Source organism: Chanos chanos, chromosome 10, assembly GCF_902362185.1.
Source record: "Chanos chanos chromosome 10, fChaCha1.1, whole genome shotgun sequence".
Lineage (NCBI taxonomy): Eukaryota > Metazoa > Chordata > Actinopteri > Gonorynchiformes > Chanidae > Chanos > Chanos chanos.
Genome location: NC_044504.1, coordinates 4,512,244 through 4,573,191, shown reverse-complemented (window position 1 = coordinate 4,573,191; position 60,948 = coordinate 4,512,244). Strand labels below are relative to the sequence as shown.

Genomic DNA, 60,948 nt, shown 5'->3' with positions numbered 1-60,948 from the left:
TAATTTGATTCTCATAGCAATGGTTATTTCACAAACAAAAAGATTCACCCAGAAACCAAAAATCATATTTTGACTTTTTTTTTTTTTTTCGTTTTCCAGACAGTTTTTTTCCCCATTTGATCACAGCAATTTATAAAAGGGTCTTTATTCAAAGAGTCAGAGGCATAGGCACCTGCTACAACAGATCTCCAAAGATAAGGAGTGTTATACAATACTGTTAATGTTTATGCCCACAATAATAGTAGCAGTATTAGTAGTGGTGGTAGTAGTAGCAGTAGTAGTTACTAACAAATAGCCATGGACACTGGAGGAAACCACAGGACAGAATCCTGCACTGCATAGGGGTGACATACAGTTGTAAACAGGTGCCCAGACAAACAAAAGCAGCCAAAGAAAGAGAGAGCAGAGAGCTGTATGGTAAGGACTATGAAGAGTGGGTTAAGAATGAGGTAAGCTATATCTTGAGGGTATTATGTTCAGAGGAGACTTGGAACGCAGTAAGCAGTACAAACTAAAGGTAGCTTATAATGAAGAATCTTCTGAATGTGTTGAAATTCAGGTAGAGCCGGGGGTTCTCTTGACTGAGGTGAAGATGTTCTACTTCTCTGGGCTGGGCTGTGCTGCCCGCCACCCCCCCCCCCCCCCCCTTCTTCCCTGTTAGACTTGCATTCTTGTTGGGAGAGGGCAGTCAGCTGTCCACAGACAACAGACGAAAGCGTCAGCATGGATTTGTTTGACTGGACCATAGATGGAGGGCAATGTGGGGTTGTGCTTTCAAGCCCTTAGGATGTCATATATGAACACTTTTACTCTACATCAAGAGTTTCAACATGGGGTTTGCAAACCTCTAGTGGTTCATGGTGGTACTGTAAGGAGTTTGTGAGATCATGATTGAAAAGTAAATGTCGAATTAAATTCACTTAGTTAAAATCTCAAGGGAAATAATTTGGGTTGAAGGGGTTCAACTGACAAAAAATGTTGAAAACTTCTGCTCTACCGCAGCAAAACAGTTATATTAACAACAACAACAACAATAACAACAACAAAGCAAGACAGACCAATATGTGAGACAACAGTCCAAAACTTTTTTAGGTTTCAAAATCTTCATTTGTTTTTTAAAGAAGCCTACACATTTTACTGAACAAAGATTAAAAACAACAACCATGGCATCAAAAGAAATTCTGAAACTGAACAGTTGTAATTTTTTTTTTCACTTATTTCGCAAAATCTATTCTGATGACCATATGTTTAAATATTTTGATTGACAGCTTACTACACCTGTTCCGTCATCGTCAGCTCCCATAAGTGGAATGCAGCGTTACAACTCCTTATATGGAGAAAAAACTCAAACGGATATTGGTGCAACGTGTATTATTGTCCGATGGAGTTCAGAATTTGAATTATCCAATACAGTTCAAAACTTTTATTGTTGCACATTTCGATATACTATTTTATTTTAAAAAAGGCGAGTTTCGGTTCATGAATACTCAGCGTCCAACAGCAAAATTTATTAGATAGATTTAAGGAGTATACTTAAAGGAGCTTACGTCTTTTTCAGCCGGAAGAAAATAAGGTGCGGTCCTTCTGTTTCCGTGTCTGGGAGACACAGAGCGTGATTTTTTGGTTAGAGGAACATAAAATCAAAAATGCAGGTTAGTATCAGTCTTGGTGTTTCTAAACAGGGTAATCTCCAGTTTTAATATATGCTTCATAGCCTTCAGTACAACAAAAAATATTTGGTGATTTTCATTCGAACGTTTACTCGATTACTTTGCTCGCTAGCCAGACAGCTGATAGCCTGATACTCAGATCAGCACATTCTAAAACTGTTATTTTCACGAGACCATTTGGCTTTTCCATATTTAACACATTTTAAACAATACACGGAGTAGACGATTAACAGAAACGTTGTCGCAGTTTATGGACGTACATGTAGTGTGCTGGAGCTGATCAGTACAATCATCTAACAGGTAATTGTAAAGAGCCCTCATAAAGCGTTTGTGTGAACCCTTTTTAAAAATCGCTTTTTAGGATCCGAACGAAGACACTGAGTGGAATGACATCCTCCGAAAGAAAGGCATTCTTCCACCAAAAGAGACGCCGAAGGAGGATGAAGAAGAGGAGCAGATTTTACTACAACAGTCCGTCGGTAAGATCCTCGTCAGATCATTTGAACAGATCGATAAAGACGACTGTACAGTAAATGTTTTTTACCATGGTTTTCGTATTTTCAACATCGAGGTGAAGTCGTCAGTCTTGAGCCTAAACTTGCCAAGCGCCCCTTTCGTCCTCTAGCTCGAAAAACAATGTGTCACCCCTCTTATTCGCGGCGTTCAGACTAAATCAAATTTACATGACCTTATCGGCAGTTTTTTTAAAGTCTGGCTAGTGTTATGTGTCGTATGTCACTTCGCGTTTACTTACGTGGAACTGTCCACAGGCAGAGAACCCTTCATATAGCCTCATGTCCCAACAAAAGCAACGAGGTATAGATCAATATCTCTTTAGCAGTAGGCTAAGCTCTAGTTGTACGATGTTTTTGGGCTTCTTATTCTCTATGTTCTTTTATCTGCTCATGTGTAGAGCGATTTGAATTACTGATGTGTATGGATTGTGCCATACAAATAAACTTGCCTTGCCTTGCCTTGCCTTGGCAGTGAAAACGTACGAAAGCATGACACTGGAGGAGCTGGAGGAGAATGAAGATGAGTTCAGCGAGGAAGATGAGGCTGCTATTGAGATGTACAGGTGAGTAGAGCGCATTCGATGACAAAGTCTGGTGATTAACGCTGTCTTCTTTTAAGCCATTACGAGAATAATGGCGATGAAACGAGGATGTTTTTCATGCTCATTGCTGTTAGGGGGCTGTAATTTGTATGTGCGGAAACTGTGGCTTAGAACTTCATATATATATATGAGATTGTAAGTATGAGTCATGCTTAGCATGAGTTGTTAAAAGTCATTGTAGACAAACCAGTGTACAAGTGTAAGAGACTGTTGATCATTCTGATTTATGACTGAGCGGTGACAAAAATAATTTTAAAGTCCTCTTTTTTTTTTTTTTTTGCTGTGTTCTCCCTGACCTTGTTTTTTCTTACAGACAGAAGAGACTTGCAGAGTGGAAGGCTAACCAGATAAAGAACATTTTTGGGGAGGTGAACGAGATCTCCGGTCAGGATTACATACAGGAAGTGAATAAAGCCGGCCAGGGTATCTGGGTGGTTCTGCACCTCTACAAACAGGGGTGAGTCTCGTGTACCCTCAGAGAGGCTGCTGTGTCTGCAGTCAGTCACGGCTGAATCTGTGTATGGTCTCACAATGTTCTGTTATCATCTCACAGCCCTGTCCTTCCTTAACCTCTCCCATTCAGAATGTTTCATCTTCAGCGAGAGATCTTTAGTGTTGTTTGATTAGATACCGATTTTATTGGATATATACTTAATCCAAAATTGAAGTTTGGTCTTAAAGCAACCCGAGATCATGTCTGAGAAACCCGTCCTGCGACGGTGAGGTCCGGATTGTGGGATCAGCGGAAAACTATTAAAGGGATCTTCTTTTTTTCTTTTTTTTCCATCTTTGTGTTCTTATCGGAAAATAAAAGCATTTTGATGCATTCCAGATATTTTTAGCTACACTTGTATTTGTTGACATCCTCAGTTGGATGGAATTAGCTGTAGGATGTATAGAACATGCTCCTCCTGACGTGACGCGTTAACACGAGATGGAAGTGTTTGGAATTAGAACATGCTACTTCCCTTTACCCTGAAACCTGTAACTGCAGAAATTGTTATCCTCACATATAAAACACAGCTACAATAAACTCTGGCACCGAACGTGTTACCTGGGGTGGGTTATTTAAAGGCCATGTACTGTAGACCTGTTCAGTGACATCACAGAGGGGGTAGATTTAACTGATTTACTTTGGTAGGGTTTACAGAGGATATCTGAAAAAAAAATGTGTTAAAACAAAGAATTAGTTGTTCATTGAATTTATAGATATGCTCCCTAAACTTCCACACAGTTGTTCAAGATTCTCTCTCTCTCTCTCTCTCTCTCTCTCTCTCTCTTCTTCCCTCCCTCAGAATCCCACTGTGTACGCTGATAAACCAGCATCTCTCCGTGCTGGCCCGGAAGTTTCCGCAGACCAAGTTCCTCAAGTCCATCTCCACGACCTGCATCCCGAACTACCCGGACAGGAACCTGCCCACGCTCTTCGTGTACTTTGAGGGGGAGATGAAAGCTCAGTTCATCGGGCCCCTCGTCTTTGGAGGCATGAACCTCAAATGCGACGGTGAGAGATTTTTCTCTTTCTCTTTCCTTTTCTGCCCCTTTGCCTTTTGCTGCGTTTTTGAGTCTGTAGGTGGCGGGAAGCCGTCCCAAGCCCCCAAATCTGTGTGTACTCTCTGCTGTTCTTGGATGACTTAATAATGTCTGTCTTTATATATTAATATACATAGTTTTGTTAGATTCTCATCACACGGTCATTGTAATCTAAATTACGTGTAAGACTGTCGAAGCCATTCACCTGTGGACACCGAGGTTTTAATTTTGGATTGTGATGAGAGTTGAGTCCAGTGTGTAACTGAATCTTGTGTTTTTAATTTTTGTTTTTTTTTCCCTGCGTGATGCTGGTTGGCTGTCTCAGAGCTGGAGTGGCGGTTAGCGGAAAGTGGCGCTGTTAAGACCGAGCTGGAGGAGAACCCCAGAAAACAGATCGAAGACAAGCTCATGGGCTCCATCCGCTGCTCCGTCCCCAGCCGCAGAGACAGTGATGAAGATGAGGACGACGATGATTAAACCCGTCACTTTCACGGGAGCTGCGTTCACGGCGGCTGAATGTTTGGAGCGAACGTTTTATGAACAGCGCTGTTGATTTGAACGCCGTTCTTTTGAACACCGCAGCCCCTCGCCAAAGTTAAACTTTGAACAGAAGAAGTACTCACGCCCTCTCTACGTCAACGGAAACCTGCTAAGAAATAATTTGATATCTTAACACCCACCATGTTCAAAATGGTAGCTGGATGGTTCTGTGTGTTCTTCAACACAGCCCTTACCTCACTCCAGTACATCTTCATAACGCTTGGTTAGGAGTGCGCCCCCTAGGGGCTCTAATGTCCAACTGCACTCTGAACCCTTGGACTGATGTTGAAACTCACTACCATCAAGAGACTGACAGAAATCACCAGAGCCCAACCCTACTGCCTTTCTGATAAAAGGATTAAGGAATTTGTCCTCATATATGCTACCATAATGAATATTTTTTTATTTTATTTTTGTGTTTCATAATATGACAGATTCACATGTTTTAAAGTTTCAGTTTATTTAACTCTGTTCCCATCATCTGAACAATGTTTTTTTTTTTTTAATTTAACGGTTCATCACATTTAAAAAAAAACAAAAAAAAACAGAAGAAAAGGAGATTCCAACTGAATTTGCCAAGAAAATGTGTACGATGTTTCAATTACATTTCCATCACGTGTTCTTTTTTTTTCCCGGCCAAGCATTCGAGCTGATCCATTCACGTGAAAACAATAAACGCTCACACTGGCAGCAGCTGCTTTCTAAGAAATCTCACACATCGTCACGTGTTGGTATGAAGTTAGGTTTATTTACAGCGTGTGTTTGGAGGCGTGAGCTGCGTTACGTGATGAGTTTGATGTGAACAGAGGGTGTGGGGTCGTGAGGGCTGTCACTCAGAGTAAAGCAGAGCTGCCTCTCTGCCGGCTTTAGGCTTTCCTGCGTTTCCATGGCAATCCCAAATAGAACAGAGAAGATCTGCGGTGAGAAGGGACAGTAAAAAGATTTCACTATATTTTGAGGTTAATAACAGCTAATCAGGTGTATACTATGAGGAAAAATATGTTCCATGGTTATGCGTTTAGCTCCTCAGCCAGGGGTGGGTGAAAGACCAAATGCAGTTTTATAAAAGCAAAATGACACTGAAGTTAGTATAAGGGATGGACCGTAAATATAAACGTATGAGTTAAAAGAACGCACATCTGTAGGGACATGGTTCAAACAGAGTTATGATTACTGCATAATCTGGAACTCTGTAGTTTCCAGCCAATATTTGGTACAACTTGCCAAGCTGAGTCGTTATTTTACAGGTTGTTTATACTAATGTTTTCATTAGATTTCTTTCGACGTACTGTCACGGAACAGCACAGAAGCTGAGAACGTGCGCGTGCATGCGAATATTCAAAGACGGCAGGTAACACACGTACCTCGACCAAGCCTTGGCGATGGACCGCAGGCGGTCTTCAGCTTCTCTAAGAGAAAGATTGTGTTAATGCCTGTCTGACTGGCAAACATCTCTAAGAGAAAGATTGTGTTAATGCCTGTCTGACTGGCAAACATCAGCAAACATCTGAAAGGCTTTATTCCAGAAATATCAAATAATATCAAATATTCTGATAATATCAATCCAACAACCATTAGGTTACAGATAATTAGAGAGAGAGAGAGAGAGAGTGAGTGAAAGGTCTCACTGTGGCCACTTGCTGCTTTTTCTTGCGTTGAGAGAGGTTGGACGACAAACGCATCAGTGGATGGACTGAATGAGACTAGAAGTGATGAAAGAGAGAGCGGTTATGTAACAGGGTTTGTTGTTCCCACACTAAACATCTGGTATAAACATGCAACTCATGGGATGTCCCGTAAGACACCAGACCTCGAGGGCGTCTGATCCAACCAGCCAATACACTGACAGTATTCAATAAAAAGGGACACTCCTTAGAGCTAGAAGGGAGAGAATTATTCAAATCAGGTTTTTATAGTTCGCGGTTTCAGCAAGTGCAGGCAGACTTTATGTTCTTAAGGACAAAAGTTCCACACCCCTGATCTAAAATATAAGAATCTTACTTCAGAACCTCAGAACCACTACTCATCCAGAGCGGTCACATTAAAGCCCTTTCTATAGAAAAACAAAAACAGTAAGTGCATCTTAGTTCTACTTCCCCTGCAGAGACTCTTAGCCCAGATATTGTGAACAATCCGCAGGTCCACATAACAGTCTTATTCTCACACCAGCATGCAACTGCTCAGCCTACCAAAGGACTCAACGGCTGAATGAAGTGTTGACAGAAATCTAGAAACGAGACATGTGGTTCTGCACGTTGAACTGTAGTCCCTTAATGCCATGTTGAAGGTGGAATACGTCTCAAACACGAATCTAGGTTCTGAACCGTGAAGACAATGTAATGTATTTGTTCCTCAAATCTGAGAGTTCATACATTCATCTCAGTATGAAATGAGAGACAGTGTTGGAGCATATTTAATTTGATGAACAGAGAACAGCTATGTAAGAGAATCCCCTTTCAAGCCTATTAGTTTTTTTCTTTGTCCCAACTCATAAATTCACATTTAGAATTAGCGTTCTGGATATATCACTTAATCGCGTAATAGAGTTTTTTTTTTTCTTTTACGGTGATAAAATAAGTGAAAAATATTCAAATCTCAGACTGATTAATGTCTCACAGATATAGCTATAACAGTAGAATTCACAACAGACATATAATGTTTCTTCATTTTATCTTTGGGTGACTGCATTTGAATCCGGTGAGATATTTGTCGAATGAAATAACTTAGCCCGATGAATGGACACTGAAATGAAAAGACTTGTGTGTCCAACGCGAGTCCTGGTCTCTCTTCCTCTGTTGGAGAGTCCTGGCTTTTGACCGCGGGTTTCACGGAACATCCCAGAGCAGTGAGAACTGCACGTTGTGAATCATCACCATTCAACACCACACACATACTGTGAGTATAAACTAAGAATAACAGAGCGGCCTCACTCACCTCTCTCTGAACTGAGCCAACTGAATTTTGAGCTTTGGAGTAGTGAAACAAAAACTGGGAAAGAAAGACGGCTTTATAATCAATATAAAATTACAATAATCATAGAGTATAAAATTTAAAAAAAGGGCTTTCAGTTTTGCCATGTGAGTATCTGTGAGTGAGACGTGCAGAGGTAGTTTACCCGTTTGAAGACATTCTGCAGCTGATCCTGAAACAGCAAAAAGAAAGATGTAAAACTCATCAATGAAAGTGAGAAAAAAAGACAAGTGTGTTCTACAACATTGCAACATATATACATCCGTCTGATCTACACACACACACACACACACAAACACACAAACACACACACACACACACACAAACACACACACACACACACACACACAAACACACACGCACACACACACACACACACACACAAACACACAAACACACATGCACACACACACACACAAACATCATCAGGGAAGAGTCGGTATCACATACACACACACACACACACACACACACGCACGCACACACATATCATCAGGGCAGAGTCGGTATCACACACACACATGCACACACACACACACACAAACATCATCAGGGAAGAGTCGGTATCACATACACACACACACACACACACACACAAACACACATGCACACACACACACACACAAACATCATCAGGGAAGAGTCGGTATCACATACACACACACACGCACGCACGCACACACACATCATCAGGGCAGAGTCGGTATCACACACACACACACACACGCACCAACCAGAGTGGAATATCTCACTCACACTTAAACACAGATTGGCCTCACCTTATTCTGGTCCCTCCATACTAATCCACAAAGAACACTCTGCAAACCAAAAACACAGCATCATGTATTAAAGCATGTATAAAGCAGTTAAAATATGTCCCTCACAGTACTCTGTTCTCAAGAAGTGGAAACAGCTCCACTATGCAGTGTAAGAGCTGTTCGAATATCACCGTTAAATCACAGCACAGAATTGTTTTTTTCCTGAATGATTACGAGAGAGGAGTCACCACGGTAAAAAAAAATAAAAAACAAAAAACAAAAACAAAAGTAATGATACTACTGGTTGCATGATCAGTTACATCGATGTGACACAAACATCTTGAAGGTATCATGGAGAGTGAGAGCCCTTGACACTTGTAACGTGAAATGATGTTTTTGTGTGTGTGTGTGTGTGTGTGCAGAAACTGTGAGGTAGTGTGTGTCTCATCGAATCCTACAGTACAGTGGTCCCTAGCTGTCTACATTAATCCAATTATGTTTCTCACACTATGAGCTACCACTGTGGATCAGATTGGATTGCTCTGCTGGTGCAGATAAAACCAGCAATGAGAATCTCTCTCTTTCTCTCTCTCCTCCCTCTCTCAGTCTCTCAGTTCACTAACAAGCTAAAAGGCTTAGGAGAACCACAACGGGAAAATACCCCCCCCCCCCCCCCCCAAAAAAAAAGCAAAATAAAAAGGTGCAACACATGGATAAAAGTACCCCAGGTGATTAGTGTCGGAGATAATCTGAAGGCAAACAAAAGCTATGTGCTTTGAGTATCATCCTACCTGTCTGGAACCTTCAGTGTCCGCCTCACAGTCCTGGGTGGAATATGGATAACCACCTGTGAGAGGAACCGAAAAAAAACAAAACAAGGATTTTCATGGGTATTGTTATAAGTTGTTAGACTGGAACCACTATTCTTCCGTTTTGCTGGATTTTTGATAAGATGACAGACAAGGCTGGAGAAATGTTGTCACTTCCATGTTTACAGTCAGTGTTAAAAAAAGAAAGAAAAAAATAAACAGCGATATCAAGACAGACAAACTATAGTCATTGTTTAAAAAATTGCCAATGTTATACACCATATACATATTAAACAACTAATTACCTCACGTTTTAAAAATTATATTCCAAAGAATTTTTGCATTCAGCTACAAATCTCATCGATAGTGGTTTTACGAATGAAAGCAATCGTTTTAGAGGTAATTTCAACCATGTATATTGAGAATTACAAAATAAAAGTTAGACTTTGAATTAGAAGTTGCTTTACCAAGTCTGAGTGACGTTCAAATATTTTGCCCTTTTTTTAAAAAGACAATCAGTTGTTGATACGAGTCACTTAAAGTTATACGAAGTGTATTTCCATTCAAATGAAGAAACTCCTCACCTGCAGCTGAGATCAACCCAGAGAAACACCACACGATTAAAAATATCATGTAAAGTTGCCGCAAACAAGTGCCTTCCATCTCCCACTCTTCGCGGTTCCGGTCCGTTCGATACGGTTTAGGGTTTTTTTTTTCCCGAAGTGACAGTCGAACAAGCCAAAGAGGATAAGAAGCTTTCCTTGTCACGACTATGCCGTGTACTCCGCTGATCTGACAACGGCAAAAATACAACGCTGTATATATGTATGAAAATCTCTTACAAGGTGGCCAATCAGCTCGCGCCTTGGTCAGGTAATGAACGTCAGGGTTGCTTGTCACACTTTTATGTTGTCCTGCGTATTTTTCAAGACTCATTCAAATACTGGAAAGCAGTAGTCATAGATGGTAATGAGTAGTATAGCCCTCCCACCTTTACTTAAAAAGGCACTAAGTGTTGATTGTCCCTTAAAACTGGCACGTATTCTTTTTTTAATTAGCTGGAATGATCAAATCATAAAAATGTGTAGACTGTCGCTATAACAATGTCTTTTTTCAATGACTTTTTAAACTATTTTTAATTGTCCAAACTTTAGAAACAGTGGTTCATCACAGTTACCTATGAATACTAAAAATCATGTTGTCTAATTTACTGAAGTTGAAATAGGGCCAAAATAAAGACTGTTTCCATCAAAATTCAGCTTAAAGAGGTAAAATCAGCCATAGTTTAAACAGGCAAACATTTCGATTAGGAAAGTTAGTTCGTTGTGTTAATTAGCTCAAAACCAAACTTTTTCCATGGCAACTGGTTTCTGAAGTGGTGAAACACTCGGCCCCACATGCTGAATTGTTTGTTAGAGAACACATACGTTCATCTAGTGATTCAAAAGTAACTACTGCTTTCCTCAGTAAACAACATTATAGCTTTGTGCCTATATATATATATATATATATATATATATATATACACACACACACATACACATATGGCTGTAATACGCAATGTGATAAATAACCTGTGAGAGGGCCAGCCATGGTCTCTGCTATGTGTCTGAAGAAAAACAATCATTCAGTTGTATTTTCCCCTCTGCCAGTTTAAATGGATCTAATCTAGACAAGTGGACCAAATTGTAGGAAGTTCTGTATCTAAATATAATATGAAATGGATGGATGAGCTGTGTCACTTTGTTACACAATGGCCAAATTGCCCCGCATGGGAGCAATAGCATGTAACAAAACAAACACACAAGAAGGAAACAAGAGAGAAAAGAAGGGAAGGAAACAAGGAGACAAAATGACAAGGACAGAATGAACTTTATTATTTTAGCATCCTAATAAGGGGTGAAATTGTATTTTGTCCTGTTTTTATGTTGTTGTTTTTTGGGGGGGGGGGATGTTGTGTGTTTTTTTTTTTTTTTTTGTCGAGTATGAAGTCAAATCTGTGACTGAACAAGAAAGCGAAAAGCTAAAGAAAAAGCTAAAGATGGATTTGGGAGGGAAAATGACCCAGTTACAGCAATGGTCTGCTATCTGTTCCCTCCAAATTCAATTAAAGTGAACGGTGGCTTTTTCATCTAAGAGCGGCGGCCATAGCGGATTAGCGAGGGTCAAGTTTCCAGTTTATTCCACTCTGAACATTAATCAAAGGTTCCGCCCAGATTAACAGTCCCGGGTGTTACTTTGCATCGTAAACAAGGCCAACCTCACATAGACACTTGGGCGGGGGGGTCGTTGGTAAAACCAACAGAGCAACAGTTTGATGTCACTGATCTTCTCCTTTTGAGTTTTTACGTGCATATGCACTACCATCAGAAATGTACTGGTCCTTAAAAAAGCCCAGCTACTTTGTGTAGACCTACCTGGGGTGGACTGGGCTATCCCATAGACCCGTCTTTGTTCTCGGTTTTGGCGTTTTAAGACAACGCAACCAGATATAACTCTGGGCAAGTTATTTTATCCACAGTATATTCTCAGCGTCGTTCTACTGGCTTATTGCTGCTAGGTTTAGCCAATGTGACATCAAACCTTCCCTGCAATGCACAGCCTTCTTACGCACATTCAGTCTCTAAGGGTTTCTCTGTGATTCTCCTTACAGCTAACGGGAGGGGTTTCGGTCTGACGGACACAGGAGATACGGTGAGGAATCTGCTTTGTCTTTCTTTTTTGAGCGACTAGATGGAAAGGCCATCTGTATTTCTTATGAAGTTCAGCTTCTCCATCCTCGGTCTGACAGCGGTGAATTGGTGAAGCTGTCTCGTGGCAGCTGCCGTGGAGGAAAAAGAAAGGTCAGTAAACAGTCGCTTTAAGCCGTGGACATGTCGGTGGAATTTTTAAACTAAATATGACACACGTGGCCTCTTATTCGATATGGTGTCACTTAGCCTTACTCGACATCCTCAAAGGAACGAGCGATGAACTTTTTGTTTCCATTGGACAGCACGTGAGAGATGAAAACCTTAGCGTGGATTAAAAAGCAGACGCGCTTAGAGTGCGTGAGCAGTTGACGCATTTGTTACACTGAATTACACCGTCAGACCGTTAGGACACTTACTCCACCTGCTCACCCGTCCGCGAACCGCCGATCCCACCTCCCTCGGAACGGCTCTCCAGAAACGTAATACGTCGCAGAAACATCGCCAGCGGTCCTCGTCAGATCTGTGGTCTCCACTGGAAAAATCCAAGTCACTCCGTGCTAACCTCAGTCAGGCTTTTGATGACAAAGACACAAACGTCACAACCTATTCCTTTAACATTACACTACCATGTTCTTTCAGCCTCCCGTTTTTACTGGTAATGATTCAGACTGTGAGAGGGAGATAGAATCGTTTTATTTTATTACTTAGGTTTGGCCTGTAATCCACACCCATACGAGACAGAGCCGGGGGAAAAAAAAACCCCGACGTATCGCCAACAATACCATTTGACAATATCGTCATTTCTAAGAAACGATATCCTCACATTGAGATTGAAGGGCGTAGACTTTATCGGAGCGTAGAAAAAAAAACACAGCCCGTGAACGTGCTTTAGATGTACACTGCTAACAGATTGCTGTGTCTTTGAGTTGCTGTCGGCATCTCCCTGTGGTCTCTTAGCTGTTAATTGTCTGTGGCCTCCATGGGTAGATGTTGCTTATAAAGCTGTTCAGTCCTCAGGGAGGATGAGTCCCAGATTTATATGGTTCATAACTTCAACATCGATTACAGGCAAGATGTTCTGCGCTTCAGGTTAAGAGGAGAGTCAATAACCATGAGTTGTGCATTCTGAGGTAGGTGTGCATGTGTGTGTGTGTGTGTGTGTATGTATTTGTTTGTGTCTATGTGTAGTCCCAGAAAATTATGTTTGTTCCATGTCAAGTTTTTCTTTTCTGTGAAGACCTTATCATCAAAGCTTATCAGTAAAATTTTGAGATTACACACATATACACACACACACACACACACACACACACGCGCACACACACACACACTCACTCACTCACACACATGCACATCATTAAAAAACTCAGTCATGTATGTCCTTCAATCAAACTCAGCGCACAGACACTCACACACACTGAAATCAGGATCTTGCAACGTTCAGTCAGGTTCCGAGAAAAAAAAGAACTAGTGCAATCACAGACTAGTGTTTACACACACACACGCACGCACACACACACACACACACGCATGCACACACACACACACAACACACACGCTCACACATGCACGCACACACACACACACGCACATGGATACACTGATGCTTTATCTATTATCCTCATCACCAGTCTAAACAAACTGGTAAATCACCATCAGCACTAGAACCTTCCAGATATGTCCCCCAGAATGCCAATTCCACATGGCTGTCCAATGAGAGAGAGAGACAGGGAGAGAAAGAGAGAGAGAGAGAGAGAGAGAGAGAGAGATGCACACAGAGCAAGAGAGGGATACTTCATCTGAACGTGTTCATGGGTGCATGTGTACGCGCATGTGTGTGTGTGTGTGCGTGTGTGTGTGTGTGTGCGTGCATGCGCACGCATATGTGTGTGCATGTGTATGTGTTTGAAACACTCATTACAGAGGGTTTTCATGTCCCTCTCCCTAAATGACACTCTACACATAATGAACCCAAATGAGCTTTTCAGCACATCGCCCCAATCTACCACGGCACAAATATACTCCACATCTCTCCCGCGTCGGTTCAATCAAGACAAAATACGACGATTCGATTACATACTCAACGTTCTCCGGTGTGGCCCGCGGCACCTCTGGTATGGATGCATTTTTCGACCGTTGTTTTCCAGATGTGAAAGGTAAAGTGTTGTGTTCGATGAGTTCTACCCTCTCTACGGCATCGTCTCAGTGATGGGTGATGGTATACATGGGGTCTCTGAAGAGAGGACGCAGGCATTGCTGGATATTGGAAACACATTACTGTCTGAAGGAAATGAAGCAGTGTTGAACACCACCACCAGTAACATGGGACTTACAGCTTCCCAGCTCTTCTCCCCTATGTGCGTTATGTAGTGTGAATGCACATTGCTGTTTGTGTGTGCATGTGCCTGTGTGTGGATTTGTGTGTGTGTGTATCTGTGTGTGTGTGTGTGTGTGTGTGTGTGTGTGTGTGTGTGTGTGTGTGTGTGTGTGTGTATGTGTGTGTGTGTGTGTGTGTGTGTGTGCATGTGTGTGTGTGTGTGTGCATGTGTGTGTGTGTGTGTATGTGTATGTGTGTGTGTGTGTGTGTGTGTGTGTGTGTGTATGTGTATGTGTGTGTATCTGTGTGTGTGTGTGTGTGTGTGTGTGTGTGCATGTGCCTGTGTGTGGATTTGTGTGTGTATGTGTGTTTGTGTAGGTGTGTGTGTGTGTGTGTGTGTTTGTGTAGGTGTGTGTGTGTGTGTATGTGTGTGTGTGTGTGTGTATACAGTTGTAAATGGTGAGGAATAGTGTTGGTGGAAAGGAGGCATATCCGCCAAGTGTTCAAAGTTCTCCACGAAAGCGACGGTAGACTCCGTTTGACTTACACTGTCGCACTGCCAACGTCAGACAAAGACCGTTTTCAAAGACAGTTTTGATTGAGTCACCATTTTGCTTGAGCCCAAACGCAAAGTCTTGTGTACCCTCTTCTTTCTGAATAGCAGGCAGGAACCAAGAGAGAGACAGAGAAGTTCATTTTGTATTGGTACAGGCTTAACATTACATTCTACTTCGTTTATGGCCCATCAACCAAAAAATGCAGTGTTTCAAATTTAGAAAAGACAGATAAAGGAATGCCAATACTGACTATGCTGCAACACTAAACAAACAATTTTAATCAATCCATTTCACACGCTAGATGTGCCTTGAAAAAATACAATATTAACCTAGTTAGCAGTCTACCTTTTGATGTAACTGCTACTTGTGTGAAAGGAAAAGACAAAATCAGCTCTAACTATGTTTAAAACTATTCTGAGGTAAACGTAGCATCATTATATTTTATTTGTGAAGTTGATGTTTTGTTTTGTTTTGTTTTGTTTTGTTTTTTCTCTTATGAGATTATTTTTGTTGGTAAAAATGGGAATTGCAAGAAATATGTTTTTTTGTTTTTTTTTAATTTTCAACATGGAATACCAGTAACGCAAATTTGTGGGCAGGAGGGCTCAGACACAAAAAGCCTGAGAGAGAGAGAGAGAGAGAGAGAGAGAGAGAGAGAGACTTGTGTTTCTGTACATCCGTGTGGGAGGGGGGGCACTTCAGATAATGATGACGTCCGGATGAAGTTGTCAGCTCTCGGAGGATCCCGACATCCAGAAAGACGTAATCGAGTGACGAGAATGTCCCTCAGAGTTTATGTGCAACACTTTACTAATGTACACTGCCGCCTAGAAGCCATTATTGCACGCACCATACAAACCAACTAAAACTGTTTCAAACTGTGTTTTTGAACGCCACAACAATAAAGGTGACAGTGTACGCTGCTTTGATGACCTTGAAAAGCTCTTCGTGTTAAACGGAATAGGCGAGCCGTTCCGACGGACGCTTTTCCGCGTTCCCGCGGTTTAACTTTTCCATTGTATTGTTAGTCCTGAAACTCCACTGTCCTGCCTGTCATTAAAACTGGAGGCCTGTGCTGCTACAGTGACCGTGGGAGCCGCGGGTGTGAAAGCAAACCCGTGTGAAGGCAGGGGTGTAGAGGGAGCCTAACGACTTTGTCCTCATCAACAGATGACAGTCACCAGTGCTGGTCTGTCTCTAAGCGTAATGAGCGGATCAGATGTCACAGGACACACAAGGAGGTGCGACTTCTGCAAGGTTCCAATTCAATACAGGCGTTTTAATTAGCAAAACGAAAGACGTCATTGTACTTCACTGGAAAATCATGGCGAAGAACGTGTGTCTATGTGAGTAAGAGGAAGAGACAGTACAATTAGATGCACAAGCTCCATCCACACTGCAGAAATAGAATGTGTCACGTGGAAAGAAAAAAAGAGCTGTAACAGTTGACTTACTTATGCGTAGACCTAATTTCCATGTCAAGTGATTTAAATGCCCAGTCGACATCTTAACCAAAAAGTGTTGAAGCACAAAAATAAAATCTTGACTAACCGAAAGCCCAGGAGCGGGAGTCACAGAGTGAATATCTCACCTCTTCGCTTTGGTCGGTATGTGGTTTGGACCTAGAGAAGGGTGAAAATAACACCGCTTTAGGGACGCAGCTCGAGACCCGTGATCGTGTTAAATCCTGCAGTTTGGCTTAACAATGAGACCAACCGAATCTGACAGGAATATTTTACTTAGACTGATGTGAATGCTATTTTCTGTTAGGTAACCTTTATCAGAAGGTATAATTAGTTGGTTTAAGCATTAAAAACGCGACAATCCTATTTGGCATGTGCTTGTCATTGCATTTTATAGAAAGACTTTAATTTGAAACTGGCTACACAAACACGAACACAGTATCCTCTAGAGTTGTTGACAATTTCAGCCCTTCCACATAAACACCCCAGGTGGTGAGAATCAGCGGGGTTTCAACGAGGTTTATCTGGGATTAAGTGTATCTGTTTTGTATTTTTACAAAAAGTAAGTTACGATACAAGTAAATTACGATTTTTACTGTTGTAAGGTACGATACAGAAAAAAATATTTCTTTGTCTGATACTTACGCAATACTTACAATTCTCGTAGTCACCATATCATACCTTTTTCAGTAAATATTAAAAATGAGATTGCATGAGAACGGTTGATGTATCCGGAACAGTTTAGATGTGGGCCTAATATCAATATCAAACACATCACATACCTTTGCATACACTGATCCAGAAATCATACACGTATATTCAGCATTATGGGAGGCAGAAATGAGGAGGGGAGAGGGGCATTTTTTTTTAAACACTGAAACATATTTAATTCACTGGATAGTCAAACAAAATAAATATATCAAACTGAAGATAATTAGTTTTAATGTCCTTAATGAAAAAAGCCTTCATATCTTTAGTCATCATTAAGAACCATTTAGCGATATGGTCAATAGAGGAGAAATGCTGCCCTCTGCCTGTGGTACTCAGTAATGCATTGCTGGTGTGAGGCATGGATGCAACTCACCAAAGATGTACCAAATACAAGGTCACAACTGGATTATTTTACATCATTCAAGGTTTATCTGGGATTAAGTGTGTCTATTTCTACTTTTACAAGTTACAATACAGAAAAAACATTTTTTTGTCTGAGGTTAAGCAATACTTACAATTCTCCTTGTCACCATATAATACCTTTTTTCAGTAAATATTTAAACTGAGATTGCATGAGAACAGTTGAGTATTTGGAACAGTTTAGATATAATGGCTATATTTAGCATAATGGGTGGCAGAAATGGGGGGGGGGGGGCGGTTAAACACTGAAACATAATTAATTCACTGGATCTGAGTCAAGCAAAATAAATATGTAAAACTTCAGATAATTCATAAAAATAGCCATAGTGAAGAAAAGAAGAAAATGCCTTCATATCCCCCTAGTCATCACGAAGACCCATTTAGCGATGTGGTCAATAGAGGAGAAAGGCTGCCCTCTGCCTGTGGTACTCAGTAATGCATTGCTAGTGTGGGGCATGGATGCAACTCAGAGACTGATTTTCTCAGCTGTTTCTGCTGTGGTCGTATGAGCCCTGTTGTATGAATAAACTGAAGTGACCCAAGTGTATGTAATGTCTATGGCTTTCAAGAGACCTGGTAGCACAGTTAGTTTTATAAACCATCAATTAACTACCTGTCACGGAGCCACAACCAAAACTCACTGGGGCCCACATTTAACGCACACTGGAGTTCTGGAAGAATGAAAATGAACTCAGCAAAAGCTGTGCATGTCTGCAGTAAAAATGGGAAATAATCAGGATTTACACTAGGTTTTAATTTCCCTGGACCAGTGACTAGTTTATAAACACGATTACAGCACTCTTCAGCATCTTTACACATCGTATAGTACAATTCACTCAATAACCCATCAGATTTATAGATCATGATCTTTTTTTACAAAATGATGAATTACAGTTAACACAATTTATGAAATGGCTGGAATCAACTTAAATCTGGAACCACCTTTAATATTTTCAGAAATAATAATGTGATAGTTTGAATTTTTTTGTTGTTGTTGTTGTTTTAACAACAGTTTGGACTGATGTGACAATCTATGGAATGGACTTTGTCTGGTGCATGAACTGCAAAGCAATACATTTTTATTGCTTAAAATTGCAAAACCTCATATACTCAAAGAAGATAACGACTGAAGAACAGAAATCAGGGTTAGTCCAAGGTATCTGAGTCCAGCCAGTAAAGTTTAAAGACAAAAAAGTATGTGTGTGTGTGTATGTTTAAAAAAGACTACTTAAAGAAGTAAATTCTCTATGTCTTTACCCTTCTTACCTTCTTCTTAGAGCTCATATTTTTAAATATTTATTTATGTATTTATTTATTAAGCACAGTGTCACCACTTCTCTATGCACAGTTAAGTCAACACGCTGATTTACTGATGTTACCAAATATGTTCCTGTGTGAGTGTATATATGTATCAGAGCTCCTTTAGCCGGCAATCACCTGCTTTTTCCTTGTAAAAATTATATTTAAAAAAAAAAAAACCCGATAAATCACAAACTTGCCGGTCAAAATGTAATAATGTTCATTGCGCATACAAAACGCAGCTATAAAGAAGACGGCGCTGCGAGAGTGACGCGGTTTATGCCCATTGCGAGCTGCACAGACACGTTTGATCTCAAGTCGGCGGCAGAGGAAAGTAAAAAGGAGAAAATAAGATGTGACCTGGTGGCCTAAAGGCGACATTTCATGCCTTGTAGGCCTAGCTTTTTATAAACAGGTGTTTAGATGTTTCGTAATAGCCAACATGTTAGCGGCTAATGTTGAGTTTTGCTCAATTGTTACTGTTCATTATTGTCCATTTCCTCATTAGTCAAACTGATTTTAGGTCTTTGTCATTCTTTCGTCAGCCTAGGTGTACATTATATTTGCGATTAGACTGTTACTGAAACGTGACCGGTAAGTCTCAAATTTGTCCGGTGAAAGAAATTCTTTCCGAACACCGAGCGGGCAAGAAAAAACCTTGCGGAAACGCTAGTATGTAGCCTATGTATATATGTCCGCGCGCGAGTGTGTGTGAAAAATCTGTTTTGAATCTCAAAACTAAGAAAACCCTGAATTTGTCTCTCTTTCACTTTCACACTACACAAGCCACATACGAGAAAATGAAACTGAACTCACTGAGATCTGTATGTGCTGGCAAGAAAAATGGCTAATACACACCCAGACATCACATACTGTATGTCCTATTGTTACACAACTGTTAGACTTTGCCCTCCCAGGTTCTTCTATCAGAGACCAACCTGTTCCCATTGGTGAGCCACTACAGCAAATCAGTGGTAAGACCTGACTGATTGAGCCCAATCAGCGACCTAATTACTCACTTGTTCGGAATAAGGAAGTAAAGCCACGCCTCCATGATCCCACAGCCTTCCAGAGAAATGAAACTTTTCTCTCAGTCTCTCTCAGAGATTTCTCTGAATCTCTGCCTAAGTCTGCATACTCCAAAATGGCAGAAGCTATTCTTAAAGATCAAGAACTTTTCAACTGTCCAGTCTGTCTGGACTTGCTGAAAAACCCTGCGACGATTTCCTGTGGACACTCTTTCTGTATGGACTGCATCAGTAGCTGCTGGATTCTGGATGACACTGATACTGTTTACAGCTGTCCTCAGTGTAGGCAGACTTTCAACCAAAGGCCTGTCCTAAACCAAAACATTGTTCTGGCTGAACTGGTAGAGAGACTGAAGAACATCCAGCTCCAAGCATCTGCTGACTGTTACCCGGGACCTGGAGATGTGGAGTGTGATGTCTGCACCACAAGAAAACACAAAGCTATCAAATCCTGCCTCGTATGCCTGGTCTCATACTGTGAAACTCACCTTAGGCTTCACAACGAGCTCAACCCAGGAAAAAAACACAAGCTGATTGACACGACCGGGCGACTACAGGAAAAGATCTGCTCTCGTCATGACAAACTTTTGGAAATGTTTTGTCGCACTGATCAACAATGTATCTGTTTTATGTGCACTATAGATGAACACAAAGGACATGATACAGTCTTGGCTACAGAAGAGAAGACTGAAAAGCAGGTAAAGAATAAGATGTGTTCTGTAGCACCACTGATGCTCACGTGACAAGTAAAGACAGGCTCCAGGAGTGTGTGTGTATATATATATATATATATACATATATATATATATATATATATATATATATATATATATATATATATATATATATATATATATACACGCTGTTGTCCTAAACATTACAAAATTGTTAATGAACTCAATCAGATATCAGATTCAGAAACAAAGCATTGTGTTAATGCAGACACCTCACCATGGTGTGTACTTGACTTCAGATCTACAAAACCATCTCCATTTATTGTTATCTGAAAATATGCTCTTTCTGTTTGAAAGAATTCCTGAACCAGTAAATCAGTTTAAGAAGAAATATATTGAATTACTCAGAGTCAAAAGCAAAAATATTCATGATATTCACCTTTTCATTTTTTTTTTTCTGAAAAAGATAAAGAAGCTCTTTTGGGCGATTGATTTTATATATTTATATAAAAAAAAAGTTTCGTACAAATTTTTTTGGAGAAGAGTCTATTTTAAACAATTCTATGTTTTCAACTTAGCCCACTCTCCCTTAAGAACTGTACATTTTTTGTCTGCATATAGTACAATCTTGGTGCTCTTGTCATCCTTGTAAAAACATTGCTGTTGTATGATTCAAAGGGTCATATCAAGAAATTCCAATGTCATCATATGTCCAACTCTCAGAATTGCCAGTGCTTTTAAAAGCTGTTCACTCAGAGAGCTTCTTTTGTCTTTGAATGTAACTTTTCCATCAACTGCAGATCATGCAAAACAATATATATATATATATAATCACTGTTGGTTGCTTTGGCTTGACCAGCTGGGTTCTGAATGTACAAAATATACAGCCTCCACCACCTATGAAGACTCACCAAGCACGTGTGATTCCATATAACTGAAATATGTTTTTATCTACAGAGGGAGCTGGAGGTGAAACAAATGGAATCACAGAGAAGAATTCAAGAGAAAGAAGATGAACTGCAAGAGCTAGGACAAGCTATGGAGTCCCTCAAGGTCAGCATCAACCAAACACCCCACACTTTACAATTTTAGCAAATAAGGGCGCATAGGGTTGCCTCTCACCTCTCACTCTGTGTGTGTTCTCCAACAGAGATCCGCACAGTCAGCAGTGAGAGACAGTGAGAGAATCGTTACGGAGTTGATTGCCTCTATTGAGAGAGAGTGGTCTGAGGTAACAGAGGTGATTAAAGCCCAGGAGAAGGCTGAACTGATCCAGGCTGAGAGACTGCGGATGAGACTGGAGCAGGAGATTGTCCAGATGAAGAATAAAGACGCTCAGTTAGCACAGCTCCTACAGACAGAGGATGAAATTCATTTCCTTCAGGTATTATCACTCACATCTTTTGACCACTGCCTAACTCGTGAGCTCAAGTATTTAACCTTTCTTCCACTTTTCTCGTTTATGGTTGCCAAGTACTATGGGGCTTAAAGCTAAATGTTATTTGGTTTAAATATTATTTTAAAAAATTACATCAGTATCTAATATTTATTGTACAACTATTCAAAGTTGACTTTTCAGTGGAAAAGGTTGCTATCACCTCAGCTGCAGCCCTAAAAAGGTTCATTTTTGACACCAAGGTAGCCCCACCCTACCCTGGGCCTGAAATTCTGTGCTGTCTTCTAATGAGGCTGCCTATGCAGTTCCCCTTAATTTCACTTTTGAGAGTGTCGAGGTGAAGTCTGAAATGTTCTTAATTGAAGTTTTGTCTGTTTGCTTCTCTAGAGTTTCCAGTCCCTCTGTGGACTTCCCGAATCTGAAGACATCCACAGAGTTTTTGTTAAACCCCTCCCCTCTTTTGAGGAAGTCGGAGAGTCTGCAGCCAAACTGAAAGAGCAACTGCAGAAACTCTGCCAAGAGGGCATCAGCAAAATAACTGGAGGTGTGTGGGAAATCCGACAAAAATAAGTTCTCTATAATTTCACTGCACCATAATACGTAAATGTGTGATATCTCAGTATGTCATTGTCATATGTGGTGAATGAAGTGAATGACCTGATCAAAACATCCCAGCCCCATTCCTCGTAGCCCTGGCTCATGTCTTGGCATTTAAATAAATGTTAACTATAATTAAAGCAGTGACCATGAAAAAATCCAGGTTAAAGTGCTAATGCAAGAAACATTTCTTATAGCCTATTAGTATCATATATCATTTTCATTGTGACTAAATAATTGAAATTTATGTGCAGCATCCATCACAACCAATAAAATGAAAGTGAGAGAGAGAGAGAGAGAGAGCAGTGCAGTGTACATATTTTGAAAGATAAACAATAACGTGAAATATACAAAGTGGATATGAACACAGAACATAACAGAGACAAGATGGATATTGCTTTACAGACCAAAAAGTACAGAAAAGAGAGGACATATATGGAGAGATGCCCACATTTAAAATTAGGAGGGATCACAGTTTATGCACACTGATGAGGAAGCACTTAAGAAAACTTTGCGAGTAAAGTCATTCTAGCTCTGTGTTATGAAGTCTTTAGATAACATTTTTAAAACTAAAATTGTGCTTTAAAATGCAATCAGGCCCAATCACTTCCCTGTCCAGAGTAAATACATTTTTCATTTCACATGTACTTCTGGTGCATACAAATGATCATATGTAATGTTTGATTCAATTCAATGCAGCAGCTCAAACATTCCATGGTGTTCCACTTACTGGTCAGTGTGCTTTAATGACCCTTTAATGGTTTTGTTTTTTTGTTTGTTTGTTTTGCCAGTGTAAGTAAACACAGATACAGAATGTTATATTTCACTATTTGATTCAGTACAGAAATTTTTATGTCACAATTTCCTACCACAGGTCCATCCGGCTACTACAATCAGTCCCAAGCCTATAACTCGCAATATCCTCTACCCACCGCAGCCAATGTGACGCCAACAAAGGTATGTGTGTGTTTCATCACAGTGTAACATGAGTTGGACAAGTGCTCTTGCACTTGCCTTATTTTGTAATTGGATTACTTCTGTTTCCCCAGGCTCCTGTATATGGAATCAGTCGTCTGCCCCCTCAACAGCCCATGTATACCCACCAGCCAACTCACACGCCACCTCTTCAAACCACTCCAGCCTGTATCTATCCCCAAGACCAGGTCTTTGGTGCCCCACTCCGTTTTGAGTCGCCAGCCACAAGTCTACTTTCCCCTTACAGTGAGGAGTATTACAGCCACAGTGTTGCCCAACCCGCTACCAATCCAACCTTGCCAGAGCCTGGATATTTCACAAAGCCGTCTGCAGTCACCCCTGCTCAGCCACCTAAGAGTGGTGAGAGCAAGCCTATGGACTTTGGGAAGATCCCTTTTGGCCAGCAGGGTCCAAGTGAACCTCCAAAGGCACCCAGCTTTGGTGGAGGAGCTGTTGCCCAGTCAACTCCAACAGCTGCTGCATTTAAATTCAATTCAAACTTTAAATCCAATGATGGGGATTTCACTTTCTCATCTGCTAATGTGAAAAGTAACAGTGAAAGTCTACTGGGTCTTTTGACATCAGACATTTCCCTCAGAACTGAAGGATACTCAGAACAAAAACCTCCAGCACCAGAACAGCCAGGCAGCCAACCTGGCATCTTTACTTTTGGTAGTAAAAATGCCGCTGGATTCTCCTTCACAGATGCTGCTCAAGGCAAAAATCTTTTTGCGAAAACTGAACCAGCGTTTAATTTTGCCAGTACAGCAAAACCCGTATTTGGCTTTGGAAACGCTGGAGACCAAGAGGAGAAAGCCGCGGAAAGTGACAACGATAGCACGCACGTGGAAGAAGATGAAGATGGGCCGCACTTTGAGCCCATCGTGCCTCTGCCCGATAAAGTAGACGTCAAAACCGGGGAGGAAGAAGAAGAGGAGATGTTCTGTAACAGAGCTAAACTGTTCAGGTTTGACACAGAGACGAAAGAGTGGAAGGAGAGGGGCATCGGCAGCATCAAGATCCTGAAGCACAGAACCTCAGGTAAAGTTCGTCTGTTAATGAGGAGGGAGCAGGTCCTAAAGATCTGCGCCAATCACTACATTACCGCAGACATGGTCTTGAAACCAAACGCTCGATCGGACAAATCGTGGGTTTGGTACGCCATCGACTATGCGGACGAAATGCCAAAGATTGAGCAGCTGGCTATCCGTTTTAAAACCACCGACGAGGCTGCGCTCTTCAAGGCTAAGTTTGAGGAGGCTCAAAGTTTCATTACAAAATCTCCACAGAAACACGAGCAGCGTGAGGAGAAGTTACCCAAACCCTCCACTCCGGAGCCAGCAGGCAAGGTCTTAGACCTTAAGGCACAGTTTGCCAAGAAAGATGGAGAATGGGATTGTAACGTGTGCTGTGTGCGAAATACCCCTTCAGCTAAGCAATGTGTTGCTTGCCAAAGTCCCAATCCTGATGCTGCACCAGAACCTGAAGGTAAACCAGCAGAGGGATTCAAAGGCTTTCCCTCTGTGGCTCCAGCAGGGGGTTTTACTTTTGGTTCTGGCGAAGGATCTGCCAAGGGCTCCAGCTCTACTTCCAGTTCACAAGGTTTTGCACCCTTTGGGTCTCAGATACCTGCCTCTTTCAAACTCGGTACGACCACACCTGCTACTACAACTGCGGGTTTTGGTTCTCAGTTCGAGAAGAAACCTGGGCAGTGGGACTGCAGTGTTTGTGCAGTGAGAAATGAAGAAACTGCAAACAGCTGTGTAGCATGTCAAACTCCAAATCCTTCAGCTAAAACTGATGATGACCAAGTGGCTCTAAAACCCTCAACGCTCTCTTTCGGCTCTGGCTTTGGTGCCCAGTTCTCAAAGAAGGAGGGACAGTGGGACTATGACATCTGTTTCCATAGGAATGAGACGTCAGCCACTGAGTGCGTTTTATGTCAGACTCCATCTGACCAAGCGATAATACAGTCATCTGCTCAGGGTAGATTTGCTGCCATGTTCAGTGAAAAGGAAGGGCAGTGGGATTGTGACGCATGTCTGGTTACAAACGAGAGCTCATCCAGCCACTGTGTCTCCTGTCAGACTCCAAACCCAAATGCAAAAAGCACAACCACTTCTGCACCATCAAGCTCCTCCTTTAGCTTTAGTTTTGGGAGCACTGCCAATCAGTCAGCTGCGACAGGGTTTAAAACCAACTTCAACGCCAGCAGTACCTTTCAGTTTGGTCCAAGTAAAGATACTGCATCTTCAGCAGCCTTCAACTTCAAGGCCCCTGCAACTCAGGCTTACAATAAGTCCTTTACAAGCAGTGGTTTCTCTCGTTCTCCAAGTTAATGTTTTCTGGTGGCTTTACGTTTGGCTCTTGGGAGTCAAATACAAAATCTGCTGACCGCCAGACCCAAAAGGGATCCGCCTCCCTGTTCCTGAAAAATATGGCTGAACAGCACAGAGAGAAAAAAAAAAGAGGTGTCCCCACCCACATCAGGGCCATCTGTGGACAAAACTACCCTTGTGAAAAAGAAGCATACTTAAATATGTTGGCAGTATATTAGAAGTGTCCAAAGAGTAATAAAAGTATGTTTTTCATTTAATGTATTTTAATTACATGCACTTTAAGTGTACTTGTAATGTGTTTTCTCAAATTATGTTTTAAATTAATACATTTCAAGTCTTACTTTAGCACACTGTTCTAGAGTGGATTTCAGTGACTGTATTTTTGACAGACTGAGCTGATCTTTTAAAGAAGGGAACTTTGTTATAATGGTAAGTTAATCACATTTAAATTGTGCTTTAGTATACTCTGCTGAAGTGTACTTTGATGAAATAATTTCCTAACGTTAAAGCTTGTTTAAACAAATGTAAATGATCAAGTTTAGTGTACTGCTAAAACATAGATTAAGAGACAAAATGTTTTCAATTTAACTTTTAACTTTGGGGATATATCCTTACTGAAAGTCGGAATTAAGTACAAACTTCATTATTTTTTTTGTGCAATTTAAGTGTCTCAGAATAACATATTAAAGTAGCATTTAGTGTATTTAATTTGTGTTAAAATTGGAATCAAATATAACTTAAATATACTTAAGTTCAAATAAGTTGTTCTAAAATAGTACATTCAGTACATGCTAGGGTTCAATTAAAATGTGGGCATTAATGGTGCACTTTTTAAGAAAAAGTGCACTTCTCCCAAGTGCACTTTAGTTCACTTTTTTCCGCAAGGGGAGGCTAAGGATGCGCAGGATGAGGAAATTCTCCGAACACCTGTATCATCCAGGGAGACAACCATGACACAACCAGCGACACCTTTATGAGGCTCCCGTGGCAGTGCTTGAGGAGACCACTAAAGAAACATTTCATAGAAACACATTTCAACTTTTTAGATGCAGTGATTTTGTATCTGTCTGTGCACCAAGTATTAGGTCCATAAATGTTAATGTCTGTGTTGGATTGAATGATTTGTCAAATACTTTTATTAAGGTTTTTCTCTCAATAGCTCTTACATCTTGGTGTAAAACACTGCTGTAACTGGGCAGGTGACTTTCTACAGTTCCAAAACTGAATTTCATACATCATTTGACAATAAATGCATAGCAGTGCTCAGTGTAAGTTATTGAAGACGTGGACTTCGGTTAATTCACTGTTTTTGATGCGGGGGGGGGGGGGGGGGCTTCTGGAATTTTGAAACAGTGAGGTTATTGATTTTGATGTCAATGTTTGTCACCCAGATACTACAGCCTGTCGAAATCTTCAACAGCTTTTCTGAAACTAGATGAGAACCTGTTTTTAATACATGGGTCTTAGGAGATTTTTTTCATTCTTTCGAATGGATTATGGAAAGGGATGTTCTTCAGTGATAAAGCTGATTAAAGGTTATTAAGGTGGTAAGGAGTATTACAGCTGGGACTCTTGGCCTCTGCTTGATGGCTTTTCCAATTTTAATGCAAAGTGTAATGATCAATAGGAAAATTCTACTGGAACCCTTGGATGGATAAGAGGTCATATGAGTTTGTAAAAAAGAAAAGACATGTTTTTTGGGTTTTTTTTTTTTTGTGTAAAATATACAAATTCATGTGAAATTGTGAAGTCCTGACACGAGTACATAAATTTTCAGTTCCCTGAATAGAAAGCAAAGAGAGTTTAATGTAAATGAATTCAGCATCGTGCAGTTCCGTTTCATATGTGTTTATTTCCCATTCGAGTTCAAATTATCTCGCTAAACTGACTGACGACTGAATTGAACGGTCAGTGGAGAGATAAACCACACAACTTGTCCCCAAAGTCTAGTACAGACAATGTCCGTTCTCCCAGTACCGTCTCCCGTTCATACCCGAAGATTGCCCGAGTGTGAACCGGAAGTAGAAGTGTTACAAACAGGCTTGTTGAACTTCTGCTGTTGATTATTCGTGGCGGTTGTTTTGAACTTCCATAATGAGTATCGAGTCATCAGATACTGATCTGGACATGAAAGTGGAAAGATTAAAGAAGAAGTACTTGGATAAGAAGAAGATGGTAACGCCAATGGTCTATTTGCGGGTCTTATTCCGGGCGTCGCTTCGTTTATGCAAGGATATCTGCAACAACTCTCAACTCGAGTAGTGGTGTTGCCTAGCAATGGATAAGCAATAGTTACATAGCTGTCCAGTTATTAAGTTTTTTCGTCATTAATAATTTGTTTGCTATTGGAAACTCATGGTTGACTCAAATGAGTTTATGAGAAACGTGATTAGTTAGCTTGTCAGCTGCGTCAGGCTAACGGCAAAGATGTTTTGTTGGTATCTCTAAATTCAAATAGGCTATTAACTGACTTGTGGATGTTTGGTCATTTCATGGCAGGCTGCAGTGGGTACAGACGACCCTCCTCTTACCACATTACGTGGGACAGAAGATGGTAAGTGAAGCAGGTCAAAGCGGTGCTCCCGGTGAAAAATAGCCTAGGTGAAAGAAATCGATGCAGTTTGGTTTCACTTCAGCTTTGCAGGTTCTCGAACTCTGAACAATTCAACTTTAAAAGCGACGGATTCTGAATCCGAGAAACCTGATAAGTTACTGTATCGGAACTGAACACTCTTTTTTTTTTTTTTTTTTTTAACCCCGAATCACTCCTCAATTCTCCCTACATCCCTGCTTGTCCCCTACACGGCCGTAAAATTGTATACGTCTCAGGTTCCCAAATGTCATTTCTTAAGACAGCTTGCGTTGAGCGATTGTATTTGCATCTCTAATTTGTATCTGCATTTGTTTAAGATGTCAAAGTCCAGAGACCCGTAAAATCACGGAGACGAGGCTGCACCTACCGGGAAATGAAATGTTACAACAAAGCCCTTAAGGAACTTTACCAGGCCATCTCTAATCACCCACAGAGGTCAGCGAGTGTTCTTAGTCGTAATTACTTCATTAATAACTATATTTCATATTTTTTTATACGGCTATATTTTGTATTCTGGAATATTTCGATCAATTTTGAATGGTTTGTTGCTCGTGTTCTCCCAGACTGGACAGCGGTCAGACCGGTGTTGGTAGTGAAAATGAGCTGAGTGAAGAATACACAGATTCACTGGACGGAACTAACATTCAGATCACTGAAACAGGTACAGTTCTTGCCTGCAATGCAACAAAACCCATTACCTTTTTTCCCCCCCTTCTGTTAACCATGGTATTCCGTACTCCAACACAAATAAACCCGATACAGAATTTCTTTGAGGCATTTTTCCAGCAATAAGACCGTGTGAGGCTTTAATTTATGATTTATTTAAAAACTTATCCAATTGAGTCCCAGATTCTGTTTTTAGCTGGACTGTTCTGTGTCTGTTATCCTCCCTCAGACGTGACTCTGCCTTCAAATCTGATCAGAACGTCCAGCTCTGAGGTGACAGGCGCCACTGCGTGGAGCAGAAAACAGGAGTCAGAGAGGCGGACGCTTGGCCTCCCGTCACAAATCTCCAGGTCTCCGCCAGGGATCCGACAGGTGTACGAGGAAATGTTGTTGATTTATGAGAAGCTGCAGGTGTGTGTTATTCCTCAACACAGGTGTGTGTTTTATCCCGTCTGGAGTTCAGCTGGTCGTTTCACTTAATCTGAAAAAGATGAGTGAAACTACCAAACAGATCTGAAAAGAATTTTTTGAGAGAAAGTCCTTTAGAAACAGCATATGACGGACTGCCGTATTAAGTCTGCTTTGTGTGGTCACTGCTGGCTGCTATAGGAGCACCATTCATCATTGCGGGGGTGTTACTTTTTAACGGAAAATCCTTCACATGAGTGAAAAAAAAAACGTTTCTTTAATTCAGTATACTGATGCTGTCATGCTTCAAGTCCATCCCAGATTGATTATTGCCTTTAAAATTTTAAAGAATCGTTCAGTTAAAAACAAAAGAGCTCGGTACTTGCAATAGAGACATCAAACGAAGATTTACTATAAACCGTGCCATTTGTTCTGAACCAGAGTGGATTTGTGCGTTTAACGCTGAACTTGTGCATCAAAGTTTCCTTTGGTCTGTAACATATCGCAGCACAGCCTCAGGAACCGATTCAGCTTCACCACAATCGTTTTCCATTCATTTTTAAAATTTAATTCAAGTTTAAAAGTTTGGCCGTTCTTGCGTCCTGACAGAAACGCATCATAAATTTCCCCATAAACAAACCGCGGTCCGGGATTGGTGGTCCAGTTTTTGGGGCAGTTTTCAGCTGTATTGTGGATATTATGGAATATTATGGATTATTATGGATTATTGTGGATTGAAGCCGTGGAGTGGATGAAAGCCACGGCTGCTCCACTGAAGACTCCAGCACTTAGTCGGTGACCCCAGTACTGTGGTCGTCAAATCCCCCAGACCTCACAGGGTTGGCACATATGGTATATTGAACTAATGCACCGTGTGAATCTGCTTTAGACCGTGCTGAGTTCGGTTAATTTGTCATTCTGTGCTCTTCTGTAATGTTATAAGCAGAGATGGTTACCAATGGACCCACCACCACACACACACACACACACACACACACACACACACACATTTGTCCTCAGCGTGCTGTCATAGCATATGTTGTCATCACTGGTATTGGATAATTGATATTCATTTAGGATAAACTACTTAAATTAATTTGTTGTCATGAAACAAGACAGAACAATACAACAAAGTATGGAAAGATCCTTTAATGAATAGCTGTGTAAAATGAACATTACTGGATGGACAATGCGTGTGTGTGTGTGTGTGGATGTGTGTGCCTGTGTGTGTGTGTGTGTGTGTGTGTGTATGCGTGTGTGTGCGCGTGTGTGATTCCAGGCGGAACGGCTCCATCAGCAGGACTGGGAGGTGGAGCTGTTGGAGCGGGAGCAGCAGCTACAGCACAGGGAGAACCTCCTGCTCCAACACCAGAGCACCATCAACAGACTCAGAGGGGCGGAGGGGAGCACACACAGCCGCATCCAAGCCATGCAGGAGGTCTGGGCCTTTCACACACCACACACACACACACACACACACACCACACACAGACACAGACACAGACACACACACCACACATGCACACACACACACACACACATGCACACACACAGATACATCTCACACACACACCACACACACACACACACACACACACGCACGCACACATGCACACACACAGACACAGCCACATCCAAGCCATGCAGGACGTCTGGGCCTTTTACACATCACACACACACACATACACACACAGACAGAGGCAAGCTAATTGTAATTGTGTAAGCTAATTGATACAGCAGCAGGAGGGTTAATAACTTTTATATTCACAGTTAAGGATCTGAATGTCAAGCGTCAAACTGCCACTTAATGAGATCCACACAACGGCTTTGATATTGTTTTGAAGTGAATATTACTGAGGTGATTATTGATGTCAACATTGAAATACGTTCTGTTTAGTAATATATTGTTGGATGAATATGAATTTGACACTTGTATGGTTTGTGTGAGAGTACATTCTACCGGAGCATAGCTGAAGTTGTGATATGAATACATATATGATACATAATATGTGCTGTCACATTGTGTTGTTGTAGTTATCTGTGACTCTTTATCTGACGAGCAACACAATAGATTTGACTGTAACTAACTGGGATATGTGGTTTTGTTTGTTTATTTGTTTGTTTCGTTTGTTTCGTTTTCAGCAACACAGACAGGAGATCAGTGAGTTAAATTGTGCGCTTAAAGAGAAGACCAAAGAAAACAGAAGGCTCAAGTCCAGCTTTGACACCATGAAAGAATTAAACGACTCCATGAAAAAGCAGGTGAGAAAGGAGATTTCAATACAGGAAAACAAAATGTCGGAATTGATATGTGATTTTGCTTTTGCATTGCCGTGTGTTGTTTACCGTGCGTTTTGAAGAGAATTGCTTTTCTCTTTATTTCAAAACCACTCTTAGAAAGGGCTCAGTTTCTTTAACCGTATTGTTGAGAAAGTTAAATGCAGCAGTGGGGTGTTTTTTTTTGTTGTTGTTGGTTTTTTTGGGGGGGATATTTTTGAGAGTTTGACTAACCTGGATCGGGTCGTTGCAGTTTAATGAGGTCAGCGAACAGAACGCGAGATTGGAGCAGCAGGCGAGAAAAGCCCAGGCTCGTTTGGAGAACCTTCAGGTGAGTCAACGCTGTATTGTTTTTAATGAACAGCAAGAGAAGAGAAGAAAACGACTTCTTTTTTTAGCATCTCGCTGCATCTTGTACTTCTTAGTCATCTGTCCAGTTACAACTCTGCTTTGTTAGCAAAGCCTGCTCCAGGCATGTGGAGAAAAACGCACTCGTGTCCAAAGCCTGTTGTTTCGTTTTGGTCGTCTGGGTGTTGCATTTGATTATGATACTGTGATGTGGGGGGTGAAACCAAAGCAGTGAAGTCACTTCTCTGACTCATAGCTGTACTTGTGTACCTGGAGCTGATGAACCATGCACTGTCCAGAATAGCTATTCTTTCCTCACCAACTTGTGCTGTTTTGTATGTGTGTGTGTGTGTGTTTTTCTCTCAGAGGAAGTATGAATACGCCATGGCTCAGAGAGGTCGTGAGAACATTGCCCCAAAGCCCCATGACCCCAAACTCTCCAAACCAGAGAAGCCCCTTGTTACCAATAAAGCCACCAAGGTAAATGAGACCACACCAAAACCCAGACCATAAACACCAAGGTAAATGAGACTACACCAAAACCCAGACCATAAACACACACACACACACACACACACACACACACACACACACACACACACAGGTAATAAAGTGGCCAACGTGACAAAAACAAACAGAGGGGCCTAACCTGCTGTTCCTCTCCCTACAGCGCAGCACAAGCGTGGGGAATTTGAAACTGCTTGCTCTGCTGCTAGACTGGGTTCTGGACAGTCAGCTGGTACAGACTGGACCAGAGCACGTCGTGGCGGATCCGATCCAGTACAGCGACGCTGCCACGACCTCCCTGCCTGAGAAATGCTCTAAGGTGCGTCCCGAATCTCTGGGTTTTTTTTTTTTTTTTTTTTTCCCTTCAGTGCCAACTGCCAGCCCTCCACTGAGACGTTTTCAAGTCTGAGCCTGCTTGGCTTTTGTTTCAGAGAACGAGAACAACAGTGGCTTTTTCAGCATGTTTTGGATGAGTGCACATACCGTCTGTGTTTTTAGTAATATCTGTCAGTGTCTGTCTTGGTCTCCTGCTGTCAGGTATAATACCCCTACAAGTGTATAGTTGCTCTGGGCATTAAGTTGTGTTTTTTTTTTTTTTTTTTCAAGGATGTGAATTGTTGTGAAATGCAATTTTAATGTCGCTGTGCATTTTCATTGGTTGGGTCCTGTAAAAATATGCAAAGAACTGCTTTTTTTCCCCCCTTCCCCATTTCAGAACTATGACTAAAGCTTAAAACTTTTTGACGTATAGTTCAGAGGGTCTCCAGGGCCGATCGGTGATTTGAGAGTTTATGCTCATGAAGCAGAAAGCGTGAAAGGAAGACCGACGTTGAGTAATGTTGTGTCCTGTCTCTCAGGTTTTTACCCACGTTGGGAAAACGTTGAGTAATGTTTTGTCCTGTCTCTCAGGTTTTTACCCACGTTGGGAAAACGTAGAGTAATGTTGTGTCCTGTCTCTCAGGTTTTTACCCACGTTGGGAAAACGTTGAGTAATGTTGTGTCCTGTCTCTCAGGTGTTTACCCACGTTGGGAAAACGTTGAGTAATGTTGTGTCCTGTCTCTCAGGTTTTTACCCACGTTGGGAAAACGTTGAGTAATGTTGTGTCCTGTCTCTCAGGTTTTTACCCACGTTGGGAAAACGTTGAGTAATGTTGTGTCCTGTCTCTCAGGTTTTTACCCACGTTGGGAAAACATTGAGTAATATTGTGTCCTGTCTCTCAGGTTTTTACCCACGTTGGGAAAACGTTGAGTAATGTTGTGTCCTGTCTCTCAGGTTTTTACCCACGTTGGGAAAACGTTGAGTAATGTTGTGTCCTGTCTCTCAGGTTTTTACCCACGTTGGGAAAACGTTGAGTAATGTTGTGTCCTGTCTCTCAGGTTTTTGCCCACGTTGGGAAAACGTTGAGTAATGTTGTGTCCTGTCTCTCAGGTTTTTACCCACGTTGGGAAAACGTTGAGTAATGTTGTGTCCTGTCTCTCAGGTTTTTACCCACGTTGGGAAAACGTTGAGTAATGTTGTTTCATGCATGGCAGGTTTTACCCATGTTGGCTGAGCAGCTGCAGCAGGCCTCAGCACTGGAGCCATCACTGGTCTTACCTCTGCTCCGCCTCAGCTACTGGACCCTCAGACAGCTGGACCTACACCCTCAGGTACCGCCCCCTAGCCCCACCCAGCGACTCCCAATGCCACGCCCACTCTCACCCACACTGCCACTGACAGCTCACTACACCTCAGCTCTGCTTTCATTAATAAAGAGCTTGTTTTTGTTTGTTGTTTTTGTTGTTGTTGTTGTTGTTTTGTTTTTTTTTAACCATAGCTACGGTCAGCTTTTACAGCATCCAGGGCTGGGTCAAGGGGGTTGTTTGTAGCACAGGAAAATATTGCATAATTTCTCATATGATAGACAGAGCACATACTGAATTAAAAAGAGATATGTATGATAAATATTTTACCATGTTATATCTTTTAAGTGCATGGTTTAGTTCCATCTGGCCTTCATTTGCTTGTGTTGTTTCTGCACCTTAGTTGATCTTATCCTCATATATACACAGTTGAAATGGACACCATAACAGTTTTATGGGTTTCAGCTTTCTTAAGCCAAAAAAACAAACAAACAGCTGTTGTTTATAGGCTATTAGATTTACATCCACTTTTGTGTCAAAACGTGAGCCAAGAGTATGAATAGTGAGGGCCGTGAATTTGTTTCCAATGTGGACTATACTCCATTTGGCTTGACACACACCAAATGTCATTAGACAGTAATGTGTAGCCCAGTTATGACATCTATGGTAACTATGGTTACACGCTGATTTATAAGGCTTTGTCAAGATCATCTTTTACAGCCTTTTATGTTTGAGCATTTGACGTCTGGTCACGTCTTAGGAATCGTGGATCTTGTCTTTTGGAGCATATTGGAGCAGTATAATGGAAAGCCCTTATTGCAGAGTGGAAGGAGTTCTGATACAAATGTCTCTCTTGCCAGCTGCCTGTTGTATTTCATAACAATCTCCCTTTTTTTCTCTCTCTTTTTCTCTTTCTTTCTCTCTCTATTTCTCTCTCTCTTTTTATCTTTCAATCACTCAATCTCATTCACTCACTCACTCCCTCACCTTGCTAACTCATCTCAATCTACCTTTTTATCTCTCCCTCTCCTTCCTCCCTTTCCCTCTCTCCCTCCCTCTCCCCCAGCACACGCCCCTGACCTCCACCATGCGTAGATTGGGTGAGGAGGTGTTCAGAGGGTCAGGTGACCCTGGCGCTCCTGGGCGGGGGAATAGGTCCTGCCCCCTGTACAAAAGCCCCTGTCTGCACACACGGTTTCTGTCTGCTCTCATCATACTCAACACCATCAGTCAAGGTAATGTCACCGTGACCAAACCTGCCTACATCTTCTTTACATTTCATTTACACGTAGAGAACCCCCCCCCGCCCCCTGTACCGTTTAGCCACGATTTTGGCAAGTCTAGAGAAACACCACATTTCGGGAACATTCGGCTATTTAAAAAGCCACTATTGTAATCCTAACAATAGTCCCTAGTGGATGGATTTTGGCTCTAGAGTTGTTGTTGTTCAGTCCCTGTGTCTTGTCCGTTATAATGGGCAAATAAAACTGAAAAGCTCTGGCTGAAGACTTTGTGAGAGTTGGTTGAGAGAATGTTGCTGTGCTAAGCCTTTCAGCCTTGACTGCCATCAGTGATATCAGCGTTCAGAATCTGGACGGCAAGACCAAGACCGAGATCACTTGACTTTTAACTCTATAAGTATTTTACATTGAGCTCAAATGCTCACGTACGTTCATGTTTTGTCAGCCTATACCATTATCCCCTTTCTCACTCCACACGTACGCGGTGTCTCACTCAACACGTTTAATCTCGGTGAACAGTTGTTGTAGTTTTTTTTTTGTTGTTTTTTTTGGAGCTTCTAATTCTGGAGTTTTCTGAAGTTTTCTGGAGTTCACTTTATCGTATCTGGGTAATGTTTGCAAAGGAAAAAAAAAACATGAGGTAAGGTCATCTAATTAAGATTAGGGGCAGAAAACACTGCACTGCCAGGATGTGTACAGTAGATGGCAGTATTGTGGTGTGTGCCAGACAAAGTTCAGCTCCATAACATACTCAGCAAAGTTCCCAAAGTAAACTGTTATCAGAGGGACCTGCTCAATCTTCCAAATCTTCCTTTTATGTCTTTAATATCTCTCCGCCATCGTGCAGAAACGGCTGAACTGACCTCAGACGTCCTTTGCGTTTTGGTCCCTGGTCAAGCTCTGGTATCTTTCAGCGGCCAGGTTGGCTCCCCGGCTTCAACCGGATTGACATAAAACTGAATTGCCAGTAATGGAGGAATATTTCTTCCCTTTCTTCAAACAGATAGTTAATAGTTACCATTTTACATGGAGTCGGTTTATTCCAACACAACCTTCAGTGACCTCGCAAAGAGTCAGGACCGATGAAAAGTCAGAAGAGTTTTAATTCCTTTTGAGGCTGAGGTAGACGTGGAGATTGGCAGTGAGGTGGGGTAGCGGGGGTTTGGGGGGCGGGGGGGGGGTTGTCCTAAATGCAGGGCAGGTTTGTGGCGTTCTGGTTAAGGTAAGTCTACACCACAGTTTTTTTTGTTTTTTTTTTTAATCCGTACATCTGGGACCCATCAGAGTAACAGTCTCCATAAATCCCTGTTTTTTTTTTGTTTTTTTTTAACAGACCGGTCCTAACACTCCAGTCCTACTCTCGGGGGTATTTTATGATCGTCATTATGTTTAAGTTGTTTTTTATTTTACTTTTTTTTTTATATCCCTCTGGAGTGCTCGGAGACTCAGTAGGTTTGCAGTGATGTAAAACGCTGTGGCCAGGGGGACATAAAGGTGAATTTAATTCGTCTGTTTTTACCAGGGAGAGAGGTGGGGGGGGGGGGGGGGGGGGGGTTGTAGAGGGGCAAATATAATTTTGAATGGTCTGTAGCAGCTCAAGCCTCAGGTTAAATGGATGGGTAGAGTTGAGGCTATGAGCTCCATCAGAGCCAAAAAAGTCTCTCATGTCAACCAGAGCAGATATTATACAAGTGAGATTAATAAGGATTTAAAAAAAAGAAAACCCCTCACATTGAAAATTGAGCGTCCTGCTTCACCGCGCCAAAGGAGTTTTTACTTAAAAAAAAAAAAAAATGACCAGACAAGAATTACACAGTTCTAATGAACCACAAATTTGATACAATTTAATTGAATTCAGTTTAAATCAATTCATCGTATTTTATTTACACGAAATAATTACTTCAGGCAGCACTGCATCAGTACAAACAAACAGCATGTAAACAATGTAATACAAAACGTCGCAAAATAAAGAAATACAGTCCAGGTCCTCTCCAGCCAGATGAGAAGTTACTAAACAAACCGACAGATTGTACACAGGACTCAGACCTGCTCTCATACACGGGGGTCTGGTAACCAGAATGCTTTTGTGTGTGTGTGTGTGTTAGGGTTGTGTTAGGTTTATGGAGAACATTTGTATGGAAAATGTGCTTCACACTTGCAGAACACAGGACGGCGATCAGGCCTAACAGAAACGCGTGCCGAGCGATGCGTAGCCTGGAACCTGGAGAGGATGTTTGTATTCTCCAGTGTTGTTCTAGATTCTTCTCTGTGTAACTTGGCTCGTGCGTACTTTAAACAAAATCCAGAGTTTGACCCCTGTGAAGTGTGAGGTTCCGGAAGAAGAAACAGACTGTAGAAAACAGAAGAGATTTGGCTGTGTGTGTGTGTCTGTGTGTGTGTAGCTGTGTGTGTCTGTGTAGCTGTGTGTGTGTCTGTGTAGCTGTGTGTGCGTGTGTGTGTCTGTGTAGCTGTGTGTGTGTGTGTGGCTGTGTGTGTGCATGTGCATGCACCCACTTTGTCTTTCTTTTACTGCTGTGCAGTTCAGCAATACAGGCCTCAAACAGAATCATGTTTTATGTTTTATGTTTTATGACTGGAGTATTATCTTGCACTGCCAGGAGACCCTCATTAATAAAATGGTGATGATGTGATCTGGGTCTGCACTGTTAGTTTAGACAGGTGGTTTAGTCACACATGTTAGGTTCTCATATCTGTGTCAAAGCACATTGCCATGGTCTGCAGTCAGAGTGGAGACATCTTAAATGTCAAATACGTCTTCTGAGATGTTTCAAACTCAGTCTCGCAGACCAAACTCCATTCACTGACAATCCACTAATCACGTGCCATTTTCTGTCCTTTTTCTTTTCTTTTCTTTTTTATGTTGATCAAGGAACTTGAGTTCCTTTGGTAATTTATGAATTTAGTATCTGTGTATTCCTTTAATTTTCTGAGAGGAAACAACCCTCACAACTTGTCTCTTTCTCGCATGCTTTTGCTCTCGCTCTCGTTCTGTCTTGCTCTCTGTTTGACGTGCAGCGGACATCTTGGCTCAAGCTCTGGATGTGTTGCATGGTGCAGTCAGGACAGAGGATGGGCAGGTGCTGTTCCTGCGTTACCAGGCCCTGTCAGCCATTTTGGCTCTGCTCAGAGGAGGAAGCCCGGGCCTGCTGACTCCGGCCGTGGACGTCCTGCTGCAGATGAGCACTGAATCACGTGAGTGTGTGAGCACATCCGGCACTGATAATGCACCACATACACACACACACACACACACACACACACACACAAGACATACGAAAAACACTTAGGCACAAAGCCGTTTAGAAAGAAGAGGAAATGGCTTGGCCTGACTGCAGCTAACTGTGACAGATGTGAACTACACGTCCAGCCTGTATTATTAAGGCCGATATAATGACTATCCTGGTGTAGTGTATGTTTGTTTAATAATGTGTCCAGAGTAATTTATAAACCTTTGAAAGGAGCAAAATCATATGAAGAACCCAGATTTCCTTTTTTTTTTTTTTTTTTTCCTTTTCTAAGGTTTGATTTGTTCATTACTTTATTTGAACACACCCTTTCTGTCAGTGGGGGGGGGGGGGGGGGGGGGGGGATATAGGTTAACAGGATCTCGCTGTTTTCCCAGAGTAAGTTTTACAGACGGATACTCTGCTCTCACACGCCCGGCCTGGCGTGTCGGTTCTGGTTTATACGGTAATTAATGTCCACTCTGTCTGGACGTGGAGACGCATAGCCGCGCGTGGAGCCGTTTGGCCCGTGCGCGGATATTTACACTAGCTGATTGGTTTTGTTTGTTTTGTCAGGGGTTTTAAGACAGGCATTGTGAACGCGTAACAGAGAGGGGCCTGATGTAATAAACGCAGGACTAGACGTGAACATTCATTACACAAAGCCATTATCGCGATAAAACCCACGTCTTTAGAGCCTGCCTCATAAGTCTCTCCGCTACACTCCATTTCGCCCGGCCACGAGTGTTAATGCGTGTGTGTGTGTGTGAGTGTGTGTGTGTGAGTGAGAGAGAAAGAGAGAGAGCGAGAGAGAAAGAGAGTGTGTTCTCTGTGGAGTAATTACTCTAGGGTTTAATACCGTGAAAAATCTCCTAATGAGGTGATGAGTGGAAGGGTTTGGGTGTAAAAATATTTGGATTTGGCTCTCATTAGCGGCGTGTGTGTGTGCGTGTGTGTGTGTGTGTGTGTGTGTTTGACGTCCCCTCTCCTCCACCGCAGCCTTCACTTCTCTCCTCTCCGTCCGCTCTGGAACCATCAGCCGCACGCTGTCTGTGTCTGCGTGTGCGTGTGTGCATGTGTGTCTGCGTGCGTGTGTCTGCGTGCATGTGTGTGTCTGCGTGCGTGTGTGTGTCTGCGTGTGTGTGTGCGTGTGTGTCTGCGTGCGTGTGTCTGCGTGCGTGTGTGTCTGTGACTGTGTGTGTGTGACTGTGCGTGTGTGTCTGTGTGTGTGTGTGGTGGGGGTGGTTGGGGGTACCATGAGAACTGGACCTGAGTTGGGCTCACAGCACATCGGTCTCAGCCAAGCCTTTCATCTCCTCTCATGCCCAGTCAGCCAACCGTCCAATGTTCAGCGTCCAACGTCAGCCAATGTTCTCTCTAAACCTGCACGGAGCACAATTACCCCTCATTCTCATTCCCTGTCATTTTCATTATACACTCAGAAACTGGCCACTTCTTTTTTTTTTTTTTATATGTGTGTATTTTTGCACCCTTGGTAAAAAAGTAACTTTTTTTTTCCCTCTTCTTTTATGAAACGCTCTGGTTTTTCTCCTCTTCTCCGCCTGTGTAATTTCAGAGAGAGAGAGGCACAGGCCAGCTGTGTTGAGAGAGGTGTGTTCAGCCCTGTGAGGTCACGCAAAATGTGATTAACACACTCAGAGTCATTAAAGCCCACTCGTTAACGAGCAGACCCGTCGCCGCGGGTTACACAGACCAGATCCGCCTCGTGATTGGCTGTTTTCTGTGCAGAGCGGGGGGGGATCTTGTACAAAGGGGCAACAGAGGTCAGCCTGCTGGCCATTCTGAAATTTTTATGGGATTTTGTCAGGATACTAGAGTTAGGCGTGAGATCGGGGGGTGTGGGAGAAGGGTGTCACACCTGAAGGTCACCCTTAAACTCTGTGCCCCGTCTGCTGAACGGACAGAGTCAGGGTCTCTCTCTCTCTCACACACACACACATACACACACACACACACATACTGTGGTAATCCACTCCATGTGTGTGAAGGCTAAGCAGGGCTTGCTCTGGGGGTCCCAAAATGAAGCCCTCTTAAATCAGTGTGGACAAGAGCGTTCCTGTCCCAGACAGGCACGTTTGATCTTCCCCTGCCCCGTCTCCTGTGAGATTTACCCACTGAGATGAGAGAGGGCATGTGTGCGTGCGCGTGTGTGTGCGTGTGAGAATAGATGTATGCGAGGGCTTGTCTGAATGTGTATGACCATTGTGCTTTAAAACAAATGTGTATGTTAAAGATGACATTGTTTCTCGTAGAGTTATGACGCGCCGTCTTTGAGGGACCTGTTGTGTGCACGCACGGTTAACTTCTCATTTGTGACATTCTCACGATTTGTGACTTCTGTGATATATTCCCTCAGGGCTTAAAAGGACACTCTTCACTGTCAGGAAAAATGAAGTGGATTTTTTTTTTTTTTTACTCCCCGATTTGTTTTTATGGATTTGATTAAATGTTTGCTCTCTGCCTATACCCACGTGTATCCATTCCTGAACTTTAGCAGGAAGTTGAACCCCCCCCAAAGAGTGAATACCAAGTTTTACATTGACAGTATAAATGCTAATTTTTAATTAAAGCGTCATATATTTATTTTTGTATGCTCCGTGGATCTGATAGACATCTGTTTTCGTGTCCGAGTCAGCTTTACTGAGATTAAAGCTTTTCTCTCCTAACGAGATCCAGCATTCTGGTATGTGAAGACAGTTTGGTCGATACACAGACCAGACCCTCGCCGGGGAGTTTTCTCAACGTTTACAAAAATCCGCGTTCACGTTAGAAATCACGTTAGAGTTCGGCCTGGTGTATCACAGCCGCAGAGGCACCGAGGGAAATTTTCGTTTTTAAAAGTACGAGGACTTTTGCGCCGTCGTTAGTGGAGACATCGTGCTGTTGCCGTGGCGTTTGGTGAAAACGCTCTGTGAAAACGTGCAGCGCAGAGCCAGAATGCACTTTAAAAAAAAAACAAATAAAAAAGAGAGAACAGAGAATTGGGAATACCCAGAGTTTTGAGTTGGGGAAACTTTTTCGGTGCAAACGAAAAGCCTTTCCTTCTCGGTCCAGCACAGATCTGAAAAAGATTAACGGTGCTCGACTGGCCTTTACTGCGGTTAATCGAAGGTTTTTATAAAACGTTATTCAAGCAAACTCATTCAGAGATGCAGAAATGGGTCGCTAACGGAGGCCTTTGGTGGCTGACTGTGTGATTTGTGGTGTTTTTGGGAAGAGCATATGGAGAGAGAGAGAGAGAGCGCCTGTTTTGGGTCAGGTCTGAATTAGCGTAAAGTTTGTGTGTATCGTGAGCGACCCCGAGACTGAAGTCAGGTCGTTTGTCGTGTCCGCCGTTGGCAGGGTTCCTCGAGATGTTCCTGGACGCCTGCAGTACAGACGACTTCTTCCGCTGTGTGTCCCTGCTCCTGAGGAACCCACGGATTGACCTGACCCTGGTGGAGAAACTCACCGTTCTGCTCCAGAAGCTCTCTGGCATCAGGTCTGGTTGAACTCCAAACAGACACACACACACACACACACCAACACAGACACACAACACAGACACACACACGCACGTGCATGCACACACACGCTCACACACTCCCGTGCACGCACACACACACGTGCAATCAGCAGAACTTTGTGGTGAATAATGGTTTCCTTCATGTGTCGTTTTTGCTGTAAATGCCAAGTGTATCTTACTGACAGGAGAACAGCTCATTTATCTGCCAAGGTCTTTCTCAGAAACCCGTCGTCCACCTTCATTAGGAGCCACTTTAGACAAAGACCAGAATTTTCTCTCTCTTTCCTTTTAACCCATCTGGACTTTTGTTCTCAGACCATTGTTCTGAATTTCAGTGGATGAATTAAGAACAGCATTAAGAATAGCTGAGAAAGCAGAGAGCCCACTGTATAGATTTAGGCTGAGATAACTCACAGGAAAATGAGTTCTACCATGCTGGATTCAATATGACCCGAGTTTGATAACGGATAATTAGGTCAGTTGGGTTTATTAGGTGAATAGGGTTATTATTATTTGTCTCTGTGTATGTTTTTGTGTGTGTGTGTGTGTGTGTGTTTTAGGGGACGAAGGTTGTAACAATGATGTGTGTATGTGCGGATTTTTTTTCACAGAAAGAATAAGAGGCTGTTTGAGGTGTTCTCCTTACACCTGCTCCTTCAGGAGATGTACAGGACTGCAGACCCCACACACACGTTCCTCTGTATCAACCTCAGCTCCATCCTCTTCAACCTCAGCATGTTAACACGCTCTTAACACACACACACACACACACACACACACACACTCACACACACACGTTCCTCTGTATCAACCTCAGCTCCATCCTCTTCAACCTCAGCATGTTAACACGCTCTTAACACACACACACACACAGACACACACGTTCCTCTGTATCAACCTCAGCTCCATCCTCTTCAACCTCAGCATGTTAACGCGCTCATAACATACACACACACACACACACACACACACACACACACACACACACACACACACACGTTCCTCTGTATCAACCTCAGCTCCATCCTCTTCAACCTCAGCATGTTAACACGCTCATAACATACACACACACACTCACATACACATAGTTACAAATATCACCTGCTAAAACACACACACACACAATCTTTCTCTTATGCTCTCTCTGTCTCTCTCTCTCTCTCTGTCTCTCTGAAATCTTTACTCTTTCTCTCATTTAGAATTTGTGCATGTGTCAGTAAGCAAGATTTAATATCCACTGACTGCATTTGGCTGGATTAGCTGATTTGATTTATGCATTAACTATTTCTTATAATCCCCTGTGTAATAATTGTACTGACTTCGGTTCAGAACCACAAAAGTGTGAGATCATGTGATGGAGAGAATTTTAATCTGTGTGGCTTTATAATCTTCATTCAGCCTTACTCTCGTTTTGTTACAGACCTCTTTTTTTTTTTTTCCTTTCCTTTTCTTTTCTCTTCCTCTCCTTCCTCAGTAGGAAAAAACCCCAAAGCCTTTGTAGTTCTTTTAGATTTGTTTGACTGTTGAGTGCTGTTCGTTCAAATTCATATGTAGTGTCCCAGTAATGACTTTCAAATGTACTCACATTTGAAGTGGTGTTTCATAAAAAAAAAAAAAAAAAAAAGAGAGAAGAAGAAGAAGAAGAAGAGCAGAAATGTGCCTTCATCGTAGGTCTGTGTAAAATGATGGTCCACAGTTTGTTTTGGAGGCATCAAAAACATTGTACAAACAAACAAACAAACAAACATACAGACAAACAAACAAACAGACAAACAAATAAAAAGTATGATTATGATGTTTATGAAGTTACATATCTTGCTCTTTGTGATCCTCCGCCTCTAAACGTTAACAAGTCATTGCATTCATTAAAATGCGTGTACCGTTTGCGACCTCCGTGCGAGCGCTGGAACATTAGTTAACGTGCTTACGTCCCCGCAGTGTTGCACTGTGTCAGGCTCGCGTTCTGCTCTGAGCGTTTCTGCGACCCCGCTGTGCTGCCGCCGTCAGGGTTGCGTTCGGCAGGATGATGGATGTTTTCTGGGTTGGCCGCGCTCCAGGGCCGAGTCCGTTCGCTCGTCCCCCCCCCCCCCCCCCCCCCCCCCCCGGCTCCAGATGGAGCGTGTTTTCAGCACAGACTCCTCGGGTACCTGTTCCCAATCAGCATCTATGAGGGACTGCCCTCGGAGAGAGGACCACCAGCCTCTCTCTCCTAGCACAGCTAGTTCCCAGAAACACAGGGTTCCGTCCGTTTCAAAAGGCGCGTACCCGCTCACGAGTGAAGGCTCTTGCCTATGGAGTGGATGGTGAATATTTGATGAGACCGGGGCAAGTCTATAGGATCTCTACGTGGTCTGGGATCGTGATCTCGTCACGTCTCGTTTATGACCACGTAACAAAGATTCTGACCGACCACCATCACGTTTTGTTCTTGCCTCTGGTCTGTTAGAGTAATTATACGTCTCTATTCTCTATTCATGCCTAAAACAGAGATGAAATATCGGTCCGAAAATAAAAGGCAGCAAGAGACAGAACAGTGTTCTGGCCCGTGGGACTGAGTGGTGAGTTTTAATGCTTTATTTTCAGAGAGTGGGGGTGGGGGACCTTCTAGCAACCACCTCGCGCAGCTGAAAAGATTTAAAAGCATTCAAAATTTTATTGAACTAATTTGTTGAAAGAAACGAGATGCGTCATTCTTTCAGTATTTTATGTTCTGGAGAAATGTCTCCCATTGTAAAACCAGACAAAGTAAATTACGGTTTGGATTCAAATTCAGTTCACAGGGGCCTCTCTTTAACCTCAGTACGCCAACATGCTCATAACACACACACACACACACACACACACACACACACTCACTTGCACTCAGGCGTGCTCGCTCTCTCTCATTTAGGGTTGGAGGATGTGCCAATTAGCAAGGTTTGTTGTGTACAGCGTAATGCTGAATGGATTTGACTGGATAAATTAATTTTATTTATGTTTATTTATGTGTTAACTATCTCTTATAATCTTTTTTGTATAATATTTTTTACGGAGTTTGGTTCAGAACCACAACAGTGTGAGATCATGGGATGGAGAGAATTTTAATCTGTGTGGCCTGTAATCTTCTCTCAGCCATACTCTCGTTTTGTTACAGACCTCTTTTTCTACACCCCCCCCCCCCCCCCCCCCCCCCCCGTTCCTCAATAAAACCAGAAAACCCAAAGCCTTTTGCCCATTCCTCTAGATTTGTTTAACTGTTGAGTGCTGTTTGTCCAAATTCATAAGAGGTGTCCCAGTAATGACTTTCAAATGTACTCACATTTGAAGTGGTGTTTCATAAATAATAAATGAATTAAAAAAAAAAACAAAAAACAGAATTGAAACGTGCCTTCCCGGAGGTACAACGATGGCCACAGTTTGTTTTGGAAGCAGCTGCTCTCAGAAAAAAAAAAAAAGATTATTGTAATTATGAAGTTTCATACCTTGTGACATTTCCTAAGCTTCTAAACAATAACAGTGATAATAAAAAGCTATTGCATTCATTGAAACATATATAATGTTTATGGTCTTGAAGTGAGTGTGGAACATTTGTTAAAGCACTTGCATCCCCACACAGCAGTGTTGTGTCAAACTGGTGGTGTTGTAGCAGCGCTGGGGAGAGCCACAGGTATTGTGAGTGTGAGAATGGGGCTCTTCTCTGCATGCACCATGATAATGTAAGTGGTGTGAAAGGTTTTGTGTGTTGTTGCCCCCTCCCCGCCTCTGTTTTGTGTTCGGTTTGTTCTCGTTAAAGTGTTTTGTTTAACAGTGCCTTTGGACACAAGACCTGCAAAAACTCTGATTCAACAAAGTGGACAGAATCATAGAGGAGATGGCGAATGCCATTATGAAGAGCAGCTTGTGCTACTTCAGGAGGTGTGCCAAAAACATGACCAGCAAAGAAAGACTGCAGTCAAGGCTGACAATGGGGTGATACGATGAGAGGTGTTCCCCAGGCGTCTCAGTTATTGCCTGGCTGGGGCACCCACAACAGCCATTCAGCTGCATTCAGCCACTGTGGGTGCTTGGGTTGGCTTAATAGCCCTAACCCCAGGTGAAGACCCAGTCCTGGGGCATGGGTGGTTTAGCTCCGTCCAACCCCTAGCCCGCCAGTTCCTCTCTGGGGAGGAACTTATGAAGACCAGCTGAGGTCCAGCTCCAGTTGGTGGCAGAACACCATAGGTGAGATGGCACCAACACAAGGAAACGGCCGGGCCCCACACCAGAGGGGCAGGCCCTCACAGTGCTCCTGGATGTTAGGCCGTAAGAACTGAGAGGACTGTTGGCATTAACAACAGCCCTGAGATAATGCTTTGGGGAGACACCAGACAGCTGACCATCAGCGGAGCTGGCTGGCTACTAGACGTTGGGCCAATGGGGGAACACCTGGGGACTATGGTCAGTGATCTCAGCGAACTGGTGTGTGGCAGACCTTCCCACGATATCCAGCTGATATCCAAAATGATCTGGCCCTGCAGGCGCTCCTCCAAGCGCTCTCTCCTGAGTGCCTCTTGTAATAGGAGTGCAGTTCTGCCAGCCTGGAGGAAGCCCTGGCTGTAGCAGGATGTGCAGCGAAAATCCTCAGGATCCCAGCTGAGCCCCCAATGTTTCCATGTGGGAATTTCACCCCTTGTGGAACGTTTTGAGGAAATAAATATTTTGTCCACAGTTTTATTTGTCCGCTCATCCAAACAGATGGTAGTGTGGACTGGAAGACAGAAACACTGCGTGAATCCCCACACACACTTATACTTGGTGGTGTCTCGGGGCAGGGCAGGCTACTTTAAACCCTACTCACCTTCTGTATTGACTTATGATATTGTGGAGCAGAGGTGTCCGAACTTTTTTCATCAGGGGCCCGATTGGATCATATCAAAAAACCTGAAGGCCAATTGCTTCTTACCAACATATTATTCAATAATTAATATTTAAAATAAAAACATGCAAAAACTTTTATTATAAAAAAAAAAATTAAGCGTAGCAGTGTTGAGTTGAAAATGCGATCAATTGTGAATGAAATCTTTAAAACATCTAAAGTACAATAGGCTCTTGTTACCCTGTCTCATACTTTCAAGTATATTCATCATTTAGTTGCTATGCAGTGGTGTGTCAGCCTCTGGTGTTCAGTAACAAAAAGCTTTTGTTTTCTCACATCTTCAAAGACATTAATTTCAAAGAAAATACTTTGAGTGTCAAAGTTCAAACAAGAAACTCACCAGAATTGACAGACGGCTCACTAAAACTAACACGAGGAGTGAAACTGAAACCTGGACTGCAATACACGCGTAAGGTCTGGTCTGGTAAGGTCTGGTCTGTCATTGTGTCACCCAAGATGTCAACATAGGTGGGGTTCACTTAGTCTGGACCTTAAGTAGTTCCCGTTTAAGTTCACAACAGAGAAAGTCTGCTGACAGATGAACATGGACCTGACTCGGTACAGTAATCTCTTGGTGTGTCTCTGCAATTCTGTGCATCTCTCTTTTTTCAGGTTCTGACAAAATATCAAAAGAGATGCCCGGTGATGTTGGCCCGGGAAGTTTGTCACCACACTGGACCTCGCTGATCTCTAGTTTGCACCTCATGCGGTGTGTTGTCCAAAGCCGCCAAGAGGAGACAAGAGAAAAACAGCACGTCTTTCTCAATGACAGTGTATCCTCAAAGCACAGAGATGCAATTGCAGCAATAGATTTTCCCACTTGCCTACCAAAATTCTCTCTTGGAGTACTGTCCATCACTACACAGTGTGGGGAAGCATGTGACGTTGGGCTCACTCTGCGACAGGTGCCTCTTGAACAGTTTGGTAGCAAAGGCCTTGAAATGCATCCCTACCCTGTAGACTGATGTTCAGTGCCTTGTGATATCTACTAAAAATGCAGCCAGGCAGGATCACACGCATTCCCCTCAGCTTTTGATGGGAAAAAAAAAAAAAGATTTCCACTTTTCATGAAACTGATGGCCCTTACTTTCAACTTTATGTCCCTTTTCTGTCATCGTGACCAAGTGTCAGGGCCAGGGTAAGAAGCTAGTAGTCTTTCTACGACAGTATACTGTAACGCCCTGTTTGTTCGCGTTAGTAGTAGTGCTGCCACGGTCAGGTGGAAGGAAAAACTGCAGCATGAACTTCAATTGCGGCTCTGTGGGCTACATTATATTTTAAGAGACAAGCCGCGGGAAAACTAAATCTGTCCGAGGGACACATGTGGCCCGGAGCCTGGACTTTGGACGTGCCTGTTATAGACCGTCTCATCCAAACGCAGCCTTTCTTTTTAATAACTATACTTGTGGCTCTAAATACCTCAGCTAGTTCCACTAAACCGCCACAAGGTGATTTATTAATTTTCATTACTTCAAGTGCTCATGGTTTTAAAATGTTTCTGTCCTGGTTTACATCTTTATAGGGCGAGCCACTGGTAACAGATCTGTGGTCGGAGTAATTTACTTCGGGGTTTTTCAGCTCCACCGAATTCCAACGGAATCAGTGTTATGACCCCTTGTTTTCCACTCTCTGCCCAGCGGTAGTCATTAAAATTTCATTTTCGTTTTAAGGGAGGAAATTTTAAAGTGGTTATGCTTGGGCACATATATAAAATTAGACCATCATGTTTCATTAAAAACCATATTTCCATAGCGGCATTTCTGCGACTAAGTAAGTACTCGGCTCTGAGATATTGGATGTGTATAGCCGTAAATGAAATTAACCTCAGTTTCAAAGTTGACGTAAACAGCGATTCAAACTATAACTTGCACGAGCACATGCATGCAATTCATTTCGGTGCAAGTTTTGTGTGCGTTTTCCTCCTTTTTGTGTTGAACACACTGTTTGATTGTGTTCTTGCCAGCGCACAAGAACACAATCAATAACGTGTTTTCTTTTTTTGGAAGTCATTATGAAAATAACTCATAGTTACTAACTCCACTATGTAAACGTCAGACAAAAGAAAAGTTTGCACACCTTGACAAGATTCAGCAGAGCTACGGCACTCCCTCGTAAACCAATTTTTCACGTCACATGTCGCTCCCTTTGTTCTATTATCTTGCCACAGCAGTATAAAGCACTTGTTTAAAACAGCGATCTGTGACATACTGCCATAACAAGTTCAGAGTCTACAGAAACTGCTAAAACAAGAATCTCTTTAGCTACGAGCAGCGCGTCCTCTGTTTAATCGCTGAATGCGTGAAAACGGGTTACTGTCTAGCGTATTCAAGCCCCGTCGCTACAAACCTCCCATGAGCGGGATGTTGCCGTTTTCCCCTGTGAATGGCTGTTCATACTTTTGGCAGAGGAAATGTAAACCCTTTCCCATATTTGTTTGAATATGACTGATGACACTACCGGCAGCAGACGTGTCAGCTCACGCTGCCGCGTTTTCGCTCATTGTGTTTCCAGATTATTGCCATTAGCCCCAATTCACTCTTATGCTACAGTGAATCGTCTTGGCTCAGTTCAGCTCAGTTCAGTTCAATCACCCTCACTGTGGGCTGGACAGATTTCACACCTCTAAGTGCCTGTATTATCAACATGTTGTTGCCACTCAAGTATTAGAGATTAACGCAGATATGTCAAGTGAGCTAAAACAACAAAGAATAACCTCAGACTTCCGCAAAACATTCTCAAAACAAAAAGCTTAATTTAAAAAAAAAAAAGGTTATCAACAATAAATAAGCCTCCGTCTCTTCAGCCCCCGTCACGACGTGCACCATCCGGTGGGTTTGGCATTTTTTGGGCGGGTAGATAAACTACCCCCGATTATATTTGTGTTTGTGTGTGTACACACTTAGCTGTGTTTTCACCCAAAGAAACTCCCTGTTTTGCTGTGCCCGGAGTGTGTTCTCTCCCCAGTGTGCCAAGCATTAATAACATGCTCTTGGTGCCATCCTTCAGGTAGCTGTCAGGCACCTCAAATGCCTCGAAATCACTGGATTAACTTTCAAGAAAAAAAAAAAAAAAAAAACAGGACTTAAAAGGGTTGAAATCTGAAGAAACCAAGCTGGCCCCAGCCAAGTCAGATTTCGATAATCACTTTCTTAAATATGCAGAAGATCAGAGGTGAAAAAGCTTAAGATGGTGTGTGTGTGTGTGTGTGTGTGTTTAATTGTGTATTTCACCTATGGAGGTTCTGTGCCAGATATGGGAGCTAGTTAGCCCAGGGCGTGGGAACCTACCTTGGCGAGCGGGGTAGTGAGGCGTGATATGATTAATGTCGGAAAGGATACCCAGCGAAAACAGAGAGGATCAGAGTTTGTAGCACGTCCATTGCCTGGCCCTTGGGGTGCAGAAGCCTGCTGTTGTTTGAATCCAGGGGCTTGTCTGTGGCAGTTACCACTGATGTTTGAACTTGTGCCCTGGTGTGCGAGGAGGGTGGCTCTGATTAGCCCATCTCCACGCTAACTGGGTTTTTGTACGGAGGAGCGGAACCAGACCACCGCTGCGTTGGTTCTTTGAAGGAACTTTTTTTTTTTTTTGGACTCAGACTTTTTAAGTCAAGTCAGAATATTTTATTCTCATGAATATATTAGTGGCAGATCTAATACAGCTGTCTTCTCAAATGATGATTTGGGGTCTGTGTGTCTGTGTGTTCATACACGTGCACATGTACGTGAGTGAGTGTGTGTGTGTGTGTGTGTGTGTGGTAATGTTTTTCACTGATGGATTAGTTTTTTAAATCGATTTCTCACCAGCATATCCAACACATAATTCTTAAATTGATTTAATTAATGTAGTAACGTGTAAAGTGGAGCCATTTTCTCTCATTTTAAAAATATTTCTGACAGACATTTTATGATTCCCCGCTCCCAGTCTGTTTCTAGAAACATTTTTGTATCTACCGCGTCATCTCCTGGAAAAGGTAAAAGACAGCTAAAAACAACTTCTTGAATGAATTATGAGTTTTCCGAATTCATTAGAAAACTACATATCATAGAGGAACAGTGTCAGGTTTTTAGAACGTCTCCCCATGGCATCAGAGTGAAGAAATCATAAATATGTTCACTGAAAGTGTCTGAAAACAAGTCTGGCAAAACTATCTGTACTTGTCTATTCACACGATCACTCCTTGGACTTTGTTATGATAGTTTTCCTCACTTGACCCCAGTTATCAGTTTGATATTGATCAGCTGGTATTTTCATGCAGAAATGCCTTGGATGTGTGAGTTCTGTACTAGGAACAAAATGTACTTTGCCCTTATGAGAAAAACAAAAAGAGTTAGTTACATGTTCTTCTGTATATTCACACATAGTCTTCTGTGATTGTTTTGTAGAGTCTGTACTTTAAAGGTACCTGTAATGAAGCGGACACACCTGCCGTTCATTTACAGTAAACATATACTTATGTTAAACATATGCACACCCTCCACCTGTTGTTCCTTGGTGGATTCAAACCCATAACCACATGGTGCGGGTCATCCCAGTTTAAAACACTTGGCTACTGTGCAAACAGCATTCAAGGGAGACGGCGGAAGGGCATCGCTGGCAAACGTGTCAAACATGGAAAACTTTTGACCAGTACGTTTTTGACTGTACTTTTGATTACAAATTGTTTTTTATGGGGTGGCTATGGGAAATGTCACTGAAAATAAGTTTTCGGCCCTCAACGTAATTAAAAAAAAAAAGAAAATTGCAAAACTCGAGTGAGGAACAGCTGTATAACACCGTTGTCTGAAACAGGAATGAAATCCAAGGAAATTCTTCACTCTCGTTTGCTTGTTGTTGTGTTCTTTCCCTTTGATGTAACAGCTTTCTATGAATACATTAAGAGCTGGTTTCTTTTGGACTCATTTAATCCCAGTTGGATGTCAAAAGGTCAAACGATCTTAGAGCAGATGTTTTTCAAAATGACCCAGGGGTAGACACGAGTGCACAGACAGTTTGTGCCAAAAAAAAAAAAAAAAGAATAAAGAATGCAACGCACATGCATAATTAAACAGCATAAAGGAAGCACAAGGATACTGTGCACTCATACTTGTCATATTTCTATAGCTATGGACACTGAAACGAAGTGCAAAGCTTTGTTTTTGGAAAAACACAGCAATTTCAATATTTTGTCAGTCTAGCACCCATATTTGATCAACTTTTGTCATTTTCTTTTTTTTTGTTTTGTTTTGTTTTGTTTCATGGTGAGCTGGTGTTGAGTTGCCCACTCCTGGAGAAACCAGAGGACGGTTTGGAGCCTAACCGGTGATTATGTGATTGTGCGATTTTTGACAAACAAGGGGACGTAATGCCTTCAGTTTTCCCATGTTCCATGAGAGGAGTTTAGAGACTTTTCATTTGATTTGATTTTTCTTTTTCACTTTACTGCTCAACGGCTTTGAGGTCTGTGTGTGTGTGTGTGTGATGTGTGATGTGTGTGTGTGCTAAGACATGGTGGCTTGAAAAAGAACAGTTTAAAAAAAAAAAAAAAAAAAAGCTTGACTTTGACGTGATATTTTCATAAAAAACCAATAAAATTCTGTGGGCTCTTACAGATTCCCACATGACATCTTTGTGCCTGCCCTCAAAATGACAATGTGACCAACTGTGCGCGTAAGCAGTAATACGCATAGGCAGAGCAACGTTTCCCTTTAAAAGTTATTCGTTTAAAGAGAGAGAGGGAGAGAGAGAACAAAAAAATGCATAAAATCATCGGTTTGGGAGACAGCTCATTCCCTGTCTGCTTTGCGCTGTGAGGTGTGTTTGTGTGTTAGCAGCACTGTCAGTGTGTCAGATTATTCTTCTCCTCTACTGAACAAAAGGAATCCTGTTCTTAACCTCCCCCACACCCTCCGTCTTATCGCATGCCACTTAACCCGGGCTGCTCTGTATAATTGACTCGACTTATGAGCTGTCCTCGGGCAGTTAGCTACGCCCCACTGAGGACTCCTCCACACCTCAGACACCGACAGCACCCCCCCCCCCTCTACCCCCACCCCCCAAAGCCTTTACTGCTCGGTACTCGGGCACATTCGAGTCCACTGATGAACGAACCTGCTCAAGCAGAGACTGGTAGAGTTTCTTGTCTGAACGCAGCGTGTGAACAGAGAAATGAACAGAGGTGGCAGAGGAGTTGGTTAATTATAAAAAAATAAGTACAACTCTTACTGCCACTACTGCTATTTCTAATTCCAATAATAATAATAATAATAATAATAATAATAATAATCAACTGTATGAATAATGAACTGTGTCACGCAATAATGATCTGACCATTTTTATTTCAACATACTTTTTAATAATGCATATGTACAATAATAAGTTATATATACAGTCATATATATTTGTACTGCTGATATTCTGCCTTTGTTTTTCTTTAAATTGAAAGTGTAAATGAGGTAAGTGTGAGAGAGGCCTGTGATAAGGCCACTTATTGGCAGGAACGACATGTTTCATCGCTCTCCCTCCCTCCCTGTCTGTCTGTCTGTCTGTCTGCCCGAGAATTCTGTTTAATCACGCTGTTAAAGAACAATATTACCAAAAAAAAAAAAAACAGCATTAACAACACAAATGAACAAACAAAAAAAGAATAAATGTTAAATGCAAAAAGGTCCTACATGCAGATCTAACTCTTTACATTACCGGAGTCCTGCTCCTGACAAATATCCTTATTCCACTTCCAAAAACAAACAAACAAAAAACCCCTGATCTTTGAAATGCACAAAAAATGATTTCTATTTAGCTAGAATATGCTTCTTTTTTTTTTTTTTTTTTTTTAAACAATTTGGTGATACAATGTTCAACAACACTAAAAAAAAAAAAAAAAAAACACAAGCTTGAATCAAAATTTACTGAACCAATTAAAAACAAGACAAATCTATGTAGCTGTTCTATGTTAAGTCCAGGCACCGGAGTGAGTTTAAGCTTATTGTGATGGTGATGTCAGACGGAGAGAGACTGAGCGAAACTGTGGCGGTGGTTCATTTGGTCTCAATTTTTTCGGCTCACGGCTAAGTACTTAAACAACAGCTTCTGGCCCCGACGCTGAGCCGCTTTTACAGGTTTCCCGCTTGTCTTATTAGTTAATGGGGTGCTGGAAATCACAGTTGTAAAACACCAATTTCAGCCAATTACCAGGCCTCAGCAGAAACAGGAGCTGGCTGCAGGAAGCAGGCCTGTGGAGTAATGAGGGGTCTTTTTCTCATTTTCTGCCCGAGTCACGACTCAAGAGGCCCTGCTGCCTGCCCCCCCACCTCACTCCTCACACCGGCCCCCTCACCCAACACCCAAAGCCTCTCAACGAAAGAGGGGTTCTGTTTCTCCAACTCTCGAAACCTCAACACGCCAGTCTGCACGATTGCAGCTTGGCTGAAGCATCACCGACAGTATTACCTGTAAAAATGCGTTACTCAATTCTGTTATTTCATTCTGGTATCAGAACACAGCACAGTGGCCATGGAACAGGGGGGAGGTAAAGAACTAAGTGTTGACAATGAGGATGAGGTCATTGATCTGGGTCTAGCATCACAAAATGGTCTTAGACAGTCAAACGTGATTCCATCCATCAAGAAACACAGGCAAGTAAAAAAATGTTTTAAAAAAAGTCAAAAGTCCTTTATATAAAATGCTACTGGTATCCATGTCTTTTTGTTGTTGCCCTAAGACTGTGTCTATCCATCAAACCACGGCTGAGTGGTCTGCAAGTAAATGTCACTGCAGTCGAGGGGGGGGGGGGGGTTTGTTAATATTCCGATGGGGTGGGGAAGGGGGGGGGCGTCCAGCGCGAAACGTACGACTGCCAAAGTTTTGTTCACCTCAGCTGTCAAGAGGATTATGTGGTAGAAGAAACGTCCAGGAAAGGAGAAGTTTAAAGAAAAAAAAAAAAAGAGGCAAAAGTCTTGAAAGTCCGGAGAGCACTTCATCATGTTTGTTCTCAGCCAGAGGCCTATTCACTGAGGCGTAGGAGAGAACAGTGTCTTACTGTAGGCTCCTGATCACTGACCTGTCCAAGAGAGAGGGAGAGAGAGAGAGGGGGGGGGGAGGGAGAGAGTTAGGGGGAGCCTTCAGTTGCAGGGTCCTTTTAAAGTGTCAGTGATTTATCCGTCTGACTGTTCTCTCTCTCTGTTCGTGTCCCTCTCAGAGAAGCCCTGTTGGCATTCTTCATGTAACGCGGAGTTGCAAGAGGCAGATGTGCACGGACCGCCTCCCCCTCCCCTTCAGACGCTGGCGCAACGCGAGGTGAGGGCGGGGCAGGGCGCGGTCGGCAACGCCGCCTCGGACCCTCCCAGGATGTCGGAGCAGAGCGACTCCACGGCGTCCAGCCTCTCGATCATGACGAGTTTGGTCAGGAGGTCCGGGATGCTGTACCCGGCCGTGCTGATGCGGTCGAACAGCTGCAGGGCGTCGGTCATGCCCCCGATCTCGTCGCGTTTCAGGCCGAAGCTCTCGGCCAAGTGACGCCACGTTTTTACCACCGCCTTGTCCGTGCTGTATGTGGAGCTCAGCATGCGACTGGTCCTCTCCAGACAGTCAAAAGGCAGCTCGGTGGGGCTCAGACCTACGGGACAGCACGTCACAGCTTTAGATCAACACGTGTACTAGACTGATCGAAATGAAAACATTTTAAGAAAGAAAACACACACACACACACACAGTGAAAAATAAGAAACTGACTGCACAAAAGGACTCAGTGAATACAAAAGATGGCTAAGTTTAGGCCATTTACTGAAAAATAACCCACTCAAAACAAACACGTTAAACTATATGAGGACGTGTTCATTTTGTGTGACTTTCACTTTTTTGTGTGCGAGGAAAGTTTATACGCAGCCCAGTTATAAAGTCATTCGAGGCGAAACGTGAGCGGTTTCCAGTCAAACTGACCACTTTCCTGAAGTGGTCAAATTTAATTCAGTTTTATTTGTATACTTGTATGCTTTGTTACCATGTTTTACAACAGACTCTGGTACAAAACAGCTTTTCAAAATCTCATGCGCGTGAACGCTGTTTCCTGACGCATTCTTTCTCAAATCTGTTTTACAGTTTGTTTTTTTTTGTAAGAGTGTACTGGTCACTGGCAGTACTGTCTATCTAAAGCTACAGGTTCATTTATATGGTCCATGTAACCACCACAGGCAGTCTTACCAACACAGCTAAACGGACACCCACACGTCCCTAAGAGGGGATGGCTTTTCTGGGACGACTTTTACTTGCCTAGGGTAGGTCAGTTCTAATTTCTAGCCATGTTATAGCATACGGGATTCATTTCCACTGTCAAAACATGAGGAAACACACATGCGTATGTACACGTGTGCACGCGTGCGTGCGCACACACACACACACACACACACACACACACACACACATTTTAGCAGAGGTGATGGCGAAGGTCCAGTTCTGATTGGTCAGCCCGTCCAGCTCAGTGTTTAAAAGTTCTCAGAAGAGAACGGAGATGTCTGACAGATGTACCCCAATGCGAGCATGAAGAACAGGCAGTTCTTCATCTCCAGATGTACACACACACACACACGCACAACCAGACTCAGTGACCCAACTGAAACCTCTTTTACTGAATACAAACTCATTGTTATGATGGCATGCTGAATGTATAGCATGCTCTCTCATAACAGAACCAAACAAACACAGCCAGGACCGTTACAGCTCTGCTACAATACTGGCACGGAGAAATACAGGGTTTAGAAATGACAGACCAAAAGACAGAGAGAGAGAGAGCAAACCTATCTCTCTGTTTGTTCATGGATGAACAGAGTAGCTTTTGTCTGCCTAATATGCTGATATGAATGTGTATGTGTGTGTGTGTGTGTGTGTGTGAGTGTGCGTGCGTGCGTGTGTGGCACATGATTTCACTCACCCTCGGTAACACCACAGGCTTTGGCGTACAGGTCTAAGATCTTTTTTCTTCGGCTCTGGATCTGTGGACAGAGGAAGGAGTCACATCCTGAGTCATGTTTCTGAGAGAGACGAAACCTGAGTCCTTCTTATCAGCACAACCTGTCATTTTACCACAATGCTACAAACCGCTATACATATACATATATACACATACACATATACACACACACACATATGTGTGTGTGTGTGTGTGTATCTTAGACTTGGCCCTTCCTAAAAAGCAAATGTGGGCTGGAAAATAAGTCTGAGAATGTTACACGGGTCATCTAACAGGATTCAAACCCCCCCATGACTTTCAACACATCACAGATTACCAGCGCATTACTCTGTGATCTTTTGATTGGCTCGTTCAGCTCTTCACGTCTTGAGGAGTGATGTTTCTTTTGCTTCTAAAACTTCTCCACGATCTGACTGACTTTAACTTTAAACACGCGCCAGAAGCAGCCTTACCCCAGTGGCCTTGCTGCTGCAGTTGTTGTTGTTGATGGTGTGGGTAGAGCAGGTCTTATCCCGGGTCAGGTGGACCAGGGAGAGGAGACACAGGTCCGTAGCTCCTTGTTTCTCCTGCGCCGCCTCCTCATCGCTGTCGATGCTCCGGCTGAGGAGCTGCTCGTTCTCCGAAGACGCGTCGTTCTCGCTGCGACCGCGGACAGAAAAGCGACGAATTTTTTCAGGTGCGACATCCACATTATCTCAAATTTCACTTTCAGACATTACTTCCAACATTCAAATATTGTGTTCATGACTTTAAGATACTGTGCTTTAGAGCCGTAAGTTATACAACTTACATTACGGTCTGAAGTATGGACTGAAATCTCACATTTCATAACACTGAAGCTGAACGCAAAACTTTTGTTTTGTTTATGTGCTGAATTACAACACCAAAACAGGAACTGGGAATTTTGTCTAGCTGTGTTAGACCAAAACAAGTGTAGGACTAGTCATTTTTGTGCTAGACAAAAACAATACCAGACTGTGTTTTTGTCATAGCCTCACACCAACACAAATCATTCATCAACAAAATATCACGAAATATTTATAGCGGAGCAGTGAAACCAACGTACTGACACAGAACACTAGATGGGGCAGTGTAGACTGCTTGTACTGAGAAAAACAAGAGCACAAGTTCCCACACCGCTCTAGTTCACTACGTTGCACATTACCTTGACTCTAGAGAAAACAAACACACACAACCCCCGCCCCCCCCACCCCCCAAGCTTCAGTGTTCAATCACAGAACTAAGATGAAACTGGGAAGTTATCATTTCCAAAAATACAAGCAGGTTCTCTTTCATCTTTTTCTGTGATCATAAAGATATCTATGATGTAGAGAGTAATTCCAAACTTTTAATAATTAAATTACAGAGGATAGTACACCTGAATCCCTTTTGTTTGCTGAGTCACTGATTACTTTTAAATGAAGTGCTGTTTTCATCTCATCGAAATACTTGTGGGTCTTTTGAAGTTGTTGGTTAATTAGAGAGTAACGTTTAGTCTAGTCCTCTAGCTTTAAGCTCCTAGCTACACTTCAGGAATAATTTCATTGACTACAATTGATCCTCCCTGTGTGACTGCGGCAGAAATCACCTTGTTGACAAAGAGAGCTCAGAGATGCTCACAGAACGTCATTGTTTCTCAGACACCCGATACCTGCAAAGGTTTGGCAACCGCTAAGGAGAATTAGCACATCTTCTGGCATGCGCTGCTTCGCCACACTGTGTACCCCCTCAGTGTTCTGGGCAGGCGTAGAGGACACTGTCTCATTCATGTACAGTAGTCTGATTTGCTTGATCTATGTGTACAGCTTGCCCGAGGAGCACTTTTACATTTCTATGCGTTTCTCTCTCTATCTATATATTTAAGTTCTTTTAAAGAGCTGAGTTCGAAATTCTCCAGTAACCGCAAGGTCATCACAAATCCTAATTTAGACACGCGTGTTTGTATGTTTGGATTTGTTTGTGAACTTACGGTGTCTTTGTAGTTAAAACAGCGGACTGTCTGAAGACAGATGAGATCAATGACTTCTCTCAGACGTGAAAAGAAAAAGAAAAAAAAGTCTGAGGCGAAAAGCTGTCATCTTTTTCCCCCCTCTTCTTCCGCGAAGAGCTGTTTTCACCTGGCGGTTTGGCTTAGCCGAAGCGTAATTATCACGCGCTCCATTCTGTTTGTGTTAATGAACATCTCCTCAGGAGAGACTCGAGCTTCGGGGCGGATTTGTGTTCAACTACCTCATATCTCCGAAGCCACATAATGTTTCCATTCAGAAAAAAAAACCCTCCTCAAGTGAACTTGGCTTTTTCTACGCCGTGCCCAACGAAAAGGGGGTAAGACATTAAGCTGTTGCCCATACTCCTTACCCCGACGAAAGAGCTAGCAGCTACACTATGCTGCTTCAACTTGTCCTGTGGTGACTTAATTACCGACAGGATCCCGAGCAGAAAATCAGATAAAAATCACCTCTTTGAGGTCTCTGTTCAAGTTCCAACAGACTGAGCATGTTCAGTCTTTCCTGTCATATTTATAACTTTGTTTGTATCCTACAGTAAGAGAGGCGAGGCAGCACAGCATGACCGTTCTAAGTCAGTAATCGTTTTTTTTTCCTTTGAGAAGTGTGTGTGTTTTTGGAAGAGAAACGAGAGGAAGTATTCGGATTCAAATTGTGAGTTTGGTGGGGGTTTTTTAAGTCAAAGTGTCGATATACTTACCTTTTCACTGCTTTCGGAGGGTTCGGTTTCAGCTTGTCAAATTCATCCTTCTCAGTGAATATCACAACATTCTCTGTGAAAGAAAATTTAAAATAATTAAAGGAAATTAAAAGTCTGTTAACATCTCATCAGATATGCCAGAAAAAACATAAAATGGTCCGTCCAATGCCTTTTCAAATGGGGAATGAGTATATTTATGAATAAACATAAAAAATGGTTACCCACAGAGTGACGCACAGTTTCACACCACACTTTTCGTTTGTGTAATTATATTTTAGCGGCGCAGTAACTTATGCTCAGAAAAAAGGAAATCAGAGCGGGCCAGTCACAGTGCTAATCCTCTGTTCAACTGACAAACACTGAACACACCATGTCCTCGGCCGACTACATGTGTTTTTCTGGCTAGTCTCACGGAAGCGTGTTTTGGCAATGCCTTTCAGAGTGATGGCGTTAATTAAAGATCATTTCTGTGCGCTCAGCTGTATCGATGCTGCCTGTCATGAAAAATCTTTCACACACACACAGGATCAGAAATACACAGAGATATTCTCAAACCCTTCTGCATTTCATTATGTCTCTAGGTGCATGATAGTAGCTGATCGTTTTTAAATGATCTCAAACAATAATTTAAGAAAAACATCCATTACAGAAAATAAAACGTTATCTGTACCGTTGACAGCCGCATTTGAACTGAAAGTTCGTTTTAAGATTAGGAGCAGCTGTGAGGTGTCCACTGACTTAAAAGACTCTCATTTCTAACCCAATAAGCCTCTCTTCATTTATTCGTTCTAAAAAAGCCCCCTCTTTCGTCTCAGGGCAGTAAGAAGTGTCAAAGTAAAAAGCTGATTTGATTTCTTTAATACGACACACACACTTATGCTTAACCACATAGCCTGCCCTGACAGTACTTCCTGTCAAGTAAGGGAGAAATATGATTGATGCCAGTTTCAAACATAAGGAAAAGTGGACTCGTGCGACATAAAACATGTTACATTTGCTTCGTTGTTAACGCATAGCCAACCGAACCCAGCTGAGGTCGATTAAACATTGTAACTGGTTCCCAGACCACAGGTGTTTTCTTTCCCAGTCACATACGCAGAACTTTTAT

At 42.4% G+C, this 60,948-nt stretch overlaps 5 protein-coding genes across 5 annotated transcripts in view; 3 read left to right on the top strand and 2 right to left on the bottom strand.

The window, feature by feature from the left end:
- Positions 1-1,594: 1,594 nt before the first annotated feature.
- On the top strand, positions 1,595-5,565 carry pdcl3 (phosducin-like 3). Its single transcript, XM_030786826.1, has 6 exons — positions 1,595-1,652; positions 2,032-2,149; positions 2,658-2,748; positions 3,101-3,244; positions 4,083-4,291; positions 4,646-5,565. Exons 1-6 carry the CDS (start codon positions 1,647-1,649, stop codon positions 4,795-4,797), a joined length of 720 nt encoding a protein of 239 aa, XP_030642686.1. The 5' UTR covers positions 1,595-1,646; the 3' UTR covers positions 4,798-5,565.
- A 124-nt stretch (positions 5,566-5,689) lies between these two features.
- nms (neuromedin S) lies at positions 5,690-12,589 on the bottom strand. Its single transcript, XM_030786594.1, has 9 exons — positions 12,520-12,589; positions 9,982-9,987; positions 9,380-9,435; positions 8,610-8,648; positions 7,976-8,002; positions 7,795-7,848; positions 6,498-6,563; positions 6,225-6,312; positions 5,690-5,775 (listed from the first exon to the last, which is right to left on the bottom strand). The coding sequence occupies exons 1-9, from the start codon at positions 12,587-12,589 to the stop codon at positions 5,690-5,692; spliced, it is 492 nt and encodes a 163-aa protein (XP_030642454.1).
- Positions 12,590-20,001: 7,412 nt separating this feature from the next.
- LOC115822679 (E3 ubiquitin/ISG15 ligase TRIM25-like) lies at positions 20,002-22,525 on the top strand. The gene is made up of 4 exons (XM_030786593.1): positions 20,002-20,583; positions 21,517-21,612; positions 21,710-21,943; positions 22,343-22,525. The coding sequence occupies exons 1-4, from the start codon at positions 20,002-20,004 to the stop codon at positions 22,523-22,525; spliced, it is 1,095 nt and encodes a 364-aa protein (XP_030642453.1).
- A 5,435-nt stretch (positions 22,526-27,960) lies between these two features.
- On the top strand, positions 27,961-43,053 carry ccdc138 (coiled-coil domain containing 138). The gene is made up of 15 exons (XM_030786591.1): positions 27,961-28,065; positions 28,366-28,420; positions 28,777-28,894; positions 29,023-29,120; positions 29,355-29,536; positions 30,813-30,971; positions 31,676-31,795; positions 32,064-32,141; positions 32,525-32,638; positions 32,829-32,984; positions 34,199-34,315; positions 35,355-35,523; positions 38,566-38,742; positions 42,138-42,276; positions 42,912-43,053. The coding sequence occupies exons 1-15, from the start codon at positions 27,961-27,963 to the stop codon at positions 43,051-43,053; spliced, it is 1,929 nt and encodes a 642-aa protein (XP_030642451.1).
- Positions 43,054-55,443: 12,390 nt separating this feature from the next.
- edar (ectodysplasin A receptor) overlaps positions 55,444-60,948 on the bottom strand; it is a 22,766-nt gene continuing 17,261 nt past the window's right edge. Inside the window, exons 8-11 of the mRNA XM_030786590.1 lie at positions 59,841-59,913; positions 57,587-57,773; positions 57,096-57,156; positions 55,444-55,784 (exon numbers count right to left, since the gene is read on the bottom strand). Coding sequence (XP_030642450.1) covers positions 55,444-55,784; positions 57,096-57,156; positions 57,587-57,773; positions 59,841-59,913 — 662 coding nt within the window. The remainder of the gene's footprint in view (positions 55,785-57,095; positions 57,157-57,586; positions 57,774-59,840; positions 59,914-60,948) is intronic.

Excerpts from the sequence above, each read along its gene's own strand:
- pdcl3 (XM_030786826.1), top strand. Across the intron at positions 2,749-3,100 it reads GCTGCTATTGAGATGTACAG|ACAGAAGAGACTTGCAGAGT; the intron begins GTGAGTAGAGCG and ends TTTTTCTTACAG. Across the intron at positions 3,245-4,082 it reads CTGCACCTCTACAAACAGGG|AATCCCACTGTGTACGCTGA; the intron begins GTGAGTCTCGTG and ends TCCCTCCCTCAG.
- nms (XM_030786594.1), bottom strand. The coding sequence starts at position 12,589 with ATGTTTCTGCGACGTATTACGTTTCTGGAGAGCCGTTCCGAGGGAGGT. Across the intron at positions 8,649-9,379 it reads ACACTGAAGGTTCCAGACAG|AGTGTTCTTTGTGGATTAGT; the intron begins GTAGGATGATAC and ends TTTGGTTTGCAG. Across the intron at positions 5,776-6,224 it reads ATCGCCAAGGCTTGGTCGAG|ATCTTCTCTGTTCTATTTGG; the intron begins GTACGTGTGTTA and ends TTCTCACCGCAG.
- LOC115822679 (XM_030786593.1), top strand. The coding sequence starts at position 20,002 with ATGGCAGAAGCTATTCTTAAAGATCAAGAACTTTTCAACTGTCCAGTC. Across the intron at positions 21,613-21,709 it reads AAGCTATGGAGTCCCTCAAG|AGATCCGCACAGTCAGCAGT; the intron begins GTCAGCATCAAC and ends GTTCTCCAACAG. Across the intron at positions 21,944-22,342 it reads ATGAAATTCATTTCCTTCAG|AGTTTCCAGTCCCTCTGTGG; the intron begins GTATTATCACTC and ends TTGCTTCTCTAG.
- ccdc138 (XM_030786591.1), top strand. The coding sequence starts at position 27,961 with ATGAGTATCGAGTCATCAGATACTGATCTGGACATGAAAGTGGAAAGA. Across the intron at positions 28,066-28,365 it reads CGCCAATGGTCTATTTGCGG|GCTGCAGTGGGTACAGACGA; the intron begins GTCTTATTCCGG and ends ATTTCATGGCAG. Across the intron at positions 30,972-31,675 it reads GCATCCAAGCCATGCAGGAG|CAACACAGACAGGAGATCAG; the intron begins GTCTGGGCCTTT and ends TTTCGTTTTCAG.